The 68,694-nt window shown below is 45.7% G+C and overlaps 10 protein-coding genes across 12 annotated transcripts; 6 read left to right on the top strand and 4 right to left on the bottom strand.

Moving 5' to 3' along the window:
* Positions 1 to 440: 440 nt before the first annotated feature.
* On the bottom strand, positions 441 to 2,001 carry LOC127753390 (uncharacterized). Of its 2 annotated transcripts, XM_052278877.1 has the most exons (4): positions 1,897 to 2,001; positions 1,485 to 1,767; positions 1,268 to 1,386; positions 441 to 638 (listed from the first exon to the last, which is right to left on the bottom strand). In XM_052278877.1, exons 1-4 carry the CDS (start codon positions 1,957 to 1,959, stop codon positions 624 to 626), a joined length of 480 nt encoding a protein of 159 aa, XP_052134837.1. In that variant the 5' UTR covers positions 1,960 to 2,001; the 3' UTR covers positions 441 to 623. The 2 variants fall into 2 exon arrangements, with proteins under 2 accessions (XP_052134837.1, XP_052134836.1); XM_052278876.1 differs by lacking the exon at positions 441 to 638 and having other exon boundaries at positions 1,162 to 1,386.
* A 15,599-nt stretch (positions 2,002 to 17,600) lies between these two features.
* Positions 17,601 to 22,364, top strand: LOC127785586 (BEL1-like homeodomain protein 4). The gene is made up of 4 exons (XM_052312984.1): positions 17,601 to 18,585; positions 19,273 to 19,652; positions 20,807 to 20,867; positions 21,316 to 22,364. Exons 1-4 carry the CDS (start codon positions 17,917 to 17,919, stop codon positions 21,970 to 21,972), a joined length of 1,767 nt encoding a protein of 588 aa, XP_052168944.1. The 5' UTR covers positions 17,601 to 17,916; the 3' UTR covers positions 21,973 to 22,364.
* Positions 22,365 to 25,096: 2,732 nt separating this feature from the next.
* Positions 25,097 to 27,785, top strand: LOC127752415 (uncharacterized). The gene is made up of 3 exons (XM_052277754.1): positions 25,097 to 26,989; positions 27,209 to 27,326; positions 27,425 to 27,785. The coding sequence occupies exons 1-2, from the start codon at positions 25,520 to 25,522 to the stop codon at positions 27,320 to 27,322; spliced, it is 1,584 nt and encodes a 527-aa protein (XP_052133714.1). The 5' UTR covers positions 25,097 to 25,519; the 3' UTR covers positions 27,323 to 27,326; positions 27,425 to 27,785.
* A 700-nt stretch (positions 27,786 to 28,485) lies between these two features.
* Positions 28,486 to 31,509, top strand: LOC127752413 (receptor-like protein kinase HERK 1). The gene has a single exon (XM_052277753.1). It carries the CDS (start codon positions 28,764 to 28,766, stop codon positions 31,296 to 31,298), a length of 2,535 nt encoding a protein of 844 aa, XP_052133713.1. The 5' UTR covers positions 28,486 to 28,763; the 3' UTR covers positions 31,299 to 31,509.
* A 285-nt stretch (positions 31,510 to 31,794) lies between these two features.
* Positions 31,795 to 33,953, top strand: LOC127752416 (uncharacterized). The gene is made up of 4 exons (XM_052277755.1): positions 31,795 to 32,053; positions 32,138 to 32,211; positions 32,317 to 32,443; positions 32,525 to 33,953. Exons 1-4 carry the CDS (start codon positions 32,051 to 32,053, stop codon positions 32,822 to 32,824), a joined length of 504 nt encoding a protein of 167 aa, XP_052133715.1. The 5' UTR covers positions 31,795 to 32,050; the 3' UTR covers positions 32,825 to 33,953.
* Positions 33,954 to 36,134: 2,181 nt separating this feature from the next.
* Positions 36,135 to 37,623, top strand: LOC127752962 (uncharacterized). Its single transcript, XM_052278414.1, has 2 exons — positions 36,135 to 37,184; positions 37,289 to 37,623. The coding sequence occupies exons 1-2, from the start codon at positions 36,402 to 36,404 to the stop codon at positions 37,301 to 37,303; spliced, it is 798 nt and encodes a 265-aa protein (XP_052134374.1). The 5' UTR covers positions 36,135 to 36,401; the 3' UTR covers positions 37,304 to 37,623.
* A 2,883-nt stretch (positions 37,624 to 40,506) lies between these two features.
* Positions 40,507 to 44,566, top strand: LOC127753389 (uncharacterized GPI-anchored protein At1g61900). 2 transcript variants are annotated; one of them, XM_052278874.1, is made up of 8 exons: positions 40,507 to 40,802; positions 41,532 to 41,673; positions 42,343 to 43,182; positions 43,323 to 43,568; positions 43,669 to 43,683; positions 43,761 to 43,901; positions 43,989 to 44,036; positions 44,183 to 44,566. In XM_052278874.1, the coding sequence occupies exons 2-8, from the start codon at positions 41,613 to 41,615 to the stop codon at positions 44,248 to 44,250; spliced, it is 1,419 nt and encodes a 472-aa protein (XP_052134834.1). In that variant the 5' UTR covers positions 40,507 to 40,802; positions 41,532 to 41,612; the 3' UTR covers positions 44,251 to 44,566. The 2 variants fall into 2 exon arrangements, with proteins under 2 accessions (XP_052134834.1, XP_052134833.1); XM_052278873.1 differs by having other exon boundaries at positions 40,510 to 40,802; positions 44,180 to 44,566.
* Positions 44,567 to 46,940: 2,374 nt separating this feature from the next.
* LOC127753352 (uncharacterized) lies at positions 46,941 to 50,337 on the bottom strand. The gene is made up of 4 exons (XM_052278831.1): positions 50,028 to 50,337; positions 49,619 to 49,880; positions 48,921 to 48,988; positions 46,941 to 47,394 (listed from the first exon to the last, which is right to left on the bottom strand). The coding sequence occupies exons 1-4, from the start codon at positions 50,160 to 50,162 to the stop codon at positions 47,119 to 47,121; spliced, it is 741 nt and encodes a 246-aa protein (XP_052134791.1). The 5' UTR covers positions 50,163 to 50,337; the 3' UTR covers positions 46,941 to 47,118.
* A 2,797-nt stretch (positions 50,338 to 53,134) lies between these two features.
* On the bottom strand, positions 53,135 to 55,225 carry LOC127753511 (L-type lectin-domain containing receptor kinase SIT2-like). Its single transcript, XM_052278998.1, has one exon. It carries the CDS (start codon positions 55,223 to 55,225, stop codon positions 53,201 to 53,203), a length of 2,025 nt encoding a protein of 674 aa, XP_052134958.1. The 3' UTR covers positions 53,135 to 53,200.
* Positions 55,226 to 59,408: 4,183 nt separating this feature from the next.
* On the bottom strand, positions 59,409 to 63,168 carry LOC127752871 (mitogen-activated protein kinase 6). Its single transcript, XM_052278310.1, has 7 exons — positions 62,846 to 63,168; positions 62,447 to 62,576; positions 61,283 to 61,420; positions 60,769 to 61,101; positions 60,369 to 60,552; positions 60,115 to 60,295; positions 59,409 to 59,680 (listed from the first exon to the last, which is right to left on the bottom strand). Exons 1-6 carry the CDS (start codon positions 63,016 to 63,018, stop codon positions 60,123 to 60,125), a joined length of 1,131 nt encoding a protein of 376 aa, XP_052134270.1. The 5' UTR covers positions 63,019 to 63,168; the 3' UTR covers positions 59,409 to 59,680; positions 60,115 to 60,122.
* Positions 63,169 to 68,694: the final 5,526 nt, after the last annotated feature.

Genomic DNA, 68,694 nt, shown 5'->3' with positions numbered 1-68,694 from the left:
GCAAGCCTCTCAGGACCCTGGTGATTTTAATCTCGTGGGAAATCTGGTGCGAAAGAAACGCAAGAATCTTCCGCAACAATGCATCTACGCCATCCTCAATTCTAGCAAAGATCAAGGAGGAAGGGAGAGCATGGGTCAAAGCAGGGGCTTCAATCCTGCAAGAGTTCGGAATTTTGGAAGATATCACTTAATCCCTGCTTTTTGCCTCTCCTCTTGCGGGTTATTTGTTTCGTTTTTTTTCATCTAACCCTGTATATATCTCGCTATATTTTTTCCTGCTCTATTAATATATTCAAGGCAAAGCTTTTGCCTTCCTTCAAAAAACAAGCAGCAGAACAGGTAAGAGCTGCAGCAGTCACATATATTTCAGATTACTACTACGACTCTAGGAGTATCATCAATAGAAACCATGCCAACTAGTACTCCAATTGGGGGTTAGTTTCTAAGAGTAATTTCTGCATATAACAATCCATTTGGGTTGTTGCAAAATACATAGCATATCAGAACAGCCAAGGTATCACAAATGATGCGGCTGCCATCATGAAGCAAGTATTGTACTACCGAAACCTGATCGGAAGAAGGATTAAACACTAGGGAAGCCGGTTGACATCGCCCCGTGTTCGTCACGGACGCCAGCACTGGAACAAATGAACAACAAGATAAGCACATCAGTTAAGCAAGGGTTGGTTTATATCACATAAACTGGTGGTAAACCGAGATCAACAAAATGCACAATGATGGTAAAGGGCATGGAGCTAGAAATGAAACAATTAATTAAGCCATATGAACTTGACATAGCAGTGACCAACGACCATATAGCTAACTAAGTAACTATAACAAGATGAATGCACTGTAACTGCAGTTGGTATTGATCTAGGAATCGAATCATTAAGCTGTAGGCTATAAGCCTATATATAACGGCACAAACATGCATGATTAATTAGTCGAGTTGCGCACAATTTTAGTTGGCAAACTAAGTCTCTTTACGGCAGAACAATCGAAGTGGAAGCAACAACTGTTCAAATGACATGAAACTGCTTGGCTAATCATACAACCACAACAGAACTGAACATTAGAGCTTCTAAAATTGAAAGCGATCTCACTACTCATCGCCAACCAATGAAGCTGTAAAAGCAGCAGATGAAGTCAGCAGAAAAAAAAAGTTAAATGCAATAGAATAACACGAATTCAATGTAGCAATAGAATTATCATACTACCATTGTCAGGTTTCAAAAGTTTGGGGTGGAACAAGAAAATAATGGCTAACCTGCAACGGTAACGAGAAAATTACAGCGTCCATAAAAGTTCTGACGGCTGTGCAGATGAAGGCACCGAGTACGGTTAGCATGAAGACGAGAGGGAACACCATGAGAAACTGGTGTTGTGCTATAGCAAACGTATAGTGAAAAAAATATATGAATAAATCGGATAAAAAATGTCACCAGTACTCTTTAAGCAAAAATGAAAATCTAAATTAATTTTACCAGATGAGCAATTAAGTTTAACGAATTCGATGTAGCCTATGAAGCTGGCATTGATCTTGAATACGACGTATGCCAAAACCATGATGGTGTCCAAGATGTAGACAAGGTGGTCATGCCGAATCCTCCAAAGAAACAGACGAACCCGAGCCCGAAGAACCCGCAGATGCCACACCCACATGAACCGCCTGAAATGCACGCGCAGCCACCATCTCACGACCAGCTGCCTGAGAAGCATACGCATCCACAACATCATGATCACCCGATTCCTCAGCCTCCTCAAAGCCTGCAAGAACCCAGCCACATTGACATTGCCTGGCTGCTGCGCCATCGCCATGGCTAACCCCTGCTCCCCCCGGATCCCCCTCCTCCACCACAAGCCCCCTCGCAGCCACGCCTCATCCAGAATACGCACCTCGAGAATGGGGAAGTAGCCGTCGTCGTGGCCCTCTCCGCGCGCCGCCGCCTCCGCCGCCATGCTCGCCGGAGTGGGTAGCTGAGTTGAGAGCCTGGGAGGAGGCTGAGGCCGGAGTTAATTTGTGAGAGAGTGAAGGAAGCTTGTCTCGGACGCTTCACGGCGATTCTCGAGTGCTGCTGCTGATCGCGTGTCTGGTCCGTCCGATGGGCTCCAGGTGGATTTTGACCGTCGGATCAAAACTGCAACGGTGCCGGCTGTGTTTGGAATTATGGGTTCCGACTCCTCTCTATCGTATTCCACGCGCATATATTTTTTCAACTGCTAAGCGGTGTGTTTTTTTTTAAAAAAAATTCTATACAAAAGTTGCTTAAAAATCATATTGATCCAATTTTTAAAAAAGAATAACTAATACTTAATTAATCTCACACTAATAGACCGCTATGTTTTCCGTGTGTACCGTGCATATGTTGGGAACAGCTCATTCCAAACACGTACACACCCACCAATCCTGCACCCGTTTCACTGCACGTGGGCCATGGATGGAGCCTATAGTCCACTGACTTTATGCTGACGTGCATGTATAGAACAGCCACAGCCACAGGCTTCTCCAACAAACCTTTTACTACATTTCTACGGTACATTTTAATACTATAAATCTAAACTTTTTAAGACTTTATTCGTTTTGAAGGACTCCTAAAGAAAATCTCAATTCCTCTAGAATAAGCACTGTTCATGCATTCGGTTTGTAGGATTCAAAGGAAAATTTTCCATAGAAACACTATGCCAATCCTCCAAAATGTACTAATTCCATAGGAATAAAAATATCCACTCCAACCTTTTTTGTTTAGCTCAGTGTAGAAAAAATTCATACGTTCCAATCCATTGTTTTGTACGTGCATTCCTATATTATTATTACGTTTTTTCTATTCCTATGATTTAAAAATCCTATGAACCGAATAGGCTCTTAAATTATTACATTTTGAAACGAAGAGCGTAGTAGTTGGTTTCATATCCAAATGGACCTGCATACGTCTAGTGATGTTGTCTGAACTCTCACTCTGCCTGCCCGTCCTGATGTGTATATTAACAGAGCATGGGCCAATATAGCCAATTCGGGCCCATAATGAATGGTCAAAGTTTACGAAGGCCCGTCGGAATTTGTAAATAAATGCATGTACTTTCTTAGAAACTAAAACTTAGAACGATTGATTGTGTTACATGTCAAAATTTTATAGTTAGATAAAATATAGTGTTAGTATATTGTATACATCTACTTCACTGTTATGCATGTCTATCCCAACTGTACAATATTTTCGACACAAAATATGAATTCTCAAACACATAATAATCTTTTTGAAAAAAATGATAGATATGCATTTTAATTTCATTTTTAAATCGGTGTTGAGATACGTCTTTAATTCAATCCTCAAGTTTATGTTGGAGATCGACCCGTTAAATTAAGATGACCGGCCCAAGCCTATAGTAGTATATGTCAAGCCTACTGATTGGACCTTGCGTGTCCAGTACTATTTAGGCCCACTAAGTTTCAATTCGTTTATTTCCTTTAGTTAGGAGTTGATGTCAATTTAAACTTCTGATGTACCGACATTTGAGAACAAGCATTATCTATACAGAACTTTTTCAAAAAAATAAATGCACACTACCAATATTTCATAAGTTAGTTTTACCTACTCCCTACGTTATATTTTGTGAAACAGTTTATATATTTATCTTTAGGTCACACATAGGCGTTCGTTAGAGGGTTGGGAGCCCTCGCTCCTTGCATGCAAAATAGAACATATGATTAACAAATGATTAGTTAAGTATTAGCTAAAAAATTTAAAAAATAGATTATATGATTTTAAAGTAACTTTTATATAGGATTTTTGTTAAAAATATATTATTTAATAGTTTAAAAAGTGCGCGCACGAAAAACAAGAGGTAAAAGTTGCGGAGTCTCCTAGCAAACACAACCTTATTGTGTGTCAGAAATGCTACTGATTTTTTTATATATAAATCTAGCCAAACCAAACTCAAAATGTCTTATACTATAGCTTCGGTCCCAGAGCTATAATCTGGTTGATTTTCTCTTAGATGGAGTACGACTACTAGAGCTTTATTATAGCTTAGCACAAATAGTCCTTTTAGATCAATTATGTTTTCAAATTTGTTTTCCTTTTCTCGATATAAAGGAATTATATATTTTGCCGCATTTTAAGGATTTTCGTGATATACGCACGGCTAGATATGCTGTTCTGATTTTTGTCAATAAACAATAACAACTGATATATACACACTAGTTGATCCCCTGTCCCGTGCGAGATGTATATAAACAACCGTCGGCGGCTAGTCTTATCCATAAACTATGTCAGTCTAAAAGGAGGAAAATGCTACAAACCTGGCGGTCCAAAGCTCACCAAACCAGCTAGGATTATGTACAAAAGGCCAGTGGCAGTTTGGCACCAAATTAAAGGGAAAGAAGACTCGAGGTTGCCATTTCATCCAAACAAGAAAAAGAAACGAGATGACATGATGCATGTACTCCACGATCGAAAAACGAACAGTGTTTTGACTGAGCTGAAATGGACAGCATCAGCCTGTCGGCAAGCAATCTGCACTGTTAGCAAGTGGCACCCCAGATCGAGCTCGCTGCAGGGGATCTTTGCACTGCTGCACATCTGCACGCATGCATGCAACCAAAGTCAAGTACTGTTGCCACTGGAAGTTGACAAGAGATGTATGCATGCCGTTTCATTCGCGAGATCAACTGCAGGGATGCATCTCCGTTGATCACCTGAAAATGGATGTCTATTTTTAAGCGGTGGGAATTGTCTGTAATATTGCTGATGCAGTAGTAGACATTGACGTGTGAGTCCGGACCCATATCTTAGCCACTGCTACTGCATCGACAGTATTGCACCTATTTTTAATTTAGTTTACTATCGATGCACCAGTGCTCCTGACGGTGACGGCTTATCAGTGTGCATGCTTAGAGAGCTGAAGATTTTTTTTTTCTCTTAAAAAGAAAACTGCAGCTGACATAATTAATCCTCTCCATAAATACAGGCCTAAAATAGTCGACCTATGCCGATGTGCGTGCCTAACCGATGGCAGCAATTAACCGACCGTACGGACGTATAGTACGGTGCAACCAAGTACTACAAACCTCGGCGTCCGTCTCGCCCGCCCCATGCTTTCTCCACGAGTGCCAGTCGTGTCAATCCACTGATCCATACACAAAAAGGAGCAACACGCACACACCAGGTCACCAGCTAGTAGTATAGCTTCATCTACCACCACTCACATCAGCATCAGCTGTACCCATATCGATCCCAAGTCGATCCCCAATTTTGCCATGAGAATCATGCGACCGATGTTGGGGTGTGTGGTGATGGGTCCATACGCACACACACAGACTTGTACATGACCACGCCAGATAGGAACAGGAGAACGGCCGCTTGCTAGCTCGCTCTCTCGCAGGCAAAGATTCTCTCCGACATGGAGCGCGCGGTCGTTGCACGTACGGTGCCAAGCTTAGGATCGCTTGGGCGCCACACGCGCGCACAGGCAACTTGCGAGCTCTCTCCCGATCGGCAACGCGCGCGAGGCGCGACGAGGCAACCGAAGGTGGCAGCGCCGGCCGGTACGTCGTCGACCGTTGGTACATCCGCCTCTCTCCCTTCAATCGACAAGCACGTCCCAACTGACCGTCACTTCGGCAGCACGCGCGCGCTCTCTCTCTCTCACACACACACTCGCTGTCGGTAGAGCTATGGCTGATAAGTCATAGAAAAATAATAAAAAAATGTAAAATGTATTGCGTGAAACTTTAATATCTGAATTATTGGATTTTTTTAGGGGCTGCTATATAACGGAATCCCGTTTTCGAACGGGATGATCCCGAGTAGGTATCAGGTATGATACCTATTAGGTATCAGACGATTATACACAACAGGATGATCCCAAGTAGGTATCAGGTGTGATAACTATCAGGTATCAGACCGTTCTACACACGTTTTAGATGATACTTGAAAGTATCATGTGATACTTATCAGGTACCATGCAATTTCTACTACTATCGTGTGATACTCGCGAGGTATCATGTGAAACCTGTCAGGTATCTGTCACACCCCAATCTGGCACCGCTGTACAACGGCACCTGATAGGAGCGTGTCGTAGGAAAAACGGCGCGAATCACTTCCTACGAAACCGCGATCACAGTACCAGTCCCAGGACATAGCGCTGGTACCCACGGTGACAAATATGAATCATTGCAATCCTTAAATTAAATAGAGGACTTATTTACCTTAACTTAGGTTGTAGCTCAGGACAGCCCGAGAATACAACCGACGACGTGGACGAGGAAACACCAACAGCAACAGCAGCAGCGGAACCAACGAACTAACACCAATCACCACAGGCGACGGCTGGGAACCAGGACGAAACCCTAATCTTCGCTTCACTTCATCTTCTCTTCAAGGCGGAGGAACTATATATATATATATATATATATATATATATATATATATATATATATATATATATATATATATATATATATATATATATATATAGAGAGAGAGAGAGAGAGAGAGAGAGCAAGGGTGAGTACTTTCGTACTTGGCAAGCCATGGGAATTAAGTGTTTAATGCAGGCTTCAAGGGAAGACTGTTGTTTTTGCAATTGATTTTATTTAAACTCCTTTTGAAACAACTAAGTGAGTGCTTCTCAAACGACACGGATGAGACAGTGCGTCTCATCCAGTCGGAGTATGTGCAATGTATCAGTCTTTGAATTGATTCAAGGTTGGCACTCGGCCAACAGCTTTCAAACGGCCACCCGAGCCTAGCTGATCCCATCAGCCACAGATTTTCCAAACATCGATCCCATTCCACAACAGCAATTTCACAAAACAGTAGTCAAACAAAACTACGCTAGGAATCACCTCACATCCGCCCATGACCGTGGGCACGGCTGTTCGAACAGTTTGTTAACCTCTGCAAAGGGGGTACACTTTACCCACATGACATTACTAACCCGGATCACCCAGCCAGTGCAGAACGGCCACGTCTGGAGACCTTGAGGCTTTCATGACAAGGCATTTCGAAAGCCGACACAGGTTCACCATATGCCAACAAGAGAGGTCCCAGACCGACATCAGATTAGGTCCTAAACCATACTGTGCCAGGAAGCCCGGGGGTTCTCCCCGGCACCACCCCGTTGAATCCACATATCTCTTGGCATCATGGCTCCCCCGATTAGCTAATTACTCAGCCAGGGGTGTCCCATTCCACCCATGTGGTCGCACTTGCCTTATGTTCGGATAAAATTCCAAGGAAACAGTCCTTAAGTGCAAGAGCGGGGAAACCGTACTCCCAGTATGTCCCCCGGTCTGCGGTTTTGGAAATTCATTTAGTTCGCAAACACCGACCCAGGTGTCGGGTTTTTCCAAGTCTTTTATAAAACCCCAAGTTTTACCCATCGTTGGATATTTTAAATTTGAGGGAAGGTGTTCCGATGCGCGTGCCTAAGGGCCCATGCATCGAAGCACAACAGCTGACAAAGAAGGTTTAAGTGTTCAATAATTCAAGGAGGGTAATTGCAGCAATTAGGATTTGGGGGCCAGCAGGCTATCTCGCAAGCCGCGGCCGAATTACTTGTGTAAATCCTATTCATGCAATATTTGCGGAAATGAAATACTTAGTTTTAAATTATAGGTGCAAGATGATCAAAGGTGACTTGCCTTGCTCAAGGTCTTTACTGAGCTTCACGAATCTTCGAGAAATCCACGATCGACGAAAATCCGGTAACCACGACTATACGCAAACAATCGAAAACCTAACCAAAAGACCAAAAGAAAGACCCTATTTAGACTAATTAATAGTGCCATAGATCTTAATTTTACGGAATTACTGGAAGTTGAACGGGGGCGATCGGACGAACGGATCGAGATATATGAATTTTGGAAGTTTAAGTGGAATTTCTGGGCGAAGGAAGATATTTGTGGAACAAGGGGAAATTGATTTATGAAATTTATAGAAATAATATTCTCAAGAATATTATTGACTGTCACTTACGTGCAGGATCAAGGGAAATGATTTATGGAATTTTGGAATAAGGAATTGATTTATGGAATAGGGGAAAAATGATTTATTAAATCCCTTGGAAAAGAAAAGGAAAGAGGGATCCCATTTAGACTTCCTTCGGGCGGCTAGGGCGCGGCCCGAAGGCTATTGCGGCTCGGCCGAACCAAATGGGCCGGCGCGGGCGTGAGGAGGCAGCCCATTAGGGGCGCGCGGGAGAGAGGGAGCGGTCCGGTGGACCAAGTTCACCTCGCGGGGTCCCAGGTGGGGCCCGCATGGCGGCGGCCTGGTTCACGGTGAGGGAGGCGCACGCGGGGGCGGCGCTGGGGTTCGGGAGGGGGAGCGGTGCACGGCGCGGTGCACGGAGGACTAGGAGGCGACGGACCCACGCGCAGCCTCACGGCTCGCGGTGGACCGCGCACGCGAGCGGGGTACGGAGGGAGCGGCTGACCGGGGTCAGCTTGACCCGGTCCGGCCGAGCTGGCGCCGACGTGGCGCCTTCGTGGCAGCCACGCGGGCCGGCGGGAGGAGGAAGAAGGGGGAGGCCGAGATGGACGACATTCGCCGGGGCAGCACACGGGGATTCAAGGGAGGGGGGAGGACACCGGAGTGATGGGAGAGACAAGAGGGAGGGAATCACCGGCCCGGATTGACCGGAGGGAGGCCGGCGGCGACGAATCACGGCGGCGCATGCCGGCGGCGAGCAAAGAGGGGAAACGGCGGCGGTAGACGAGAGGTCGATTCAAGGCGGTGGGAGCATCCAAGGGAGTTGGGGAACCCGTTTCTGGCGCCGGATGGGGTGGAGCGGCACCGTGGAGGGCTGGCGACGACGGCAGCCTCCGGGAGCGGGCGGCAATGGCGGCGAGGCCATGCCAGGCTGCGGCGGGGCTTGGGGCGGCTTCTACGAACTACCGGAAGGCTAGCGGAGCTACCACGTGAGCTAGGGAGGGAGAGGGCGAGTGAGGAAGGGGAACGGGAGGGAGGCACTACCGAGCCGGAACGGGCGCGGTGTCGAGCGGCCGACGGCGCGGGAGCGAGCTCTCCGTTCTCGGGCCGGGGAGAGGAAGGAGGAGGGTGCCCGGAGTCCCGCGTTACGCGTCCTCGCACGCACCGGCCTCCCCGGTGCTTGGCAGCGGACGGCGACGGCGAGAGCAGAGGAAAGGCGAGAATGGCGCGGTTGTGGCAACGGGAGAAACGAGAGAGATTGGGATGGGGAGGGGGACTCGGCTTGGGCTTTATAGCACGGGGAAGGCGGTTTGGGGGAGGAACCGACCTTGGACGAGGCGGTCAAGGGGCGAGCTGGCGGGTGGTCACGGGCGCAGAGGAAGTGACGGTGGCGATGGAAGGGAAAAAGCAAAAAGGGGGAGGGAAAGGAGCTCGGTCCCTTGCCGGTTTGGGCGAGCAGAGGGAGGTGGGAGGGAATGTGAGAGTGGGGAGCCGAGGCCCTGCCTCCACGTCTTGGACGCACGCGCACAGCGGCGCAGAGATGGGGCGACGACAGAGTGGGCACGGGCGGCTGCAAGGCGCAGGCGGGCCAGGGCGGACGGCGACCGAGGGCGGTCGGCCACCACGACGGGAGCGCGCACGGGAACGAGCGAAGGCGGTGGCGGTTTGAATCGGCGGAGCACTGGCGGGGAGCGGCGAGAGAGAGAGAGACGAGAAGGGAGCGAGGAAGAAGAGAGGCGCTGCCTCTCTCTCGCTCGGCTGAGCAGGCACGTGCGGCGCACGTGAGAGGGGGGGAGAGGAAGGCTGGGAGGGGAGATGGGCCGAGGGAGGAAGAATCGGCCCAACGACCAAGAGGGAGGAAAAATAGACTTTTACCGAGGAGTTCGATTCCAAAGGGATTGAGATTTGAAATTTGAATTTCGAACTTGATATTTGGACTCATAGGAATATGGTGGAGTCAAGGAAGGGAGATCAAAGTGAAAACTCAATATTTTCGAATTGGTTTTGTATGTGGAGACTCGAAGAATTATTTGGGGAGGTTTCCAAAGAAAGAGGAAAAAGGAGGAATCTTGGAGGTTGAAGCTCAAGGCTGGGATATGTTTAGATTTACATCCTTGGAGTTGGGACAGGAATTCAAAGGTTGTTAGATAGACGGACGAACCGATGGATAAACTTGTAGATAGATAGATGGATGGATAGATAGGTAGATAGATAGATGAACAGGTAGATAGATTGATAGACATGGAGGGATTCAAGGTTGGGATTTGATATTCTCGGAATCGAGAGAAATATTGGCAAGGAATTTCAAGGACGGGATTGAATTTCGATGTTTGACTTTGGAAGATGAATCGGGATTGACATTTTAGAGGTGGAGGATTTTGATGGCGACGGGAGGGAACAACAATGGAGATTTGAATTGAGATCTTGGCACAACTTAGACTCTCATACAAATAACGAAATTTTCGCATATAGGATTTTGGCGAATTAGTTTTTAACGTCTCACGAAAAGCGGAGCCTTACAGTATCAGATGATTTCAACCACGTATCGCGTGATACTCACGAGGTATCATGCAATACTTGTCATGTATCAGCGATTTCTACCACGTATCGCGTGATATCGCGAGGTATCATGTGATACTTATCAGGTATCAGACGATTTCTACCATTTATCGCGTGATACTTGTGAGGTATCGGATGATACCTACTAGGTATCAGGTGATTCCTATTAGATATAACCGGGCATCCTGTTTGGGAGGAGCATCCCGACACGCGCGGTCGCCCCCTGCAGCCGTCCCCTGTAGACGAGGACGGCGACGGCGGCGGCAGGGGACAGGTGCGGGACGGCGGCGGTGGGGGATGGGCGCGGCAGTGGCGACGGGGAACAGGCGCGGCGGCGGCGGGGGACGGCGACGGCGGCGAGTGAGTAGGCCTGATGCGTGTATGTATAAGAATTGCATTGTGGTGGAGGAGTATCCCGTTGGGGGACAGTATCCCGTCCCCCTAGCATTCTCGTTCTTTTAAGCGGCGGTTTTGAATCTAAATATTTTTTGTGGTGCGTATTATCTATACAAACACTGTATTTTGTTGGTTGTGTATATCCGCTACGTGGATGTAGTGTTCAGTGGATGTAGTGTTCAGGTTTTAATTTATTCTATATAGAAAAGAGTAATAGCTAAGTGTACAAAAATTGACAACGATAGAAATTAAAACCCAAAGATCAACCTAAAATAATAAAAAAAGGTTTTAAATTTTGAACTTTGGTTACTCGATAAACCAACGAGAAAACGATGAGATGACTTGTCGTATGTACGTAGGGCGGACTACAGCAGTAACTCTCGCAAAAGCGACTGACAAGAACGGCATCGCACGGTCGAAAAGCACAGCTCCGGCTGCTAGCTTCCTTCTTCCTCTTCCTCCTCCAAGAGACACGGAGAGAGGAGCAGTAGCAGCGACCTAGCAGCTACAGGTCAAGTACTCGAGTGAGAGTCTACGTACGTCTCCACCTAGCTAGCAATAATGAATCGAAATTATATGTGCGTTACTGTCATTTCTTGGGACGATAATGATGCGTTTAGTAAGTGTCTCATGTCTGAATGTATTTAGCTGTGGATCGAGGATTATATATATTCTTCTTCTAGCAAATCTAGCTAGATAAAACCGGTATAGCTGATCGACGACTAGTGCTAGCTATAGCTGCTGCATGACTCCATCTGCATCCATCTCCATCAACCTGGCTGTTCCATTCGTAGGCCCCATGGCGATGGGGCTAAAAATCTCGGAAAGGCAGTAATGGCGGAATAGTCTTTGGTGCCGACGGCTGCAGAGCTTAGCTAGCTAGCGATCGAGCTGTGGAATCGTCTTCGATTCGATCGTCTCTTTGCTCGATCTGCGGTGGTAAATCGATCGACGTAGACACACTACTCCGTGGTTAATTCCTCTCCATTTCTTTCTCTGCTTCTGACGGAAGCAAACAGATTAATTACCAGCAAGGAGCAAGCAATAATTCATCGATCAATCAAAGCAGAGACGACGACGACGATGATCCGTACGTGCAGTACTGTAGTCGTCTAGCTACATCATATCTGCATGCATGCAACGGTCATATATATGTGAGATTAAGGCGCATCGATCATCATTTGTTGGATGGGGATGATGTTTAATTATATGAACAGCACGGCAACTTGGAACGCACACTAACTTCATATACAGATACTGCAGAACAGATAGCCAATACTCTGGAGCTTCTTTTTCTGGAACTGATCAGAGAATCAGAAATGAAAAGAAAAGAAAAAGAGATTATCCTTAACTAATTAAACGAGATGGGGAACATCAACTGATTGATTGGCATGCTTCGCCTAATATGGCACTGTGTGATCGATCCATCATCGTCTCTGATCGATCTACAAATGTTTGTTTATTTTCTCTGACTTCCAAGTCGTGTTTACTACCTACACATAATAGTATCCGTCGTGATCCGATTCCAACCACACCCTTTCTAGACATGGACGAATTTTCAATTTGTGAAGATGACTAGTACTGTGACTTGGCTAGCTTGAAAGACCAGACTGACTTGCAATCACAAGTCGATGCACACATATGCATCTGCATGTACAAAACTTCCAAGATGCTCTTTTGGATCATCAAAGGCTCACAAAGAATTCTTCTCTCTCTCTCTCTCTCTCTCTCTCTCTCTCTCTCTCTCTCTCTCTCTTGAGGTGGGAGATCCAGGCAAGATGTAAATATCCCCTGGTACTACATATATGTACCTATCTCTAACAACTTCTGTTTGGATGACAGAAATGTACTCTGCTACTTCTCCATCCCTGTCCCTGCCTGCAGTCTATTCTAGCAACAAGCGAGACAGTTTTATTTTAAGCGCAAGATGACATACTACTCATTCCGTCCTAAAATATAAAAAAAATTATTCGGATGAGACACATTCTAGTACTACTAATCTGGACAGAAGTATGTCCAGATTCATAATACTACAATATGTCATATCCGATCAAAATCCTTTATATTTTAGTACGGATGGAGTATTTATTATTCTCTTCTCTTTTTAAATATATAACGCATTTGACTTTTTAAGAGATATTTGATCATTCATCTTATTAAAAAATATTTATATAATTAATTATTATTTGTTTTGTGGTGACTTGATTTATTATTAAAAGTTATTTGAGAATGATGACTCATTTTTTATGTGTGCATAAAACTTTGAATAAGATTAAACGTATGTTAAAAGTTAATGATGTCGCACATTAAAAGACGGAGGTAGTATGTTGTTTTAAGTAAACCCATTGCTTTATGTGGGGTTGATCATGGACCAAATAGAAAATATAACCACTCTAGGGATAGGTAAATGCGCAGAGAACATAAATTCGATGTGAAACTTGAATATCATAATTGTGCCTTTTGTAATACACAAACATGTATATAATCAAAATTGTACATGTGCGTTGTAAAATGTACGTGTGTTCATACAAATAAATGTGTGCGCGTTGTAAACATTTGCATTTACACTGTGTTTCTCAAGTCAATAGCGATTTTCCTCATCATTCCAAACTTATGTTATTATTAATATCTTCGGTTTTCGATCGTGAGCTTTGGTTTTCTGTGAGGTCAAACAGATCAGTGACTTACCTTAACTAGCAACATGAAGTGTGTGAACAAGCAAACGATTGTGGGCCCCACTGAGATGACTAATATATACCAGGACCCACATTTCATAGACATTGGAAATGTACTACATGCAGTTTCCCAGCTTACGTCAGCGCAGCTCATGCATGGGTATGCAAATGCAACTAGTTAATTAACCATGTAATTGCCCTTAAACTAATTAACAGATAGTACTACGAAGTTCCAAAATAGCAACCTACTAAAATTTGTCTTATCTGGATCACCACGTCAATTAGGATATTTTATTTCGGGGGTTAAACCAATTTTTTCATGCAAAATTCAAGTCCACTGTTAATTAGTAGTACTAATTCTGTTCCTCTGGCTAGTGGCAAGTGTGCGCAATGCGTGCATTGATACTTGGAATCTGGTAGGAAGAATCGGTGATGCTTAGCTATCTCAAGTTCAATGACAAATATTGTATTTGATGCCATGTAAAAATATAATTATATGCATGATAGGATTGAGAAAGGGGTTAGGGGGAATGATCAGATTTGGTGATTAAAAAATGAAACGGGAAACTTTGGAGAAAGGGACATGTACAACCCGGAGTATATAACTGCATTAACCTAAATATGGAGTGAGCCCCACTGAGACACTTTTTAAAATTTTAGAACGATCCGTTTTGTTTACATTGAATTTTCTGCAGAGTTTTAAAGTGAAGGAAATTGAGACTTCAAAGACAAGTTTATATGTGTTGACGAGGACTGATAGGGTCATTTCCTGGCGCGCGCGTGTAGACATATTGAAAAATATATATTCGACATCATTGTCGACCCATATATATTAAAAAAATTATGCTGTATTTGGTTGGTTTTCTCAAATGGTTAATTATTTGCATCCGTCGCAGTTGTTAAAGATGCATGCAAGCACATCAAGTGCTTCTTTGTCCCACTAATCCTTTCTAGTTAAGTAGTTTTTATCGTGTTTGGAGAGCTCATAGTAGTTGCAACTTCTTCTAAGTATCTTTTTAACTCTTCAAATAATCCATGCATATTCTCATTCAATCTTAAGAAACTATAATTATATAAACCAGAAAGAAAAATAAAACACATAAGCTAGGAAACATAACTTTTCTAGATTTTTATCAGCTGACTACATAGTACACACCAGCTGTTTCTTATAATCTTAAGTATCTAAAAGAGGTGATATAGTCCTGACAAATTCTAACGGTCAACTAAGGAAATAGGCATATAGGAGGTCAGAGGGAAAACTGTACATAGGGGATGAGCAAAATTCAAGAACACCTAAGGCATTGAAAAACTGTCAGGAGCATGATTGGAATTTTTTATTAATTAAGCTTGTAATGAACCATGATGAAACAGTGATATTGCACACCTTTTCTTTTGATATATCTTTTTAAACACTGTAATTGTCTCCCTAGGTTTAATACCTATGAACTGCAGATAAATATCATTTTCCACTTCTGATTCTAGGGAAAAAAATATTGGATAGGATACAAGATACTCCTAAGTGATATGTTATATATCTGCCACTATACATACCCTGTTCTGGATTCAAAGAAAAATATAGGTAAGAATATGCGGAATGCCATGATCCAACCGTAACCGATCCGGTTTCTTCCCTATTTAGGTTTACACCTTCTCCCCTATCCTATATATTGATACAAAAGTGAGTGTTTTCTCTTTATAATTCTGATCATTTTAAATGGTTATAACTTGTAAATTACTTTAGCTCATATATCATCCCCTACTATATTAGGCCATGCATGTTCCTCAGCGTTGATGGGGAAAGTTAGTTAAGAGGAATAGACGGGTAATCAAGTACAGTATCAAGAAGTATGAACTGTACTTTACGCGAGGAATTGTTTGAGCAGGCTATGACGCAAACAGCCAAGCCTTTTTTTTTTTTTTGCCTCTCATTTGATTGCAACGCATCATCATTTCGCATGATTTTCGTCCAAAATATCCTGCAATCCAAACGATCGACGGCCCTCGATATGAAAACACGTGCGTAGAACGTGACCGATGAATTCCATCACTAGACTACTAGTCCACTCCACACCAATCTTTTACTCTGGTTGGTTCGCACGAGTGGCAGAAAAATACTCCTGAAGATATATGCAATATATACATTTCATCATCGGACTACTGGTAATTAAAAATGAGAAGAAGGAGAAAATAAAATTAAAAAAAAAAGAAAGATGCACGATTGTGACGTAGGTGGTCCCACACGCCCTCCTGTGGGGCCCACGTGTGGTCCCCACCGTTCACCCCGTTTTCCAATAGGCCGCTCTACAAATTGTCATTGGTTGGTAGCCTTGGACCACTACCTCGCTCACTCTCTCCTCTGCTTTTTTTTGCGTTCAAGCACACAACAAGCATGTCATGTACACTGCACACAGGCACACGGCCGTACTATTCACTGCCATAAATTCTTTTTTTTAATTATAGATCAAATATTGTCATATTTTATAAACTTATATCATCGCAATTAATATTATTATTTTTCTAAAAAAGTTCATAACTATTTAAGTAGCTTGTAAATTAATGACGCATACCATTATTTAGGTGTAGAAAATTATTGTCTCACACTTCACACTGTGTATGAGCTCGTGAGAGCTCAGCTCCTTTAGACCAAGGTCCCTATCGTTTCGCTTATCTAGAAAATAAACCAAACGATATATTTGTAAATGAAAAATAATTTGTGAATAAAAATTATATATATATATATATATATATATATATATATATATATATATATATATATATATATATGTTCTTAACGGTTTAAAAAGCAAAGACAGAAATATAAATTTTGATGAAAAAACTTCAAAATCAACTTCAAATTTAAGGTTAAAAGTTTATTTTTTTTCTAATAAACATAAATATAAGCGAAAAGATGAGCCTGCAAAATACACATGACACATCCATGCATGCATCCACTTTCTCGAGCGAGAGATTGAAGCTACATCTGGCTCTCGTGATTATCCCATAAGAAGAAAAAGAAGACATCAGCAATAAATAAATAAATAAAAATAAATCCACAGGTACACTGTACGTACATGTGTGGTGTGCACAACAGCACAGGACAGTGCATGCAATGCAACGTATAGCTACAGTGCAACGGTGCAAGAGTAGCGGCAGGCCGGGTGAAGCCGCTATCCTGCAGCTATAGCGCGCGATCGATCGGAAGCTTACGCCGCAACCACCGCCCCCAACCGATCGATCGATCGACTGGTTGCGAGTTGCTCATTAATTTTGTTGTTCTTCTCTCTCTCTCGATATGTGCTTCGTTTTGTATGTGCCTGAGCGTGTACGGGGAAACTCTTTTAATCCCTGGAGATATAATAACCACTTGTTTTGGCATCCTATCGAATGATAAAAAAAAATACACTTACTGTAATACCGTATGTATTTTTTTTCTCATATATCTAGCACACATCATGTATGCGGGTGAGGCCCCGAAATGTTCCCGGAGGAAATTTTGCGTTTAGCCATCAATTGATCTATTCATGGAAAAAATGTGCAAATTTTGAAATTGGTTTTGTGTTAAATTAAGTTTGGCTCAGAACATCCTAAATTTTGGATTTTGGTCCCTTCATTTCTCTTCATTGCAAAATGTAAATCAAAACCCTACCTATGTCAGATTGAGATCCTCCATCTTCGAAATCACTATACCCTTATCACTTATATATGAGTCTAGACTCATCGGGCCCATATATCAATAATGACAAAATCATGTGACTTTAAAAGTTGAGGATCATGATCCTACCCGTGTTATGTCTCCCCGTGTGTAAACGAGAACTAACTAAACTTTATCTTGTCTCACACACCAGCAACCAGCAGAATATATGAGCGGTACATACAAGCTACTTCCTCTATCATAGAATATGATGCATTCCAAACCAATTCAGATTCTTGATGATATTAGGTTTGTATATTTTGGAACAGGGATCAGAGTAGCTCGGTCACATATTCCCATATCTCCCAACTCTCTCTCCTCCCAAAAAAGATATGGTCCTGCTACACCTAGCTCCCCCTCTCCTTTGCGCAAAGTTGCACTGCCGTTGCGTGCGTCTCCCTTCCCCGGGCTATCCATCCATCTATCTACCTAAGCTTTGCTTCTCCCCTTTATTTTCTCTCCCTTTCCTCTCGGTGCGCTTCCCTTCCTAGGCTTAGCTATAGCTCATCTCTCCTCTCCTCCACCTCGACCTTCTCTTGCTTTCCTCCACTTTTGTTGCTCTCAGCTTTTCGCCTTTTCACCAATCCCCGCACCGCCACAGATCGAGGGAGAGTGAGCTCTCGCGTGCCACGGCTCGAGGTGGTCGTGCGTGATTTGATCGATATCCATGGCGCACGATCCGAGCCTAGGGTACGCGGATTACTTCGCGGCGGAGGTGGATGGCGCCGGCGCCACGGAGTTGTATGGGTTGCAGCAGCATCAGCAGGGGGTTGGGGTGGCGGAGATGTTCGGGGTGAGGGGGCTCATGCCGGCAGCGCACGCGCACGAGCAGAGCAAGGGTGTGGGCGCGCTCGTCGTCGGCGGCGGCGGCGTCGATGATGGAGGCGCGACGACGCTGCCGACGGTCCACTTCGGCGGGCTCGGCGAGCTGCACCACCACCAACACCGGCAGAGCCAGGCGCCGCTGTCCCTCTCGCTCCACAGGCCGGAGGCGGCCGCGACGTCGCTGCTGATGCAGCAGCAGCAGCAGCACCTCCACCACCAGCCGTCGCCGCCGGCGGGCGCGGCGTCGACGTGGCAGCTGCAGCAGGGTGCGTGGCATCTCCGCGGCTCAAGGTTCCTCCTCCCGACGCAGCAGCTCCTGCAGGAGTTCTGCAGCCTCCCCGTGAAGAGCACCACCAGCCCATCATCGGCAAGCAAGGCAACCAAACAGCCGCAAGAAGAGGCCGCCGGCGGCGGAGGCTCGTCGTCGTGGACCGCGCCGACGCAGATCCAGTCCATGGACGCGGCCGAGCTGCAGCGGCTCAAGGGCAAGCTCTACACCATGCTCGAAGAGGTGAGAGCTTCTCAAGCTTAGCTAATTAACCACACACACCACCATGGCAAGGAGGCCTAATTTAAGCAAAGCTAGCATGAGAGAGTGTCTCTCCTTGGAAATCTAAAAAGCTGCAGGCAAGTGGCAGTTCAATTATGGCTTGCCCAAGGAGGGTTCCTGGGACAAGAACAGGGAGGGGATTCCATTCTTGGTCCTCACCATTCGCTTTTGGAAACCTCCATTCCTTTGCCTTAGCTACACCTGTAGCTAGGTATCTCTATAGGGAATTCTCTCTCTCCTCTCCTTTTCTCTCCAAGCATGGCCATGGCACTGTAGGTGTAGTAGTAGGGTTGCAGCTTAGCTAGCTAGCTCTCGATCTATGCAGCCTACTGCTAGGCCTCCTAGCTCTCGATCCCTTTGGACTTGGCATGCATGCCCATCCCCTGCTCCTGCCTCCACCAGGATCTCTCAATTAATTCCTCAGACATTTACTCACTGCTTATTGCTTGCCATTCTTGTGATTACACTGCTCATCAGTACAGTGGAGTTCACAGGTAGGTGCAGCTTGGTCGTTGCAGAATTCCGGGCAGTAGTACAAGCAAGTAGAGCTACACCTACTAAGCTACACAGTGTCATCAAATATTTCCATTGTAATCATCTCGATTAATTAGTTGCTGAAATTACTCTTGCTTAATTATTATTATGCAGGTGGATAGGAGGTACAGGAGGTACTGCGAGCAGATGAGGGCGCTGGCGGCGTCGTTCGAGGCGGTGGCCGGGGAGAGGGCGGCGGCGGCGTACACGCGGCTGGCGTCGAGGACGATCTCGAGGCACTTCCGGAGCCTGAGGGACGGGGTGGTGGCGCAGCTACAGGCGGTGCGGAAGCAGCTCGGGGAGAAGGACACGGCGGTGCCCGGGATGACCAAGGGCGAGACGCCCCGCCTCCGGGTGCTCGACCAGTGCCTCCGCCAGCACAAGGCCTACCAGGCCGGCATGCTCGAGAGCCACCCATGGCGCCCCCAGCGCGGCCTCCCCGAGCGCGCCGTCTCCATCCTCCGTGCCTGGCTATTCGAGCACTTCCTTCACCCGTACGTAAAAATCAAATTAACCCCTTCCAACTCCATCATCATACATATATAAATCCATCCCAATCTCAGTATATTTTGATTAACATGCATGCATTCGAGTATGATTTTTTTTAGAGAAGGGTATTTTTTTACCCGGCTTCTGCATCGAACCGAATATATACAACCATTGAAATAGGGAACTTAGTCCTACAAACAACCCAATCTGAAATTCGCTCCTATACATTAAAGCATGATAGTATGATATGTTTGAATTGTTAGAAAGGATGAGATGAAAGTGAGGAAGATTAACGACTTGATTCCCTTTTTTTCGAAAAAGAAGAATAAAAAGGAAAAGGGTAGTAGCTAGTGTAGCTTGCAAGTGCAGCATATTCTAACGAACTAAGGCTAAGAATCAACCACGTACGTACGTCATCTGCTACTTGCAGAAGAATGTTTGCCGGTTTCGTGACGATGCTCAAGCTCTCACCGCGGTATAATTGGGATTCTCATATTCTTAACTTCTATATATATAAGGTAGCTTGAGTTGCATTTAATTTATTCTGTAGCATTGTTCGTTTTCGGTAAGTATCAGACATATAATCAGATGCTCAATTAGCAACTTATTTCCTTTTTTTTGTAGAAACTTAATATATGGCTTTAATTTGGGTTAGCAATTTTGTTCCCATTGACATGTTACGAAATCACCATGAAGCTTTTCTTTTGTTAACGCGCGTACACTTCAAAAACACGTATAATGTTCGTTCAAAAATAAAACACGTATAATAATCGTACAACAATGAGGACGTGCGGCATATGGAATTCATTTTAGTTATTAGCTAGTCTCATCGATCTGGTGTTCATCAGGAAAACTAATTGCTTGCACATATATTAGGACAATAATAAAAATGTAGAAATAAATAATGGACTATATATCTTAATTGTTCTATATACTGTTACAACGTCTACATCAAATACTCCACCACACATACTAGTCTTCTCGATCGGAATATTCCATGTATTATCCATGAATCAATTTTAAACAGTATCTTTAGATATCACAAGATCCATATAATAACGGCTTTTGGTCTATTTTCTCACAGTATATATATGTAACTAACCTATGATTTAGATGGAAGACATATTATAACGCCCTAATTGGCATCTTTTTCATCCAGGTACCCAAGCGACGTGGATAAGCACATCCTCGCGAGGCAGACCGGGCTATCACGTAGTCAAGTACGTACACACTTACACATAGCTAGCTCTCACTCTCTCATCTTCACTGTTCATTCGATCAAATGATCAGGTCCAATAATACAAAAATGTTAACTGGTTCCTATCAACACGGTGATGATCATCGCATCGTAATCATTGCATTGTGTTTGCATCATTATTAAGATAACATTACATGATTGCGGCCAAGATTTGCCCCCACTAATTAACCAACATAAATTGATTCCACACGCAATGCTGCACTGCAATATCTCTTATTAGCTGCAATTTGGCAATGTGGTGATCGAGAGATGGCACATCAACGTACACACACCACACTCTTATTAGCTAGCTCTCAGTAGTCGGGTACCACGTCGGAGTCGCCGTGCGTGTCCTCTTGTGCGAGCAGATGTTCCATGAAAGAATCTAATCAACCTCTCTCTATCTCTGTCGCTCGCGTGCGAATTTGCAGGTGGCGAATTGGTTCATCAACGCGAGGGTGAGGCTGTGGAAGCCAATGGTGGAGGAGATGTACGCGGAGGAGATGAAGGACGAGGAGGGCAGTGGACAGTCCACGCAGGCGAGCAACCCGCAGAACCCTCACCCTAGCAGCTACACGTCGGAGGTGCGCGGCGGCGGCGGCGGCGAGGACCGCGGCGAGCAGAAGCCATCGCGGGCGCAGCTGCTGCACGACGCCGGCTCGCTGGCCTCCGTCGTGAGCATCGGGCACGGCGGCGCGGGACGGACGATGGTCGATCACCACCATCACCAGAGCCTTAACTTTGGCATGATGGACCAGCTCGACTTCGACTCGTACGAGGCGGCCGGCGGCGGGCAGGGGTTCGGCGCCGGCGGCGGGGTGTCTCTGACGCTGGGGCTGCAGCAGCAGCACGCGGACCCGCACGACGGCGTGAACGTCGCGTTCGCCGCCGCCGCGGCCCCGCCCAATTCGTCCGGTGTCGCCGCGGAGTACCTATTCATGGGCGGCGGCGGCGGCGGCGAGCATCAGCAGCAGCTGCCTCAAGCCGCCCAGTTCGGCGCCGTCATGGAAGGCGACGCCGCGTCGCACTACCGTGGCCTCAGCGCCACCGCCGCCGGGTTCCACCTCCTCCACGACCTCGCCGGGTGACCCGTCGCACATCAAACAGGTGGTAGACCGATCGACACGCGCGCCGTACGACGGAACCAATTGCCGGCGACCCCTCCTGTGTACGCGCGTGCGTGCGTGCACAGGCCGATCAATGTCCAATTTCGCGCATGCTTGGGGGGTGGGGATTAATTGGGGGGGAGTTAGCTAGCTAGCTCTAGCTAGGTTGATGTGATTGACGGGGACGCGCCACCGGCAAAGCTCTCGCTCTCGCGCGCGGGCGCGCGGGCGACACCGGCATTGGCGCGGCGAGAGAGGGGGGGTGCGCGTTGTGTCCCTCTCCTGTACAAGTACGTATACGCTGCTTTGGATTTATTTTTGTAGTAGCGATTAGACATCTCGTCGCTCGATGGAATTAATTAATTTTCTTGGCAGCGCGTCTCTGTCTACGCACGTATATGTATTTTCTTTCCGTCTCGACCGTCGCTATTGCCGCGGGCGTACGTCGGCTTCGGCGAACTAATTGCTGCGTGCACCAAGGGTTGTTTTTTTTTTAAAAAAAAGTTACACAGTACAACGCACTCACAAACGCAGTAAACTCACTCCTTTAAACACACACGCAAACCCTACCCATATGAGCATATTTGAAGACTGAACCAACAAATCCTAGAGTTTGACAAAGTCACCGCAAACGTTGATCTCACACTCAGACAAGTACGTCGCCCGTGCACAAGGGTTGTTGGTTGCACACTCTGCACTTGCACCGGGCTGATGCTAGCGTAGTGCATGCGTGTACAGTATAACAGCAAGCGGCGCTTTCGTACAGTCTGGACACAGCTGCTGCCAAACGTTAAGTGAAGTGTACGAACTGATGAAAGAGATTCGTGTTGGGCCGTACGTGCAGGATCGATGGCGATGCATGGCTGAATGACTTGTGAACGGCTTCGAACGAACGATTATCTCTGCCGACCTGTGTACAGTGGATTTAATCCTCGTGGTCGGTCGGTCGCTCGATTCAAATTAACACAGTACGTGTGTTAGGGATCAAGTTCTGGTAATAACATGAAATAATCACGCGTGTGTACTGTACCTTTTTTTTAAAACAACAAAACGTGTGTTAAAATACTAACAAAGTAACAAGAAACTTACTCCCTCCGTTTCAGGTTATAAGATATTTTGACTTTGATCAAAATCAAACTGCTTTAAGTTTAACCAAGTTTATAGAAAAAACAGTAATATTTTCGACCCAATATAAATTTATTATAGAAGTATATTTAATTATTATTTTAATAAAACTAATTTTGTAATTTAAATATTCCTATATTTGTTTATAAATTTAGTCAAATTTGAAGTAGTTTAACTTTGATAAAAGTCAACACATCTTATGACCTGAAAGAGAGGGAGTAGTATCCATTATTGATAAGGAAAAAAATGGTGAAATAACTCAGGCCAGTGTGTTACTCCATAACAGTTAGCTGCCAACCGAGCTAAAAATCTTTCTCCATATATTGTAGAGTTGTGTGCAGTATACTTACTATTAATTTCCTCTATGTCAGTATGAGTGCAAAGATTGGATGTGACATTTCATAGTATAACGAATCTGGACAGTTGCCTAACCACATTTGTTGTACTATAAACTATCATATCCAATCCTAAATGCATTTATATTAAGACGAAGGGAGTAGATCATATTCTAGTAGAATACAAAGTTACAATCTAGTTTTCACTCACTCAAAATACCTATAAATTCTATTACTCCTTCTGTAAAATATAAGGGATTTTGCCCAGATGTGATACATCCTAGTACAACGAATCTGGTCAGAAGTCTGTCCAGATTCGTTGTACTGGATTTGTCACATCCAACTAAAACCCCTTATATTTAGGGATAGAGGGAGTACTAGTTTACTTTCGAACAGGTTAGATCATGCTAAGATCGTACAACAACAGTATCGCTCCCACCTTATCTATTTCTCCTTTCTTCCCATGTTCCCCTCGATCGTGACGCTCACTCGAGCCATCGCCTCCTTGCCCCCATTCCCTCCCACTCCCCTTCCCTCTCTCTCCTCCTCCCAAGCTAGGCGGTGGTGAGGTGTCCCTGTCCCGCACCAGCTACCCCACCATCGAGGACATCACTATCGCCCCACATCGAAAGTTCCTATCCATCATGGATCTAATCCCTCTACCGCCGATCCCGCATATCGCCCTTCCTCAACCTCAAGGATTCGGCAACGTTGCTGTAGCCTCGTCGACCACCAATGTCCACCACCCATCGTTCGTCCCTGCGATCCACGGCCATCCCTTTATACCCAAGGAAACCTTATCTTTCCCTCCCTAAACCCCCCAATCGCATGTCGTGATACCCTAAAATCAATGTCCTTTGTCGAAGATCTGACGCCATTGCCACTACTGAGAAGTTGTCGTTGTCATCATCGTCACTAGTGAGTTATATCCCCCTCCTCCCTTCTACCCATCTCTTGAAAAATTTGGTCACCTCCCAATTGTATATGATGTACTCGAAACACCAAGTCCTTACACAATTGTTATAGTCTTGCGGCTGCCGAGCCTACATACATATACTCCAATGTGATTGTTAGGACATACCAAAAGGTGCCACACATCCTTAATATCTTCTTAAAAGTGGTAAAATCACTATTAAATCTATTGAATTTCATGACATGCTTATGCATTTCCTTCTTCAAACCTTAGTAGGCTTTTAATGGTCCAAAAATATCTAGTCTACCATAAAAACTATTCTCTTTATTTTTTTAATAAATAGCGTCGTTGACTTTTGAACACATTTTTATCATTTAAATAATTCAAAAAATTGTACAAATACATAAGTTATAAATTATGCTTAAAATACTTTTAGTGATAAAGTGACTCACAATAAAATAAATAATTATCATGTACTAGATTTTTTATATATAGAACAAATGATTAACCATGTATTTAAAATTTAACAGCATTATCTATTAATTAAAAAAAGAGGCAGTAGTATTATTATTGGATTTGTAATCAATGGACTAGTCAAAGCTAGAGAGGAGTGGTCCAGGTGGAGCGGGAGGAGAGTAGGTCACACAATCAGATGATGTGCATGCGGATGCGGCGGCTTTTAGCAGTTTCGGTAGGTTGTGTGGCGTGGTCACCTTTGCTCGATCGTCTCCTGTGGGCAATGCTTTACCCGAGGCAATGTCCACTATCTGTTGGGCTCGCCATGGATGGGCCCTCTCAATGCCTAGCCCATCCACGGTTGTGGGCCGTGATTGAGGCCTATATATACGTGGCCTGACAAAAACAAGTCTATACGGCAAACGACATTCAGCCCGCAAGAGAAGGCCCGGCCCAACTTGCACTGCCGGCCCACTAAGCAAGCCGAGGGAGAAGCTGATCGATCCTACAAAGGCGATGCCCGCGCATGGTGATGCATTGACCAGGCCATGGAGGCATGCAGAGAGAGAAGCTCTCTCTCACTCACTCGCTCGCCACACACCATCACCCATGCGCGCTAATTAACCTCTTTTAGCAACTGGATCTCGATCGCCGATCAAGCCTGGCCATTGCGCGCGGCTACGACGACGAGGAGGTCGCCATGGTGGGAGGAGGAGGAGGAGCCGGAGAGAAGCCGCCGGCGTCCAACGGCGTGCACGGTTCCGGCAAGGCCAGGTTCACCCTTCTCTACGGCCTCCTCCTCTACGTCGTCATGCCGGTGCTCTTCCTGTACATGCTCGTCGCCGCCGCCTCCCCGTTCTACAACCCCCGCTGCTCGCCGGAGTCCAACGCCGCCATGGCACGCTTCGTCGTGGCCATGCCCAACGCCTCGTCGGTGAACGGCTCTTCACCGTCGTCTTCGTCCCCTCCTCCGACGCCGGTGAGGCCGATGCGGTCCGCGGACGAGGCGCCGACGGGGCTGCGGCACATCGCGTTCGGCATCGGCGCGTCGTCGGCGCTGTGGAAGAGCCGGAAGGAGTACATCAAGCTGTGGTGGCGGCCGGGGCGGATGCGCGGGTTCGTGTGGATGGACAGGCCGGTGGAGGAGTTCTACTCCAAGAGCTCCCGCACGGGGCTCCCGCCGATCATGGTCAGCTCCGACACGTCCAAGTTCCCCTACACCCACGGTGCCGGGAGCCGGTCGGCGCTGCGGATCTCCCGCATCGTCTCCGAGACGTTCCGGCTCGGCCTCCCCGGCGTCCGGTGGTTCGTCATGGGCGACGACGACACGGTGTTCCTCCCGGAGAACCTGGTGCACGTGCTCTCGCAGTACGACCACCGGCAGCCGTACTACATCGGGTCGCCGTCGGAGAGCCACATCCAGAACCTCATCTTCTCCTACGGCATGGCGTTCGGCGGCGGGGGCTTCGCCATCAGCCGCGCGCTCGCCGAGGAGCTCGCCAAGATGCAGGACGGGTGCCTCCACCGCTACCCGGCGCTGTACGGCAGCGACGACCGCATCCACGCGTGCATGTCGGAGCTCGGCGTGCCGCTCACGCGCCACCCGGGGTTCCACCAGTGCGACCTGTGGGGCGACGTGCTCGGCCTCCTCGGCGCCCACCCGGTGGCGCCGCTGGTGACGCTCCACCACCTCGACTTCCTCGAGCCGGTGTTCCCGACGACCCCGTCGCGCGCCGGCGCGCTGCGCAAGCTGTTCGACGGGCCGGTGCGGCTGGACTCGGCGGCGGTGGCGCAGCAGTCGGTGTGCTACGACCGGGAGCACCACTGGACGGTGTCGGTGTCGTGGGGGTTCGCCGTGATGGTGGTGCGCGGCGTGCTGTCGCCGCGGGAGATGGAGACGCCGATGCGCTCCTTCCTCAACTGGTACAAGCGCGCCGACTACACGGCCTACTCGTTCAACACGCGGCCCGTGGCGAGGCAGCCGTGCCAGAAGCCTCGCGTCTACTACATGCGCGACTCCCGGATGGACCGCCGCCGCAACGTCACCGTCACGGAGTACGACCGCCACCGCGGCAAGCAGCCCGACTGCCGGTGGCGCATCCCCGACCCCGCCGCCCTCGTCGACCACATCGTCGTCCTCAAGAAACCCGACCCCGACCTCTGGAAAAGGGTAATTCTCTACACGTCTCTCTTTTTCATCACGCAGTGACACAAAGTAAAACTTTTGGTTTGGTCTCGTTATGTTTTCTTCTTGAAATGAAACACATTCTTTTATATATAAAACGTCGGTAACGGTCTCACCGTTCGGAGAAAAAATGACATAAAGTTTCTTTTTTTTCACTTTGTAAGCAATGTAAATAGTGACGTGTTGCGGGTGAAATTTGTGTAGTCGCCGAGGAGGAATTGCTGCCAGGTGGTGTCGTCGCCGACGAAGGCAGGGAAAAACCGGACGATGACCATCGAGGTCGGCGTGTGCAGGGAAGGCGAGTTCGCCAAGCTTTAATTAGGTCTGTGTGCTCAGCTTAGCCTAACTGATCTCTTCTTAATTTCCAGTCATGCATGCACGATGTCACCGTAACTATTGGATATTAATCTTGTGCTGCAGTAGCGGGATTAATTAGGAGAGGAGAAGAGGGATTAGCGGCGGCAGAAGAGGTCCCGGGCAAAAGAGAGGATGGAGATTAACGACCAGAAGTTAATCCACTGGGACCGAGCAATAGCTCATTAGCATTAGATCGCCACACGGCGATGTGTTGTTTAATTAGCGCGGCGGGTGTAAGCATGCACGCCGGGACTATTTTGATCTCTTCACTAGTTCACTTACATATTGAACCAACCCACCCACGAACCGGGGCTTTTTTTTGCCTTTTCCTCTGCTGAGCAGAGCAGGAGAGGAAACAGCCGGAGTTTCACAAATCTTGTGTGGTGTCAGAACGATTCAACAATGGCAATACAAAACACTCATAGTTCTTTTATTGATGCCCTTTTGCGAATTTTTATTATTTTAAAACATTTTAATTTTTAATTTAAAATAAACATTCTCATACTTATTTTCGAATCTAAATCTTTTAACCACGCCACCCTTGATATGGTGAAACAATACTTGACTTATTAGGGGACTTATTAGTTTTGTTGTTTTACCATATTAACCTAGATGGCGTGACAAAAACCTTGTCTCGCTAGTCTCGTTGGCGTGGTATCATTGTTTCACCATACCGGTAAGACTAGATATTCAAATTCGATAATAAGTTGTAGGTGTCTGTCTTTAAAACTAAAAACAAAATGCTCAAAAAATAATTTTTTTTAAAAATCCTTATTTGCATGGCTGATTAGCCAAATAAAATGGTGTTTGGATGAGAGAGACTTATTTTAGTCCCATCCTAAACAGCCCCTAACAGTCCCATCCAGTACTACCGCTAGCATCGATTTGATAGGCTCATGAGCTGAACAAATATGGGCCGGAAAAGACGGCCTTGACAGATTGTGCTGAACCCTGTACCATCTGCGTCTATGTATGTGGCACATGTTTTTTTGACAGATCCCTTTTTGACCGATAAGAACGCTTTAAGTCAAGCAGATTTGGATTATTTGCAGATATTCGTGCCCGCTCCAGATGACTGCCCGCTAGCTACCAACACAAGGACACAACACATCGCTCTCGCGCCCTTTGTCCGCATCCACCGGCGTTCCCACCACGACGTAGCCGCCGGGCCGGGGAATGATGAGCTGACCGCCTCGCGCGGCCGTGTGATCTGATCACTCATCTCCCAATCGCTGTCACCTCTCGAGGTGGGGAAAGTGGAATGGCCACCATGCCGACCTCTTATCGCTTCCATTCTCCATGGACGAGTAGGTAGCTCTCGCGAGCTTAATTTACAGCGCGATCGCCGTCCAGGTGGCCGCCATACCTCGCGACGGCACCACCGTTGATCGGAGTCGTGCAGATGGCCGCTATCGTTTTGCTGCTCTTCCTTGTCGTGGGTTTGATGCCGGTTTCCAATGGGCAGACGACGCCCTTCTCCCCGCTATTCTCCGTCTACCTCGCCTGCGGCGCCGGCGGGAACGTCGTCGTGACGTCCGACTCGCCGCAGCGGACTTTCGTCCCGGACGACGGCGAGCTGTCCGGGAAGTCCGCGAGGTTCAGCAACCCCGACGCGAGCCCGCCGTCCCCTCTCTACGCCGCGGCGCGCGCGGGGACGAGCGGCTTCTCGTACCGGCTCAGCTACGCTGCCGCCGCGGCGCCCGACGGCAACACGACGCTCGTCCTCCGCCTCCACTTCTTCCCCTTCGCGTCGCAGTCCGGCGACCTCCTCTCGGCGCGGTTCAGCGTCTCCGCCATGGGGAGGTACGTCCTCCTGCCTTCTTCCTTCTCGCCGCCGCGCGCCGGCGTGGTGAGGGAGTTCCTCCTCCCGTCCGATGGCTCCGGCGAATTCAACGTCACCTTCACGCCCGAAGCAGGGGGGCTCGCCTTCGTCAACGCCATCGAGCTGTTCCCCGCGCCGCAGGAGCTTCTGTGGAAGTTCCCCCTGACGGCGGTCAACACCGACGTCTCGCCGTCGCATCAGGCGCTGGAGACACTGTACCGGCTCAACGTCGGCGGCCCAACGGTGACGCCGACGGACGACACCATGTGGCGAACATGGCTCCCCGACGACTCCTACCTCTCCCCGGCGACGGTCTCGGCGGTGGCCAGCATCCAGGGCCTGATCAACTTCGACCCGACGCAAGGCTACACGCGGATGGTCGCGCCGGATGCCGTGTACAAGTCGCAGCGCACGACGAACTCGTCCACGTCGAACGTGACATGGACGTTCGCCGCCGACGGCAACAGCAGCTACGTCGTCCGCCTCCACTTCTGCGCCTTCGAGGAGCTCAGCTCCGTCATCGGAGAAGGCGTCGACTTCAATGTTTATCTGATGCAAGCCATGGGTACCCGGGAATTGAAGGCCAAGGACTACGCGACACTGAGCATGCCGATCCAGGCTTTTTATGTGGACTATGTCACCGTGGTGCCGACCGGCGGCGAGAACCTCACGGTGAGCATCGGCAGGGCGGCGAGCAGTGACAGCAAGAAGGCGATACTGAACGGGCTGGAGATCATGAAGCTCAGAGCCGTTGATATGACTCCGGCGAGCTCGTCCGGCAAGACGAGCAAGGTCGTCGTCGTAGCCGTGATCGCGGCGGTGCTCGGCGCGGCGGTTCTAGCAGGTGTGGCATTGTGCGTACTGCTTGTGCGGCGGAGACAGCGGCGGGCGACGCTGCCTGTGCCGGAGGAGGAGGAGAAGGAGAGCGTGGGGACGCCGTGGTCGCCGTTCACGCCGGACGGCGAGGGCTCGTTCGGCAGCGCCGTGGTCACGCCGCGGAGGATGAACATGAAGCTCCACATCCCGCTCGCCGAGATCATGGTGGCGACGGGGGACTTCGACGACGCAAACATCCTCGGCGTCGGCGGGTTCGGGAACGTGTACCGCGGCGTGCTCCGCGACGGCACCCGCGTCGCCGTGAAGCGCGCCAAGCGCGCGTCCAGGCAGGGGTTCCCGGAGTTCCAGACTGAGATCCTGGTGCTCTCCAGCATCCGCCACCGCCACCTCGTCTCGCTCATCGGCTACTGCAACGAGCGGTCGGAGATGATCCTCGTGTACGAGCTCATGGCGCACGGCACCCTGAGGAGCCACCTGTACGGCTCCGACGCCGCGGCGCCGCCGCCGCCGCCGCTGTCGTGGAAGCAGCGGCTGGAGATCTGCATCGGCGCGGCGAAGGGGCTCCACTACCTGCACACCGGCCACTCCGATAACATCATCCACCGCGACGTCAAGTCGACGAACATCCTCCTCGGCGACGGCTTCGTGGCGAAGGTGGCCGACTTCGGGCTGTCCCGCGTCGGGCCATCGACGGGGCAGACGCACGTGAGCACGGCGGTGAAGGGCAGCTTCGGCTACCTCGACCCGGAGTACTTCAAGACGCGGCAGCTCACCGACCGCTCCGACGTCTACTCCTTCGGCGTCGTCCTCTTCGAGGTGCTGTGCGCGCGGCCGGCGATCGACCAGAGCCTCCCGCCCGACGAGATCAACCTCGCGGAGTGGGCGATGCAGTGGAGCCGGAGGGGCCGGTTCGACAAGATCGTCGACCCGGCCGTCGCCGGCGACGCCAGCACGAACTCGCTCCGGAAGTTCGCGGAGACCGCCGGGAGGTGCCTCGCGGACTACGGCGAGCAGCGGCCGTCCATGGGCGACGTGGTGTGGAACCTCGAGTACTGCCTCCAGCTGCAGGAGAGCCAGCCGAGCACCGAGACGGCGCTGGACTTGGACGACAGCGGCGCGCACCTGCCACGGGACATCGTCGTGGCGAGGCGGGTGGCGCCGCTCGCGCCCGATGCTTCGGCGGACGCCGCCGGAGACGACATGAGCTGGTCGGAGACGGCGAGCTTCACGGCGACGGGCAACGTGTTCTCGCAGATTATGTCCCGCGATGGTAGATGAGCAGAGTAGTCGCCTTTATAATGAGGAATCTGGTGGCGCACGATTACAAAAGGAGGTCAAAAGCCACGACACAATGGCAGGAAATTTTTAAAATGTTCCAAGATTTTGGTTACCTTTTCAATACGAATTTAAATCGGATTTGATGCCAATTCGAGAGGATTTTATCTGTTCAGTGTGAGTTGGAGTTCGAATTTGAATAGAATTTCCTCTCCTTTGCCGAGAGCACCGCTGCCAGGAGCTTTGTAGTAGGCGCCTGCCCTTCGGGCCCAGATAACTTTTTTTATTTTAAGATATTGATTACCTTTCAATATGAATTGAAATCGAATTTGATGCTAATTCACGAATCACAAGGAATTTCTCTGTTCAGAGTGAGTTCGAGTTTGAAGATGAATAGAAGCACCGTTGCCTGGATCTTTGTAGGCCGTGGACCGTTCGGCCGAGATTAGTTTTGGCCCATAAAAACTTGAGGCCCATCCGAGGGACACTCATAACTGATCTCCGCGTCACCAATCTCAAAGCACAGACACCCTCTTCTCCAGTTCTCCGCGACTCCTCGCCGCCGCCGCCGCCTGATCTCCCCGGAATTTATCGTCGGAGAGACGAGATCCCGGCGCCCTCTCTCTGCTCCCACGCCGTCGGAGTAATTTCTCCGCGGGGGACCCGATCTCCAGCTTCAGATACCGCCTCCAACGTCTCGCTCTTCCTGCTTAGATAGATCTCGGGCTCCCCGTACCTCGTACCTCCTAGGGCTAATGGTAAGCGGGTCTGGAATTCTGTATTACAAGGGAGGTGATTGCAAAGCATGATTTGATTCTGGGTTTATGACCAACAAATTGCAGGATCAGAAGGGTTTCGACGGCGATAGGTCGGAGAGTAGGCTCTATGTGGGGAATTTGGATTTTAGGGTATCAGAGTGAGTTATTTCTTACTATCTCTTGTGTGTTTAGTAGCATGTATTTTTTTTCGAGGTTTGCCTTCGCATTGTGCAACTCTTAACATTATCATCTGGTTTTTGCAGGTCTGACATTATCAAGATGTTTTCTCCATTTGGGAAGATTATAGCTGAGGATTTCTTGTGGCACACACGCGGCCCGAAGCGAGGCGAGCCCCGTGGCTATGCCTTCGTTCAGTACACCACCAAAGAGGTAACAGCGGCATTCATTTCTTGTGGCGAGCTGTAATGGGTTCTTGTATTCTCACCTTTGCCACCTGAAGTGAGCATGCAGGAAGCACAGTTGGCGAAGGAAAAGATGAACGGCAGGTTGGTCTGTGGACGCCCTGTGGTGGTTCACCTGGCTAGTGAGAAGTGTTTCGTGGACTCCGGAAATTCCCACAGAGCAATGAAGGACAAGAAACTGGCAGGTGGTTCAGGAAGCAAATCGGTACAGACTGACCGTGCCGCGAAGATAGCTGCCATAAAGCACAAGTTGAAATCCTTAGAGGATGAGGGATGCAGTACAAAAAGACCAAGATTTAAGTCAGATGACTTGCCGGGCAGCGGCAAGCAATCTGATAAGAAGTGCTGAGATGAGATTGTTCAGGATCTTCAGATACTCTTCTTGTTCTGGTGATTTTGCTGAAGGTGCTCCTGACTGTAAAATTTTAGTTCTGTTATGTTAGACAAGTCACAGGTGTAACACTTTATAGTTTATCACATTTGTACACCAGGCTGTATCATCTACCTGCGATTAACACGAACGATTTGTTGGTGGAACCATTGTGGCATTCTAGCTTTTTAGCATTAAGTTCCAGCCTACTATTTATTTGTTCAACTGAATTGCATCATGTAGTACTCATAATTAGTTTATTCAGTTTTGTTTAAACTGTTGAAATTGCTTAAGCTCCTGATCGTATAATTCAGAAGATCATTTATATTGTCCCTTCTCCTGGAATTAAACAACAGGATGCCAACATTCTATAAAGGAAACACCTATGCAGCAACATACTTCTGTTTGTTTTTTTCCTTTTCCGATGATGGTCTACTGGTAAGAAGTGGGGACGATTTCACTGCTTATAAATCAGAATATTCTTGGTAAGATTATTTTTCCCACAAGTTAGTTTGGTGATGCAGATTCTATGTTAAGTTTTGGATGACATGGGCATGCATCAGCATCACAGATTCACAGATGCTTATATTTTTATACCACTAGTTGATGGTAGAACAACATGGAGAGCAAAGATTGAATCGCCATTTCCATTTACTTTCAAGATTTCCTGCTACTGCAGCATTCCTCAATTATCTTAGATGCTGTGAATCACTACATAAGACCTGTTCCTGTTCACTGATACACATGTCAATATTGTTAAGCCTCAGTGATTCACTCTTTTTATCCCATCTCTGTGGTTTTCCACTAGAGAATAATAATATGTTAAGTTGGTTAGTACGATTCCAGTTTATGTGTGGAGTAGCATTGTGTGAAATAACATATATATTCAGCTTCTATGCCAATATGATTTTCCTATACTAGAATCTCAGACATCCATTTTTTGGAAGCCTTTAGATGCTGTTCTTTCTGTATGGACATAATCATGCCAGTTCTGACATCTGTGTATTTTTGGACATGATTTTCCAGGGTCATGTTCTGAATGATGAATCGAAGTGCTTTGGTTAAAGGGTCTGCAAACTTGTACACCTGAAAAGCCAGGAGTGGTGACCTGGTGGGGGCAAAATGTTCTTTACTGTTCGACAAAGTATAATCAGAATCTATCATATTACAAAGGTATGGTCGACACTAATTGGTATATAGTTGATATGTCCGATTTGTTGTTGAATTTTGGAACAATGATCTCTATACCAATGACAAATCAACAGAAGTAGTCATTCATGTCTCAGACGTTGCAAAGCTGTCATTTCTGCTTCTCCTAACATGAAATCATTATACAACTACTGTATGTTGTGACTCCACGTTTTGTGCTTTATAATATCATGCACATCCTTATTATGCTAGAGCACAAAATGGCATCACCATTGAAACTATTTACCCTGCTGCTCTTTGTTATCTCTCTAGAAAACAGCTAGGCCTGCGTGGGTACAGAAATGAAAGGTCAAGCATTCAGAGTATCACCCCTTTGCCCTATTTGTGATCAGTAGTATGTTTGATGTAACTTATATTCTATTCCGTGCTAGAAGGTTTGAAGTTGTAGGCAATCTTTCATTTCTAGTTTTCTACTGGTCCTTGCTCAGATTTGTCAACAAACTGGGTTCCTTCATGCTTGTAGCAAGCATTAAGGATCCCAGGGTTGCCTAACAGACTAGCTAACTGGGATGCTTATAGTAAACAACAAAAGTCTCATTCATTGTCTTGGAGAGTATAATCTGGGAGTTTAATGGCGGATTGGCAGAGTAAGAAACTTTTCAAAAATGGCTTTTATTCATAAAAGTTTCGCAAAGAACGCAATTTATCTGATTGAACACAAGTTCACACCTTTCCAAACATGAGAGCAAAGACAATTCTTTTTTTTTTTTAAACATAGTCTTGGAATAAATCAATAATCTTTTTGAGATGAGAAATCTGTATTTTCTTAATCACAAAAACAATCAACTTGTTTTTATTTATTTTATTTATGTTATGGTATGCATCACTTTCTTTCTTCGTTAAACCATTGGTGTGCATTGTACACTAGTTGGTGACTTGGTGCTTCATTTATGGGAAAGCAATTGATTTCATTTAGGGACTATAGTAGACTGCTATTCTGTTAGTAAGCTTAAGTCAGAACCACGCTATTGTTTGCTTGTAATGTACTTGTCTTGTGATGATTGTTTCAACGGAATGAATTCCCTAGATTTAGACCACAGCATGTCACCACTTCAGGAGTTAAAACAAGTGCTTAATATATACTTTCACAACGTGCAACCCTATTAACAAATGGTCTAGATCAGAGTATTGCTATTGATCACTGCCTCTCGACGTCTGTTACTGTTGTTCCTTTGGATGCTTACACAGACCATTGCCCTCTGTTTAAGGGTCTGGATTTCTTGATATTTGTTTTGCTGGGACCAGGTACATGGAACCCCATTTAATTTTCCTTCAGAATCTGGGCTTTGTTTCCCCAGTCAGCTTACACAACTCCTGCTCCACGGTTTGAATATTGCAGGTCTGATAGGCGAACAGATGCTTTGCGGCAGCTTGTTGAGATTTCCCATGTGAGGGCCACATATCTTGGGTTGATTTCAGCATATTTGCTTAGGACCATAGGTTTTATATCCCCCAAATTGATAGTGCTTTAACATGCTAGCTTCTTTTTCTCTGAACATTTAGCATTGTTCCGTTCTGAAACTCGCATATGAGACATGGCATGAGATGCTCCCTGCAGAAATGCTGTCCCTGTTTTTTGTCCAGATTATCTCAACCACCCGACTAATCCCGTATTATTGCTGGCAACATTAATTGGCTTGTCTTTGACAAGTTTGGGACTTTGATCTCTGCTTGCATATTGTTTATCAGTAGAATTTCTTTTTCCGTCGTTTGTCTGGTCCACCATGAAACAACCAACAATTGTTGAAGCAAACAACCAAGCTCCTATACTTGTCTCAAGTATATCAGTATTCATTCAGTAGTCTCTCCTAAAGTCACTAAATTCCACATCCAACTATTGTACTGACCCAATTTCTTGCGTACCACCATGAGCAATCACCTTGTCCTTGTGGGTATTTTTCGTTGAAAAACCTTATGAATAGTGGGCACATTTAACATGTATATATCAAAATGTATTTTACGTCGAAAATCCGTATGAACCGGAGGCACATTTCACATGTAGATATCATCATCAAATATGTAAAGCGAAAAGAGCAGAATCTGTTTGTTTTGGGACCGTGAAAAGCACGCAAATTTGGAAGAGAGAACCCTTGAGCAACTGGCATGGAACCAAAACACAAGAGGGGGAAAAAATGAGTGGGCGACAACGTTGACACGGCACCAAACGCCTCTCGCTCCGCGACGTTAACTCGTTTGTCGCGCGCCCCAGCTCGCCGGCTCGCCTCCCCTATATCATCTTTGCCTCGCGCCACGCTCACTTCACTTGCAGCGTTCGCCAACAACGTGCACTGACCAAGCCACCATCGCCACCACCACCAAGGCACTCGCCGCGCTCGCCACGCTCGCCATGGAGGCCTCGCCGTCACGCAGCGACAGCTTCTCACACGGTTGGCTCAGGCGGAAGGCGCGGCCGGCGGCGTCCTTCGAGCGCCTCGTCGGCGGCGAGGGCGATGCCGTGGATGTCGACGGCGATCTCGGGCATTCGTTCAACGGCTCTGTCGTGTCGTTCATCGACATGGACCCCGCGGAGCTCTTCTCGATGCGGTGGACGTCGTTGACAGCGGCGGCGGAGGAGGAGGAGGACCACGACGACGACGACTTCGACTTCGGCATGCCGTACGTCGCCGGCGCGCAGTGCTCCTCCCCGCTGCTGGTCGGCGCCGGGCGCGCCCTCTCCGACGGCCACCACCACCACCTCCTCCTCCCGTGCGAGCCGGGCGTCGTTGTGGCCCGTGACCGCACGGCGTCGTACGCCGACGCGCCGTCGCCGAGCCCGTCGTCGCCGCTGTTCCACTCGGCGCTGAGCACGCCGGCGTCCGTGATCACCACCGCCAGCTCGCGCCGCGCCGGCGCCGGCAGCGGCAAGGCGAGGGCGCCGCTGCTGGCGACGAGGAGAATCCTTCTCAGGTACCTGCGGTTCCTCGTGCCGCTGTGCCGGAAGGTGAGGTCGCTCCCGCTGCGCGTGCTCTCGCCGCGGTCGGCCAAGGGTAGCCTCGCCGCCGCGTCGTCGTCGGCGTCCCCGGCGCGGCGGTCCACGTCGAGCAGCTACGCCAGCGCGGCGGAGTACTGGTGCCACGGCAATGCCGACACCGCCGTGCGCGACGCCATCCTCTACTGCAAGAAATCCATCGTAAGTTCACGACTTCACGTATGCAATTTCAATCCAGTCAAGCATACGACATTCATGTTTCACCAGCAAGTTTGGACTGATCGTTTCGTTCTTGCACATTTCAGGGACAGGATATGTAACTGCTAATCACGATCTCTCGCAAGAACAGTTCATGTGAATGTTGGATGATTAATCAGAGAGAAAGATGAATACTTTGTCACCTCGATTCCTGATCTTTTGGGGGATTTTGACATGTGGTGTGTATGCATACAGTAATATTACGGTGTATAAGTTGATGAATTGTGCTCCAAGGGGTTTAACCTTGTGAAGCTGTTTAATTAGCTAATCAATATGTTGTTTTAGCATAAATTAATTAACTACTGTGTTAGAAGAAGATGGTGTGTTCTTCTGTCCTCTTCTATCATTATGGTTAAAATGATTATTATATGCATGCATGTATCAGGGAAGACAGGCTCCAATCATTAGGTTAACAAACGCCAACTTGTGGTATTTCCATTACTAATTGATGTGCATCACCTGATTAATTAACTCATATGTGTGTTTTGTGTTTTTCCTGGTGCACTATTGAAGTCATTCCAACCAAAGATGCTGACGGCTCACGATAAACAGAGCCGGCATTTCCTTTTTCATCTGCAGTTCTTCACCACATCGTTGCAATAATATAAGCTAGGCACAACCCATCGTTGTTCTCTGTCTGCTGTGTTCAGACTTCAGAGGGGCCTCTGAAGTGGATGCAGTTCTCACACCTCGGCACTGTTCAAATGTTTAGCCTAAATTATCAGCTCTCGGATGATTATTTGAGAAACTTGAACAATGCATCCAGGATTGTTTCAGAGGTCAAACCGAATGCAAAAAAAAAAAAGAAGTTAAATACGATATTACGTTTGTTGCTCCAACTAGCAAGGCACTGCATTCTGCCGATATCTATCTCACCTAAAGAGTGCAGAGACTGCAGAAACTAGAACCCAGAGCTGCACATTAGTATTCTCACCAACATATTTATCAGAGCAATTAGAATCAAGCATTTTTTTAAAAAAAAAAAATCAATCCATGTGTGCATGCAGCTTTGCTAGTACAAAAACGATAGCTACATGAGCATACAATAGGACTGCATCCTGACGATGCCACCAACACTGCAGGAAAATTCAGACCAGTGTACAGTGTGTTGCTAACACCATAAACACGTCGTTCGCATATGTGAAGCAGATGCTGCAGGTTATTGGGTTTTACAAACGCAGCCATGGAATCAATCATTGGGTTTACTTTAACCTCTGAAATCATGCAAAAAAAATGTTTTCGTGATCATCTGCAGTGAAAAAAATTGTGCTGCTAGCTCCGGCAATTTGGCCTGAGAGGAAATCGCAACCGACCGTTCGCTGTAGCGTGTACCCCGTGTGGGCGCCACCGGGAGATCGACGGCGACCACCGTGCCGCCGGCCATTGCCGGAGCTAACCAATAATTCGACGGCGACATTCTCGACGGGAACCGGGTTGTCGTATCGCCCGTGTCTCCGACCGGCGACAGTTCTCCGAGGACACGAACATTCTCTTGCTTATCCATCGATGCCACTGTGCACACACACAAAAAGTTGGGGTGATAAACTGATAATCAATTGAGCGGTTTCACTTGCAAAGCGTGGATAATAACATCAGCAGCAACCAATATAGGATTGAGAGGTTGTCCACGCGTCGTGTCGAACTTTCAACAGCATCGTAATCATTTGCTCTGAGCCTCTGAACTATATAGTAGCCGGCATTATCGATCTCTTTTTTTTGCTGTGTGCTGGTTGGAACGTACGTTCAGGGAGTTGGATGCAATGGTGTGTGTCGTCGCAAGAGGCCAAGACCGGCCGGGAGCCCGGGACCCTTGGTGTATGGGTGTTGGGGTTGCGTCTGCTCGGGCGCACGGGACCATGCGGCCCACATGTGGCGCCCCCTCGCGCGGGCGCGCGTACGTACGTGACACCACGGGCCGAGCGCGACGCACGGGCACGGCGCGAGCTCTCTCGCGAGAGCTCTGGAGTCTGGATGGGCGCGCGCGCGGTGGAGCGACGCGATCGCGGAGCTTGCACGTACTCCAGGCGGTGGCGTACGTGATCGGCGGAGATGTGGTGGGTTGGGTGTTTGTGTTGCCCCGTGCGCGTGGGGTGGAGTACGTATGTAATGTACGTACTCGGGTAGTCGTGCGTGGGGTGAAGAGGCGAGGCGGGGAATGTTGGTCGGGGAACGGTGGCGCCCATCGCTCGCTGCTGTGCTGTGTGTGTCGTTGTTTGTTGTTGTGTGCCGGGGTGCGCTGCCGGCCGGAACGGATGGAGGTGCAGGCGATGGTGGGCCGTTTTGGTTTGATACTAAGATATTGCCATACCAATGTTTTGGTAGTTTAAATAGTAAATGTGATGATTTGGTTTAAAGCCAAATATTTGGTAATGCCTATACTCAATTTGTCATAATTGTAGAATGTTCTTTACCGTAATTTAAAATTTGGCTCTTAATTGGTATCAATCTAAAGACACTCACTTATAATTCTACTCTACCAAAATATTGGTAGTGGCAAAACTTACCGCGTACTAAACCAAACAAGCCCGGTGTCTTCTTGAACGGTCCGCGTCACCGGCGGCGCTGCGTGGCCAACATACCGACACACGTGTTACGTGTAGTCGCTGTAATAGGCCGTGTCATGTGTACCGAGGTCCACGGCCAACGCAAGGCACCGATCCTTTTTTTAGTATAGTTATACAAATAGTTTTCTTAATAAAAAAATTCAAATAAAATATAGTATAACTACAAAATGCATGGCAGTTAGTACAAAGGTCAGAGATTTGGAAGATTTTGGTGGAAAAAACTGTCAGGATGTTTTCTAGCAGGGAAAATATTAGTAGTGTGGTGGTGAAATTCACAAGGATAATCTTACGAATATTACGCATATGCAGGCAGGCTTTTAATAGATTTTTAGTGAGATCAGAGATGTGCCGCTGATTTTCGTCTCTTGGAGCGTATGTTAGAGGGCGCATATGCGGAGTGTGAGCGGGGTGTTACGTGTGTGGTGGCGTGTACCGTGTAAACGAAAAAAAATGTTTTCTAGAAATTTCGTTTTTACCTTTCTAAAAAGAAAATCAAATAGCTCAAGGGGTTTAGGCCTTTCGAGTGTTTCAGCCCAATTAATCGGATGCTTGGGAATGGGCCTCTGGGTGCTAAACCAGAAGGAAGTCCATTCTGAGTCCTGATATGCGGCCCATACGCATGTCGGCCTCTCCGGGTTCTCTCCTCCACACCAGCACAGCAGCGAGTACAGCCAGGCGCACGCAGACACGGGAGACAGACAGTGGCGCACACAGTCGCTCGCTCGCTCGCTCGCCTGCCTCCCCACCTCACCAGCTCACCCCACGCCTCCCCTCCCCTCCCCAACCCTAATCCCCTCCCCGCCGGCGCGCTCCCCTCGCCGCTCGCCGCCCCCCACGGCAGCCGCAGGGCAAGGGAGGGGGGAGACACTGCCCCTGCAGGTGCACGCGCCGTGGCGGCGCGCGCGCTCTCTCGCTCGCGGGGAGGAGGCGGACGCGCGCGGCCCCCACCCGCCGGGATCGGCGCGCTCCAGATCCAGCGGTGACGGCGGGAGCCGAGGTGAGGCGGGCTGCTTGAGTGGTTACAGCGAGTTGTTTTTGGTGCTGGGTTCACCAGCAAAGCGAATCTAGTCGCATTCTTTCTTTTTTTTTTTTGGGGGGGGGGGGGGGGGGGGGCATTTTGCTGGAACAAGGGAGTGGAAGTAGGGGAAGTAGTACATTTCGTTGCTTGAAATGCTTACTATCGATTAAATGTTGGGAAACTGGAGGTGGTAGCATGGTGAAAAAGGCAGAGAGTTTAGCTGACGCTGTAGGTGGTTTCACAATGCTCTTGGTCTTGGATGTAACACATGCTGCTCACTTCGTGCAGCAGCCAGGATCCTGAGCTCCCACTTACTATCTTAGTGCTATGTGAGTGAGGAGAAACGTATACTTGCCTGGGATTCCAACATCTGACCAGTTGCTAAGGCTAACGGCCCATTTTTAGCTCAGTTAATGTGAACCATACCTGAATGCTTAACGAAAATAGTATATATTTCTGTGTTTCGATTTATAGAGTAGCTTGCAAACTCATTATCTCATTCACGTGGAAAATGTACGCCGTTAAGGAATCGTTGCTGGCGAGTTGATTGGGAGTACGAGTCTCTGGGATATGCATGATTATGTACTTGACTTTGTGCATGAAGTGTTACTCTTGCACTTTTCTTTCTAATGGTTCTATTTTTCTTGGTGCATTACCATTCATTTTACGTGTATACACAGGCTTTTTACGCCTATTTGTTTCATGCAGTGCTACCGTCCCCAATGATCCTACGAGTAGAGCTACTGGACTTTTACTGGGACTGAGGACCCTGTACAAACTGCCTCATGCATGTGCTTTCTTATTGGGGCTAAAAGAATGGAGAGTTCCAGCTCTGGTTCTTGTCCTCAGGGTGAGTATGTCAATCTGCATATTATTATAGCCAGTAAATTTTATCCAAGCTTAAGGGGAAGATACTGAGATATGAATATAGAAGTCTGCTTGGAACTTTTAGTTCTTAACGCTGAACCATTCATATGGGTGTGTGAACTAGGTTGCAAATGTGTCAGCACTCAGCAGTAGCATTAACATTGGGGATGACATGGTAGAGCATAGATGGGACAAGCATGTCACATTATTTTCTTCACAAAATTGGCATGTTAACATAGTTTTACAGATGAAGCGATATGGACACTATGTCTACAATATATACTGTCTTGCACCTATTTTGAAAATTTCAGCTTTTCTGATAATTCCCAGCACAACCATTCTCTTGTAATAATAAGCTACTTATATTATTTGCTGATTAAGAACCTGTTGTAGTGCATACTGAATATTCCTGATAACTTGATGAATATAATAATGATTACAGTTCCATGATATACTAGATTTGCTAGGTAGCAAACTCCTTTCCTTTCATGGAGAAATCAGTTTAAAATTTACTGTGGATTTTTTATGGGTATGCATATTATGTGCAGGCCATATGCTTACTAGGCAAAAGTCCATATTTAGTTGAATCACACTATACAATATCTGTAATTTCCCTTCAATGTGCTATTCTAAAATGATTGTTGCATTGCAGGTACAGTGTATCATTGGTTTGTCTTGTTTGCGGTTTGGCTTTGTGGCAGCCAGCATGTTCTTTCGCAGAAAACACCACTTGAACCAAAAGATAAATTCCTTCTATCTGATCCGCCAATTGGTCTCTTTGATCCAATAGAGATTTCACCATCTGTTCTTCCACACAATGCTAACCCAGTTGAGCCACTGTCACCGATGTATCCAAACTACACATCATATGATCCGGTCTTGACTGGAAAATGCCATGTAAATTTCTCAGCGCTTTCTTATATGATGGATAAAACAGCATCTGATTGTTCCATTCCTTTAGCACCACTAGTTGCTGATGTGATATGCTGCCCCCAAGTTAATAGCTTGATGAATATTTTCCAAGCTACATATGGTGCTGGAAACAATACACTAGTTCTGAACCAGGCTTCAGCAAATGCTTGTTTCTCTGATGTTATGAGCATTCTGGCAAGCAAAGGAGCAAACACTAACATCCCTGAGTTATGTACTCTAAGGCCATCAAATCTTACGGATGCTTCTTGCCCTGTGAAGGATATTAGCACATTTGAGAAAATAGTTAATGTAAGCAAGCTTCTAGACGCATGCAGCGATATTGACCCACTGAAAGAGTGTTGTAGACCTGTTTGCCAGCCTGCAATAGTGGAAGCAGCAGTTCATATATCCTCTGGAGGAGCAAACATGTTTGGAAGTTCTAGCATATCTGGAAGTGATGCTGGGATCAACATCGTTAGTGACTGCAAAGGGGTAGTTCACTCCTGGTTATCTATGAAGCTTTCATCAGAAGAATCAAACACTGCTTTTAGAGTATTATCTGGCTGCAAGGTGAACAAAGGTATGTGATGTCATACACTGTTTGGTTTGGTTTCATCTGTTAATGGGATAATCTGTAGATATGTTGTGTACTGTGGCCAAGTTTTCGGTACTTTGTGCTATGTGCACAATGTGATCTATCTGACTCATTGAATCATGCAGTTTGTCCGTTGGAGTTTGATGATCCTTCTTCCGTTGTTAAGGCATGTGGCAAGGCATCTTCTTCAACGCCCTCATGCTGTGGGGCATTGCACTCTTACATTGCAACTCGCCAGAAGCAAATATTTGTAACAAATTTGCAAGCAATTAACTGTGCAACCATGTTCGGATCAATGCTACAGAAAGCTGGTGTATCAAATGATATTTATGAGCTTTGTGATATTGATTTAAAAGATTTCAGCCTGCAAGGTATGGACAGAAGACATGATAACTTGTAATCAATTGTACTTCACATTGGAATGATCTAACTTTGTTTACTATTCTTGGCATTATTCTCCCACTGGAACAGCATTTGGTCAGCAAGGTTAGTTCATTCTATTAACTTTATTTGGTTTCCATCGGTCTGAAGTCCTGTGCTAATGCCAACCTTCCTTTTTGTAGGCTGTCTACTTCGCAGCTTACCTACAGACATTGTATTTGACAATGCTACGGGCATTAGTTTTACATGTGATTTGAGTGACAACATTGCAGCGCCATGGCCATCATCATCATCTGTTCAATCCTTGTCACTTTGTGCTCCAGGTAAGGTGACATTTCAGGTTTAGCACTAGAAAAAACAGTGAGCTTCGTACAACACAAATTGACATGATACCCCTCCTTTGGTTTCAGAAATGTCATTGCCTGCATTGCCTGTCGCGCCAACATCTGGAAGCTCAGGTACTTAATTTACCTTTTTGTTGGCAATACAATATATATCTCATTTTATTCTTTCATGTTTCTATTAGAATCATTACTCTCTTTTTACATCACTATAACTCTATCCTTATGCCAACAAACTGAAAAGACGCTTGTTATGGCAGTAGGTATCTCCAGAACTGGAATTGGAATTTTGGCGCCTCTTCTATTCTTTGCGACGGCCATCACCTTCTGAGAAATGCTTCACCTAGTGAACCAGGAGCTTCTTACCCCTGTTGTATTTTTTCCCCTCTGTGCAGGCCCACGTGTAAATTGAATTGCATTTCATTCTTGTAAATGAGCCTTTCCCTTCTCTGTTCTTTTTTTGTTCGGTGGATAGCATTGCTGTTATGTGTTAGAGAGGACTGTTGTACCATCAGATATCTGAACAATGGAGGTAAATTTCTAGATGTTGCTGGGCAACAAAGGCTATGGACTTGGAATGCAACTCTAAATGCCGACCCATTATTGAGCTCTTGCAACAAAATTCTATGAAACCGGCCTTGAACTCTTGGACTGAATTTTCTCAAGTAACATATACTACTACTATATGCACCGAAATGGAAAAGTTTTTGCACGAAACATACTGTTTAGCAGTTTGAAAAGCGTGCCACGACTATATCCACTCTTTGCAGTGGAAACAAACGGGGCCTATGTTTATATCCCTTCTGATTTTCAAATATATGACCGTCTAACAAATGCACGTGCCTTCCACTGGTTGCAAGAAACAGCATGATTGCTAGTTGCTAGCCTGCAGACATACGCAGTGGCAGTACTGTACAGCCTATCGCAGCTGGAAATATGAGAGAAATGGAACCAGCATAACCAAACAGATCGGAAAGTTACGGGAACTTGTCAACCTAGATATGTAGCGTCTTTTAACATTCCTGTGTCCAAATCCTGGACCAGATTGAGCCGAACACATGCTATCCCGAGTTCTCCTACTAGCAAAATATTCATAAGGCAGGTAAAAAAAATAAATATTCATAAGACGCATGATTCTGCTACAAAATGTTCTAGATTTATTAGTAGGACGATTGATATGACATAAAAGTAGCTCTACATTGCCATAATCAAAATATAACCAAACATAGCTCCTCTAGCTATCTTTATTCTCTGGGCATCAGATTAGCATAGGGGTGGCACAGCTACTCTCAAGCTACTACACCGCCGGCTACTCGCGTCGATGAGCCGGAGCCACCGCCGCTGTCGCTCTAGCTCCTCGGTTTGGGGATGAACGATGAGGAGAGGAGAACAAACAGGTACAACATTATATTGGTTAGGAACTTAGGATAGTAATCCAACATTTTATTAATTATTTTTCTTTTTTCATTTCTAACTCAAGCCCTGTTTAGATTCCAACTTTTTTTCTTCAAACTTATAATTTTTCCGTCACATCGAACTTTTCTACACACACAAAGTTCCAACTTTTTCGTCACATTGTTCCAATTTCTTCAAACTTCCGATTTTGGCATGGAACTAAACACAGCCTCAATATTATTGGACCAATTAAACTATCATCTATAGTAGGGCATGGACGGACCTAGAGTGTAACAAGCAGGGGCATTGCCCCCAACTCAATTTTGCAGCGAGTGGGGGCAAATGCCCCCCTTACACTTTTTCTTCAAACTTCCAATTTTGGCGTGGAACTAAACACAGCCTCAATATTATTACACCAATTAAACTATCATCTATAGTAGGGCAGGGACGGATCTAGAGTGTAACAAGCATGGCCTTGCCCCCACTCAATTCAATTTCAATTCAATTTTTGCAACGAGTGGGGCAAATGCCCCCCTACACTTTTTTACTTTCTTAGTCTACCTAAGCGGTAGATACTTAGCCCACACTCTTCTGCCTCCGCCTTTTTTTTTTTACTTTCTTAGTCTACCTAAGCAGCGGTAGATCCTTAGGTAGTCATCCTTAGCCCCCACTCTTCTGCCTCCGCCCCTTTTCCACTCTTCTGCCTCCGCCCATCCCCACTCTTCTGCCTCCAATCCCCATCCTTAGTCTACCTAAGCAGTAGATCCCCACTCTTCTGCCTTCGATCCCCACGACTAAGCGGTAGATCCCCACTCTTCTGCCTCCGATCCCACTCTTCTGCCTCCGCCCTATCTTTTCCACTCTTCTGCCTCTCTTCTGCCTCCGCCCCTTTTTTTACTTTTTTAGTCTACCTCTTCTGCCTCCGATCCCACTCTTCTGCCTCCGCCCTATCTTTTCTGCCTCCGATCCCACTCTTTTGCCTCCGCCCTATCTTTTCCACTCTTCTGCCTCTCTTCTGCCTCCGCCCCTTTTTTTACTTTCTTAGTCTACCTCTTCTGCCTCCGATCCCACTCCGCCTCCGCCTTTGTAGTAGGGCTAAGCGGTAGATCCCTACTCTTCTGCCTCCGCCCCTGTAGTAGGGGCAAACGGCGTGAACAGGGATAAACTGTAGTAGAGGCAAACGGCGTGAACAGGGACAAACTTGCAAAGGCAAACGAACAAGGATAAACTTGCAAACCCTAAGGCCCCTGTAGTAGAGGCAAACAGCGTGAACAGGGATAAACTTGCAAACCCTAAAAAATAAGGATAAATTCACAATTAAGGTTAAAAGTTGGGGCATGAACATAATTATCCCTTTAGAAAATCCCATAATTGATGTAATTCCTAGTTGTAGTTTCCGTACATATTTGTAGAGGTAATTTCACCAACAAAAGGAAGAAGTACCTCAACTCAGTATTTATACAAGCAACGAAACAATTCAACAACTCGTTGTCCTTTGCATCCTATCTCCCAAGAATTCAGCTTGCTGTAAATCACCAATATTAGCGGGTCTAAAAACTCATCAATGTAAAGAACCACAAAAACTATCAGGCTATCAACCAAAACCGCCACATGAGTGACAGAAAAGAACCACAAAACTGTCAAGCTTTGGATGACGTGTTTTAACATTTCATGTTTCCCGTTGCAAGACAACGCAGAGATACAAGAGATTCATGCGTGAATAAACATGCCATGTATTTTTAACAAATGCTGGCTACTGTTACACTACAGATTCAATTCAACAGGTGATAACTGGTGGCAGCGGCTACAACCGTGTTGACTGCTCCGATGGTTTTTGATTCTGCAAAGAGGATTCATCACCACCAGTACCAGTGTCATGCGATGAAGTTGATTCGCTTGAGGAAGGCTTTGCGCCATTCGAAATGATGTTCTTGAACCAAGTCCCCTGGAAAGTTGGGCCATTTCTGCTTTGGTTACTTGGGGACTCTGGTTGTGGGTTTTGATTTTTCGATGCCAGGCCTGCCATAAATCTGTATGCTACTCTACTGGCATTGACTATTTCTGTTTTAGCCTGTCTGAACTGCAAAACAGAATTTCACAATAAAAAAACATGTTAGGAGAAATAATGAATGTGATATCACTACATATAAGCAACACGGTTATCAAGCTCAGAATCGCTCATTTATCCTACTTCATATTGTAGGAATGGTCTATAATCACATTAGCAAAAACAAAAAAAATGCATGCAACTGTTGTTGTCCAAACGTAAATGGCATTGAGTGTACAACTGTCTATATCTTGATGAAAATAGCATAAGATCTAAGGGTTTTTATAGGGTTCTTGAGACATATGCCTCATAATATTAGTCACAAGGTATATCCCTCATTTCAGTCATACTATCCTACCAATTAATACTACAGATACCTATACCCCCCAAGGATTGTAGAAAGCCTCAAGATCTAAAACATGAATATGGAAAGTAACCAACATGAGGAAAGTCGTGAAGAAAAAGAATATAGATGCAACAGTAGTGACAAGTAGACCATTTTGAGGTATTTATCTAGTAATGGACATCTTGTAACTATAAAAGGAAAAAAGAGCATTTATAGAAGATAACTGGAGTATCTTAGATGGGCATGACAATATGACATGACCATAACATCTAAAGGGATACTGTCAACAACTTCAAGAAAGGTGGCTGAAAAGTTTGTTGCCATTTATAGTCATGCAGATTCTCTTAAGTAGGTGTTTCACTTTCAATGCATTATCTCATTGATCGATGTGAGAAAGGGAAATGGTCAGTCAACTGATGAGCTAGTGACTATGATGGCTACACATACATTGTTTGAATGCATGGATTAAGTCCATAACATGGCAATTTTCAAGGATTCATGGCGTAGTGGTATCATATATTAACACCTAATGTATTCACAGAGAAGATGCTAACACAGAAGTATATCATGTGAATGAGTCAAAACAACAGAGCTAACGAAGTAGATCATGCTGTGCTCACCAAGCCAAGCTGCCATGTAAATGAAAATCTATGAACAATCAGATCAGCACTGGATTTGCTGGTGAAGGTCCTGAAGGATAGACTAAGCAAAGTTTCTGAGTGACATACATGGTCAAATCTAATTTTGTGGTAAAGCCAGGAATCTAGAGATGGGGTGCAGACTTTAAATTAAGTAGTTGAATAGAAAAGTCAAGTGCATCACATAATAAAATAACTCAACTACATACTGTATGTACTATAGTCACAATTACAAAATCAACAAAGAAAAAACTTCCCTATGAACATGAAGTTTATTAAAAAATTATAAAAGGATTTATTGGGATGCGCATGACACACTGATAGCCGCTATGGACATGAACTAGGTCGAATCTATAGGCTTTGTTGAAGCTTAATGCCATTATAAATGTTGTTCTAAAATGAGCATTACAATGAATTCACCACTCAATGAAAACTAAGCATTGTAATGAAATATTTGGTTCAACACACACAAAAACTTAAACATACCAACAGGCAAGAGTGCGTGTTACACAACCATGAACGTACAAGATAAAAACTTGCTGATGCATAAGTAAGAAAAGTTAAAATAAGCATACCTTAACTGCTGTGTTCTCAGCAACTACCACAGCGGTATCACCAGCATTGGCAAAACGATTAACCCAGCCTGCACAGTTTTTAACACAAGATCAGTTAAACAAAAAAAATATCTATTATCTGTCATTTTAAATCTGAGCAGGAATACAACCATACTTAGCATGGATAAGACAAACAATTAATTAAGTAAGTTGTGACTTGTGAGCAAATCTCATCTATTTCACATAAAGGCACATCGGGCCTAGCTTATTACTGTTCTTTATCAGTTCATCTAGTTCTGAAATCAAGTCCCTAATGTTATAACATACAGCCAAGAGAATTAGCACCTCCAAGAAATGCTATCCCTCCTGCTAAGCTGCAGCTCTACTCACTAGCCCTCTAACAAAATAAAACACCCTGAATTTGAGTTCAGCACAACTGCTACTCTCTAGTAAAACTTCTTGGCTACTGTCTAATCGAGTACCACCAAGTTGTACACCCATCCCTCCCCGACAATCTCCTCCATTTTCCCAACAGCATATTTTGCATGAACTAAATAAATTAGGATGCGCTGTTACTATACCTACCGATGTTAATGTTAGACAACGCCGCGCAGTTTCTCTGCATTACAGAGTTGAGAATTGGTATCCCTTGGGCACACATACACATTGCACGGGCAATTGCTACTCTCTAATCGGAAGAGCAGGAGCAATCCCCTTACCTGGGAGCTTGGGGACGGCGAGCCTCTCGCAGAGCACGTCGCAGAAGTGGTTGCAGTTCCTGGAGAGGAGGTCGTAGGAGTGTCCCGGCCACTCGCGGCTGAGCTCCCGCAGGATCCGGTTCACGGTGGCGATGGAGCACTCGGTCTCCCCGAGGACGATGCACTCGCGGTAGGTGTACATGGGGTTCTTCCCGATGGGGCAGCTGAAGACGCCGCTGCCGTTCTCGCAGAACCCGAACGACCACTCCTCCTCGCCATAGACCTGCGCACCTCCGGGATCCGAACAAAAAAGGGCGAGAGAGAACCAACCAAAATCAGCGAGATCTGGAGGGGGAAGGAAGGCGAAGGCGAAGCAAAAGCAAATGCGCCCCCCACTAGGGGGGATCTGGGAGGCCGCGCGGAGGCGAACCTGGACGGCGCTGTGGAAGATGCCGCCGAGGCCGATCCGGTCCTTGAAGATGCGGTTGATCTGGAGGATGGTGTTGTTCGTCTTCTCCGAGTCGCTGTTCGTCACGTCGTACACGTGGAGCACCACCTCCTTCATCTCATCAACGGCGCAGCGCGCCTCCTCCCCGCTGCCGGCTGCTCCCTCCCTCTCCTCCTTCTCCGGCGGCGGCGGCGAGGGGTGATTGGGTCGCCGGTGGCGGTCGGCGAGCGAGCGGGTGGTGGTTGGTTGGTTGCTTGCAGGTGGTGGTGGTGGTAACGAGTCTCGTGGGCTTGGGTCGGATGCACTTATCGGCGAAGGGATTGGGGGGAACTTTTGGAGGTAGGGTCACTGACAAGTGGGGCCCTGGTCGACAGCTTCGCCGTTTCAATTGGGTCTCTCTCCTCTCTTCCCGTAATCTCTCGAGCAACCGGCCACGGAGAACACGGTGCACGGTTTCTCTCTGCATTTCTCGGACTACGGAAGTTGAAGGTCTCTCTCGTAAAAATCTTACAAACAAGGCCTTATACTTTCTCCATCCAAAAAAAATATTATGCAGTTCTGGATTGGACAAAATAAAAATAGACCAATTCTCAGCTATAAATTTAAAATTGGTTCTTTTGGGACAATGAAAGTATAAGATTTGCATGTTATTTTGAAGGTACATAGTGCTAGCGATGTTACAATATACTTCTGATCTCTTTCTCTTATCGCCCATGTGTACTATCAGTGATCTAATTATAAGACGGCTTGGAATATGAACGAACCAGATTGGATGTTAGTTTCTTTTGTTTTATGTGTACACACTGCTTTACTATTCTTAATTTGATCACTCGTGCAAAACATCATCTGGTACAAATGATGGACTGATTATGTGACGGTGTCACATGGACCGACAAGCAAGAGTGATGACACAAAGTGCTTAAATAAATACAATTCGATCAAGCAAGAATATTGCTATCTAATAGTACAAAGTACCAACATTAATCATCGGTGGGAGTGGCCAGGGAGAAGTTTGTATAGTATCTGTTGACAACAATTTAGCATTATATCAAATTTAGGCTAAGTCTAAATAAGAACCAGAGCCATCACACAAAGATTGTTGGTCTGACTGCAGGTAATAGGGCGGTCGGATTGGATAATGAATTGCGATATGACTGGCAAACTCTAAGTCCGAGTCCAATTTGGCTCTTTTCGTGTTCCCTTGATTAGAGGCATGCGTTTCTCGAGTTCTAATGCATTTCTACGCCTAATATGACATGGATATACTCTTTGTTTTATAAGACCATCCCTCCTATATTTATATATATATAGAGGGTCAGGATTGATTGAAACAGTACCCAATTGACAAAATCAATGTATAGTTTTACCTTTTTTTATCGCTTTATATTTTACCCTTTCAATCTTTTGGTGTTCATCATCTTTTATCCTTACAGCGTTAGATGATACTATAGCGGACATGCTGAGCCTAAGGTAAATTGGCGTGCATGCGCTCAGTGCCTCTTCAAGGCATGCGTGTTAGCGCGAACAACCTTATTAGTATTGAATAAACTATCATATATTTATGTCAATTTTAATTTAGCACTAACCTGTGTGATAGAGTGAAAGACATTTCTTATGGATCTCAATTATAGTCCTTGATGAGTTCGAGAAAAAGTTGAAGCCAAGGGTTGAATTAGGGATGAAAACGGAGCGGATAGTTTCCGTCCGCTCCGGAGAAAAACGGATACGGATACCTTTCGGATCGGATATTTCTCAGATAATTCGGATACGGATACGAATACGGATATTTTCTCCCGGATACGGATACGGATATGGTATCGGGGTTTCCGTCGAATACGGATAGTAATTCGGATATCCGGTGAATAGTGCTATTCGGATATCCGCAGAAGCCATAAGACATACCCCATTTCTTTATAACTCTATAACCTTCAAGATACTTTTTTAGATTTTAATAGTAGTTTATCTCTTAACACTAGTCCACACTCTTAATATTATTTAAATTTTAAAAAAATATTTATAAATTATACTATATTTTATATAAAAGGAGCTAATTATATATGTTGATATTTGTTTCTATTAGAAGTTGAGTTGGTTTTCGTGTTCCGAGAAAAATTTGTTTCCGTATTTGTGTCCGATCATATTCGATTCTTATTCGTATTCGAGATAATCCGTATTTGTTTCCGTATTCGAGCTATCCGTATTCGTTTCCGTATCCGGTAAAAAATATGAAAACGAATATGGTATGAGCATTATCCGTCCGTATCCGATCCGTTTTCATCCCTAGGTTGAATGCATTTGAGGCCCTGATCGAATGTACTGAAATGGGTGGATAAAATTTTGGATTAAAGTGGTACGCTTTTCAAAATGCCAAACGGTACGTTTCGTGCGAAAACTTTTCTATATGAAAGTTGTTCTAAAATATCAGATTAATCCATTTGTCAAGTTGTTAATAATAAAACTTAATTAATCACACGTTATTACCACCTCGTTTTGCGTGAAACACTTAATTTTCATCTTCACCTTCAGGAGATTCAAACACCACATAAGTTTCAGTGTCAGATTCCAAATTTCCAATAGAACTTTTTACTCAAGTGCTACTATTCTCCATCATAATGTACCGGACAAGGATTCGGTGCAGTCATACTAGGGACTGCAAGTTTGGCAGTTGGGATCGTTTTTCATCATTGGATCAAGGCAATCAACTGTCCAAACAGACGTTACGGTGGTTTTAAACAGTAACGGCTACAGTAAGGCTACAAGAACAAGCTTCGTATTCAGGGAAGGAAATTGCTTTGCGTACGATGAAATTTGTGCGATTTTAGTACTCCTACGATCCTACCATGCATGTTTTCTTGATTGGGTGGAAACATGTTGGACCCCACGTTTGCAGCACACGCCAGTATAGATGGCCAAAGGGTCCGCCCGGCCCAGGCACGGCCCACCAGCTGTCGGGCCGTGCCGTGCCGGGCCTTTTGGCCTTGGGCCTTTTGGCCATCTATACACGCCAGTGACTATGAAGTATCGTAGTCTGATCGTATGAAATTTTATCAAACGTATATAGCAATGCTCATATCCCAATGTAGTAGGCATACAGATACAGTACATATCTCTTCAACTGGCCAGAGCAACTTGAGGCTGATGTTCAGCAGAGCTGTTCACCGGCCACCGTTCAGCGAGCCGACGGACATTGTCGCGCACGACGACCATGTCAGCGACGTCAACGACCCGAAGTCGATGGAATCGACGTCGGAGAAGACGAGCACGGCCTCCTCCGGTACGTCCTCCTCGCCGTCCAGGTACTGGCAGACCTGCCTCATGCTCGGCCGCGCCTCCGGCCTCGCCTGGCTGCACGCGAGGCCGAGCCAGAGCACCAACCTCGCCTCCTCCTTGTCGTAGCGCCCGTCGAGCCTCTCGTCGACGGCGTGCACCAGCTCGCCCCTGGCGCCGTGCTCCCGGACCCAGCGCAGCAGGTTGACGCCGGTGGCCGGGTCGATGGGGCGGCGCCCGCACGCCGCCTCGAGGAGCAGCGCGCCGTAGGCGAACACGTCGGTGGCCGTGGTGGCCTTGCCCGTCACGGTGAGCTCCGGCGCCATGTAGCCCAGCGTCCCGACCACGCGCGTCGTGGCCGGGTCGCCGCCGTGCTCGTAGAGCCGCGCGAGGCCGAAGTCGCCGAGCCGCGCGGCGCTCGCGTCGGCGCCGAGCAGCACGTTGCTGGCCTTCACGTCGCGGTGCACCACCACCTGCTCCCACTCCTCGTGCAGGTACACCAGCCCGGACGCCACGCCCCTGAGTATCCTCACCCGCTGCTCCCACGTCAGCGCCGTCGCCGTCGCCGTCGCCGGTGCGCCGCCGAACAGGAGCGCGTCGAGGCTGCCATTGGGCATGAACTCGTAGACCAGGAGGAGGTCATGCCCGCGCTTGCACCACCCGCGGAGCTCGACCAGGTTGCGGTGCCGCATGCGCCCGAGGCTGGCCACCTCGGCGACGAACTCGCGCATCCCCTGCCTCCCGTTGCTCGAGATCCTCTTCACGGCCACCACGTCGCCGGATCGCCGGAGCACGCCCCTGTACACCTCGCCGAATCCGCCGGCGCCGAGGAGCTCGCTGTTCTTGAACCCCTTCGTCGCCATGTAGAGCTCTCTGTACGGGAGCCTGTGCGGGTGGTCAAGCTCCCACTCCTCGAGCGTGTCGGCGAGCGCCGCCCGCCGCCGCAGCCAGAGCGCGACGCCGATCGCCGCCACGATCACTGTGACCGTGGCAGCGCAGGTCAGAGCAACGATCTTGACGACGACGGACGCGGAAGGCGGCGGCGCCGGCTTCTTTGGGACGCTCGGCAACCGAGAGAGATCGATCGGCCGCGCGGCGCCGCCGCCGGTCCGGAAGCTCCATGCGAGGACGTAGTGCGAGCTCGCGAGCTTCCCCGTCGACGAAGAGAAGCCGACGTACATTTCCTGCTTGAAGATCGGCAGGAGGTCGACGGCGTGCGATATGAGCGGCCGGCGAGGCCGTGTCGGCACCGTCGACGCCACCGGAGCGATGGTGACGTTGAGGATCTTGGCGCTGCCGTCGTAGTCTACCCATGCCTGAATCGGCTGCGCGCTCTCCAACGTCAAGTTCCTCTTGCCGCCGCCGCCGTCGGTGAAGTAGGCGGCCGGCTCCGACACGTTCGACACGAGGCTGTTTAGGTCGACGCCAACGTGGTTGCCGTTCGTCTCGTTCAGGAGCCCGTTCGCCTGCACAGTGTCGAACTCGACGGCGAACACGTGGTTGGAGGGGTCACCCATGTTGCTCTTCCCGAGGAGGCCAAGATACTGCTCGGCGGTTGCGCCGGGGAGCACCTTGGAGGCGGCGACAACGAAAGCCAAGCCATGGCCGCCGACGCTGCCGTTGGTGACGATGTCGAAGACGAAGGCCGTGCTGAAGGAGACGACGGCGGCGTCGCTCACCATCTGCACCGGGGAGTCGAAGAACGCGTGGCCCATGATATTGTTGCTGTCGTTGGTGAGCTGCAGCGCGCCGCCGCGCAGGACGGTGGCCGAGCCGTCTAGGCTCAGGTTGGCGGCGTTGCGGAAGCCGTTGTAGATGAAATCGACGTCGGCGGAAGAGAGGAGGAGGCAGTGAGCGAGGATGGAGAGCACGGCGGCGAGGTGGCGAAGCGCTGCAATGGACGCCGGAGACATGGAAGAAACTAAACTGTAGTGCGTAGGGTGTAGTTCGACAGCTGCTGTAATTGAGAACTGGGATCTGTTCATGCAGTGCAGTGCAGTGATAAATAGACGTCACTACGTCAGGCTGATGAATCTTGTGGATTTGGATCCTCTGTTTAGGTAGACCAAGTCACCGGTGAACAGTAGCAAATGTAAACACCACTAACAAAAAGTGATCGAAAGTGAAATTTACTTTGATATATCATCAGTGGCGAAGCCAGGATTTAAAGATTGGGGGTGCCATCTACGAGACGTGGTAACTCACTTAAGGTTCGGTGAACAGTGATATTGTAGCGTTGATGTATGATCGCTAACTCGACATCATACATGTTATAGCGATTAGCTACAAGAGAGAATGAGAACCCATTGATCATAATTTGCCAATTTAAAATTCAGTAATATTTTTAATATATAGATGATTAAACAGTTTGTTCCATGATTTTAATTGAAGTCTTGCAATCATTTTTAAAATGGTAAATCAGTTAACTAAGTCATTTCATAAGTCTTATATATATAGCTAGGCAGTTGTCCTATATAGTTAGTTTCATCCGCAACTAATAATGTAATTAATTGCTACATTATAAGGGCTAATTATCCTTGGGAGAAGAGAGGGGAGGGGAGGTCACAAAGGGGTTAGGGGGGGGGGGGGGTGTTGGCCCTCCCTGGCCCCTACGGTGGCTTCGCCACTGTATATCATGTCGATGTAACATATTTACCAATATCGCGACTATAAAGGCCTTGTTTAGTTGGGAAAATTTTTAGATTTGGTTGTCACATCGGATATACGGACACATATTTGAAGTATTAAACGTAGTCTAATAACAAAACAAATTACAGATTCTGCCAGTAAACTGCGAAACGAATTTATTAAGCTTAATTAATCCGTCATTAGCAAATATTTACTTAGCACCATATTGTCAAACCATGGCGCAATTAGGTTTAAAAGATTCGTCTTGCAATTTACACACAATCTGTGTACTTGATTTTTTTCCCTACATTTAATATTTCATACATGTGTCCAAACATTCGATATGACTGTGTGAAGATTTTTGTTTTGGAAAGTAAATAGGGCCTAAGTATAACAAAGATGTAAAGTCTTAAGGGCTAGCACCACAAGTTAGTAGGCTAATAGGCTTAATTCATTCATACGGAAGTCCCTCTTTTATCATTGATATAAAAAGTCCTTTTCTTATCTAGCTATTTTTTTTAGCGTAGCGTAATATATGTGTAACCAGTTTAGACCTGTCTAAACTAGTTAGAATGAACAATGTCTTGTTGTTTATGTGCACTGTAGCATGTGATATCTTCTATTATTTCTTCAATTGGGTGGCTAAGATTACCCCCAAAGTTATAAGTCATGAATCCATCTACAGTGATATGGAATAGCAATAGATCATCTTCACTATTTAGAAGATGACAAGGTGAACGACTTGAACGGTTGACCCTTAATTTGTGGTTGGGAAAACTTTGGATTATACTCGCGGAGTTCTGCTTGAAATACATGAATTCTTTTTATTATAAGTTTCCAATAAAGAAAAGAATTTCTTGCGGCAAATATCAGATCAATGTCTTGAAATGAAAAATTACTATATGGCCTGTCCGCTTCCCATTCTGCCCTGTTTTCTCTTCTTTCTTGACAATAACTTCAGGAAAGAGCGTATAGCTCTGCGCCTCTGCCTCCCCTTCCTTTGGCACCACCTTATCCTAGGATCCACCGTTCAACCACTGCCTAAAATGTAACCGATGCTGAAATAGTGTAGAAGAAAGAACATGCAATTGTCCACAATTTTTTGTTATGTTGTTTTCATGCAGTGGTGGAGCCAAGAATTGATCACGCCTAGGGCTGAGTAGGGCTGAATTGATGTGTTCTTAGCAAATCTCTTTATATCTTCAGTTTGCACAGTTTTTTGCATAGGATTTTAATGGGAATTTGGTCCTAAGCCTAGGGCTCAAGCCCTAATTGCCCCACCCTTGGCTCCGCAAATTTCATGGTAAACTGAGGGATCTTGTTCGGTCACTTCCAATTACGAATACAAGAACCAGAAGACAATTGTTTGGACTTACTTCCTCCGTCCCAAAAAAAAACCAACCTCATAATACAACGAATCTAGATATACTCTATGTACAGACTCGTTGTACTAGGATATGTCCCATCCTAATATTAAGTTTGCTTTTTTTAAGGACGAGAAAGTACTATATAAATAAATAGTAGTCTAAGTAAATAGAAGGACAGTCCGTGTTAGAACAGCTTGCCTCTCTGTCCGAAGACAAACAAGAGCAGGAAGAGACCACTTATTAAAATCTCAATCAATTTCAATTATCATGAAGAACCAATGGCGAACAAACTACTCCCTCCGTCGCATAAAAACCTAGTACCGGATTTAACACATCCTAAGACTACTTATAAGCATTTTTAGCATAGTGACAAGTCAAATATTTTCAACTTTAACTATTAATAGCAAAAAATAAAAAAAGATCAATCATGTAAAATTGATGTTACTAAAATTATCATTAAACAAACTATCATAATATGTAACTCTTTTTATTTAAAACATCTTATTTTTATAGATATTGTTGGTCAAACTAGTATCTTAGAGAGCATGTCTTAGCCTCCCTTAGCGGGAACCAAACTCAGCAACAGGGCTCCCTAAACCGGGGATTCATCGAAACAAACAAGCAGCAAACAGCTTTCAAAGGGAAGGGAGATAGATTGTGCCTTTCTTTCATTTATTATTTTTCTTTTCTGCGAGGTAGGGGGCCTTGAGAGTCCAAAAATACTTATATTTTGGAACGGAGGGAGTATTAGAATATGTCATGTCCAATGTTAGATTGGTTTTTTATGGGACAAAAAGAGTACTGGATGTGGTGGTTGTTGATTGATGATAGAACCCATGCTGCATCATATGCTAGCAAGGATCCCAACTGCCAAACTTGTAGTCCCTACTATGGGGGTGTTTAGATCTAGGGATATAAAGTTTTAGCTTGTCGCATCGGATATTATATAGAGGAGAAAAATTTGAAAATATACTTTATTTTTTCATATTTTGCGTTTAGATACCTGGCTGTGATTAATTTACAAAAATATACCCAATCCGCGAAACGGATGCGCGAGAGCGAGGACGAACCGCAGACTAGGGATGCGGGAGCGGAACGCGAGCCGGTCGCGCGGAACCAGGATGCGCGACCGAGCCGGTCCCGCATGACTGGACTGCGGGACCGAGTTGGTACCATGGCGCCGATGCGCGGGAGTGATGGAGCCCTTGGGATCGCGAGCAGGCACGGCGGTACCGCAGAACGGCGGCACGGGACCGGTGCTGTCCTGCGGTTCCAACACGCGGAACCGAGCAGGTCCCGTGGTCCTTCCCTTTCCGTGTGTTGTTTGAGCTGTGTTCTTCCCTCAATTTTTCCAACTCATCCACGAGCACGCTTTTTAAACTGCTAAATGATGTAATTTTTTGTAAAAAGTTTCTATACGAAAGTTATTTAAAAAAATCATATTAATCCACTTTTGAAAAAATAACTAATACTTAATTAATCATGTGCTAATGGCCTGCTCCGTTTTCCGTGCATAGGAGATTGGATCCAATTCGGGAACCTAGATGTGGGCGGCATGTGGGAGCGCCGGTCCCGCACATCCAGCATGCGGGAGCGTTGCGCTCACCCGTCCTGCGGGACCGGCGCGGTACCGCATCCTCGGCCTGCGGGACCGGCTCGGTCACGCTTCCTGGTTCCGCACGACCGGCTCAGGTTCCACTCCTTCATCCCCAGTCTGCGGTTCGTCCTCGCTCCCGCGCAACCGTTCCGCGGATTGGGTATATTTTTGCAAATTAATCACAACCAGCTATATAAACGCACAATATGAAAAAATAAAGTATATTTTCAAATTTCTTTCTTATAAAGAGTATCTACTATGGGGGTGTTTAGATCCAGAGGTGTAAATTTTAGCGTGTCCCTACTGGGGGTGTTTAGATTCAAAGGTGTAAAGTTTTGACGTGTCCCTACTGCACCGGATCCTTGTCCATGCCTACTACATTGGGACAGCCTAGTAGCACTGTACCAATGAGCAGAATCAGTGTTAACTTAAGATATTAATCCGAAATGGAAATAACATGGATGGGATAATATCAGAGAGAAGATGTCAACTCAGATATACACGGGCAGTTCAAGCCATTGTGAAGACAATTACAGGCTTAGATACATAAGAACAGTTATGCAATCAACCGGTATAATACAGGCCCAAGTTCAGGCTATCTGATAAGGAATACAAATGTTGTTTCTTTAGACAGGCCTTAAGAAAAATTGTCACTATAACAATAATCCATGCTCATTCGCCCAACAAGTGGGCATAAAATTAATAGATGCACAAAGCAAGGGGATTTGGCTTTTCTAGAGCTACCGATCTTCAGATGCCAGCATTGATAAATTGCTCTGCACTCAAGGCAAAAGAAATGCAAAAGGTTAGAGATTAAATGAGGAATTTCATTTTCGAAATGTGCAGGTATGGCAAATTAGCATTTGAATTCTTCAAAGCAGATCTTAACAGGGAGGTAACATTCAAAATGGTGAAGTGAGCATATTGACTGTTGAGAATTATCAGAAAACATGAAATTTGTGGCAAAAAGGTATAGAATAGTTTTGTCTCATAAACTTGAGTTATGAACAGAATTTTATGCAATGGTATATTACGAGTATAAAATCGCAGTGGAATAGGCATTTGTTTGGCTTTAAAAGAACATTCATTCTCCCAGGGTCTAAATTAGTCAATCTGGAAAACTATCCATATGAAGTCTTCAAAAAATCTCTGCAGGATGCTAGAATTAGCCATCTACAATATTTTAGATCATTGGTTCTCTAGAACGAACCTGAGCTCTTAGTAGGGAGGATCCGGATTAAATGCCAAGGATTCCCTCCAGATGAGTTCTTTTATATGTTCTTCAGTAAAGGATGGTTGCTCAAAATCAAAGCTGAAAGGTGCTGGGCAGGTGGGTTCTTCATTGATGTCATGAAGAGAAGCCAAGTATGGGTGATGAAGAGCCTCATCAACTGCATGGAAAAATAATGTTCAATTTACAGTAAAGGCAACAAAAGTGGAGTAGTTGGTGTAAAGTCAATGTACCAGTTATCCGTCTGCTTGGGTCAAACACCAGCATTTTCTCTAACAGATCGACTGCACCAGCAGACATGTTGCGGAAGCGCAAGCGGAAGTCCTGCCTTGGGTACTGTGGTAGCTGTTTCATGTATCTTCTTGCATTATCACTCCGAAGAAACCCTAGGCTTGAGTCATCTGGCGACCCTATCAGCTTTTGAAGAGAAAAGGGTCTGATTAATATTGATACCACTTGGGTTACAGGGATACATTTTAGAAAAGCAAAGAAAACAGAAAAAAAATGGACCCAAAAAAAAACACATTTACATATTCAGAGTTCAAGTAATGTATCTCTTATTCAAGTACAAATAAAAAATTACGTTTATGCAGACATTAAAAGTATGCAAGCAATGAACCGGACAAGCCTTACCTCAGTGATCAATTTTAGTTGCTGAATGTAATCCCTTCCAGGAAACAGGGGTTGACGAGTCACAATTTCACCAAGTATGCATCCAACTGACCAGACATCAATAGCAGCAGTATACTGCGAGCAGTTCAACAGCAGCTCTGGTGCTCGATACCAACGAGTGACCACATACTCTGTCATGAGGTCAGTCTCCGTAGTGGTTCTTGCAAGCCCAAAATCAGCAATCTTGAGATCACAATTTGCATTAAGGAACAAATTGCTTGGCTTCAGATCACGGTGCAAGACATTTGCCGAGTGCACATATTTTAGCCCTCGTAGCAACTGGTACAGGAAGTACTGCAATGCAAAACATGTCACTTGTGATTATTAAACCAGATAAACAAGAGAATGTTAAGCTGAAATATGGATAGGATGAAGAAAACATATAGCGACCAAAGGAACAAGGTGCATGGAAATCTCTGTCTAGATTTTCTGCAAGCAAAATGTTTCAGCAAAGCACAAGCTGGAAGCAACAAACCTGGCAGTGGTCATCAGTCAATGGTTGATTTGAGCGTATGATCTGATGGAGATCAGTATCCATCAACTCAGAAACAATGTAAACATCATTAAAGTTGTCTCTTCTTGGGGGGCGAATTATGTCCTTTATGGCAATAATCTGTGATCCAGTGTTAAAATCACCATCAGACTATATGATATAAATGTGTGAGTCAAAAATGTATCACACGCTCTTGATCGCCCAACAAAAAAAAAAAAGGAAATAACAGAAAGTGAAAACCACATTCCAGTTTGTATGTTTAAATAAAGCAAACAAAACTACCTATAGAGATAGGAACCTAATAAACATATGGTGTCAGCTGAGCCCAAGGTTACTCCTTATGTACAACATCCTGGCTTGGATCTGGCACTACTATGACTTAGTAATGAAACAACTAAAGATGAAGTATTCCACTTGTAGCATAGCAGTTCTTTGTAAGTATAAGAGTGTTGACATCCCCTACGGCCCACATGAGTGCAAGGTTGTTAAATCGTAAAGTCGAGTTGAGTCATCCCTCTGCTGACTTGCCCGACTAGTTGTGGCTAGTTAGGACTATTGTTCTGGTTGACTGGTCTATTAGACCATTACAACATATATATACCGATTGCCTCTACTATTAATCTGTTTGCCTCTCCTCTCTGTTTCACTCATTAACAATGGGCCCGATGCACCAGGCCTCCCAAGCGAGGCCCAATTTGCTCAATAGTGGCTCATTGATGCTGCCCTTACTCCATAGCATCTTCTGCTGCCAACAAGTCAAGTCATGCCCCTTGGATGACTTGTCGACTAGTCCAACTAGTCACACAACTTGATAGCAGAGTATGAGTGAAGCAATGAGTGGAATATAAGGGATAGGATGATCTTTCAGTGGAGTACAATTAATCTATCATAACCAATAATAGCAATTAGTAATGCACTCTTTACAAGTAAGTAAGTAACTACAGAAAGGTCTAAAGTGTTGCTGCCGCTTTTCTAACAAATTATGGAATATGGTGTTTGCACTCGAAAAATGTCCTTAGGAAAGGTGAGTTACCAATGTAAACTAAATGTAAATCACACCCAATAAATTACCTAATAGTGGTAAGGCCAAGTTCGATCAATAATCACTAGGAATGTCGAAAACCAATTTAAACAAACAGCTCTTACATTCTCGTGGTCCATGTGGCGAAGCAGCTTGATTTCTCTCAGTGTCCGCTTGGCATCGATATGGTTGTCGAATGCATTGCCAATCTTCTTGATGGCAACTTCCTCGCCGTTCTCCGAGTTAACAGCCGCGCTACAAATAGGAAAAACAAAATTACTACTACAATATAATCACATCTACTCAAGCAGTCAAACCATAACATTTTTGGGCCGCCGTGACCCATTTCCCCCACACATCCTTATGCCTAAAACACAACATCCGGCGCCAAATCTACGCGATGTGTCACGAACACATAAACGCCCTCGCGAATTTTCGAACAAAAATAGCAACTCGGATTCGCTATTAATTAGTAAACCCACACGCATAACTCGGGAGGGGAGGGGAGGGCGAGGCAAACGCACCAGACAATGCCGTAGGCGCCCCGGCCGATGGGGCGGATGGGAGGGGCGTACTTGGAGGAGACCTCGAAGAAGTTCCCGTACACGTTGTACAGCACGTAGCGGCCCCCGTGCGTCCCCATCCCCTTGATCTGCGCGCCGCCGCCGCCGCCCGCGCCGCCGGAGGAGGAATCCATGGCCGCCGCCGCTCGCGGGGAGGACGAGGTGGAGGGGGAGGGGAGGAGGCGTAGGGTTTGGCTCTTGGTCGCCGCGACTAGTCGTTGATGGGAGTAGGAGGAGGAGGAGGAGGAGGAGGACTATGGTGGGAGAAGCTTCCCCCTCTTTTTGACTCGGGCGGCGACCGCGGAATGGGGATCGGAGCGAGGCGGAGGCGGCGACGGACGGTGTTGCGGCCTTGCGGGAAAGGGATGCGGGTGCGGGTCAATCAAAGGGTGATCACACCCAAACACAACCAGGTTTGCAATTTCGGTTTTTTTATTTATGTTGGGGCGTCAAAATATCTTTGAAAATTTCGGATTTTTTTGGAACAATTTTTTCTTCTGAATTTTAAATATTTTTTTAAAAAGTTTTTTTAAATAAACTTCGGACAAAGTAGTGTCGGGCTGTGGGTGGGTGGGGGAATTGTAAACATGACATCGATCCGGTCGAGGTCCCAGGTCACCGGTATATTTTAAAAATAATTAGATTGAATATATTTGTATATACTTTCAAAATAAAAAAGACTTTAGTTAGAAAATGCGTAGACATCAACATGATGATAACGCGTAGACATCTAGAAATATGCGTTATCAAAATCAATCCATTCATCGACCTGGTGGAGATTTCGGGCCACCGACCCGATGTCGAATCCTCGAGCCGCCAGTTGAATGACACACTTTAAAAATATATTTAATGTATTTATATATATATATATATATATATATATATATATGTCTTAAGCAGACGTGTTTTAGCTATAAAACGTGTACACAAACCAAGAAATATGTAAATGTTAATTCAAAACCAATATCAAGTAATAAAAGTAGTTACAACTAATAGTTTAAGATAAATGGTACTACGAACTACAAAGTTAAAAATGTAATCAATATCAACATGGTGAAGGCATGAAGAATAAATTATTATTTCAAAAAGAAGGACAAAGGAAACGTATTTTAGGCTCAAACCGTTAGGAGAGCAACATATTGGTAACCATTATAACACATTTACATATTTTAGCCTCAAACTGTAGCATTTCTAAATCTCGCAGATATTTGATTGCTGCTTCACGAGCTTTTCGTCCCAAGCCGGGTTTTCCCATGTTTATCGATGGCCTAATACTACCAATCTATATAGCATTTAAGTTATGCTAACTTTTTAATTCACCCTCAGAATTGTTAAACTAGACTAGCTTTTTAGTTCAATTAATCTTATCTCATTAGCATTTTAATTGCACAACTTTTTTTCACCACCAAACCTCTACTTAATTACAACACAAAGAAAGTGCCAGTTAATGTTCGTTGTTTGGTCCATGTGTGTGTTGTGCAATGGAGTGGCTTACTAATAACAAGGCTCATAGAGAGGTGCCCAGAGGCATTATGCTCGATTACTCAAAGAAGGTAATTAACAGAGCCATCAACCTTGTGTAGTGCCTCAGCAGCTGAGCTTCTGCCATCCATGCTAAACTCCGAGAGCTCACTCCAATAGCAAATTGCTAAACCCAAGCAGCGAGTGGGCATTAATATGGGGAACTACTCCCGCCATTCTTTTTTACTAGTCGTTTAAGAAATTGACATGTTCCAGTAAACATGTTTGGTTATTACCTTTTCTAGTCATATATTTATAAAAAAAATGTAAAGTACATAACTAAATGGAAGTATTTTTTAAGACAAATCTATTGATTGATACCATGTTCACATATCAAATATTAGGGAAATGCTATAGGATAGTATCCTGTTTGAACGGGATGATACCTCAGAGGTATCGCCTGATACCTGGTATCAGCCAATATCTACCAGGTATCAGGCGATACCTTAAAGTTATCATACCGTTCGAACGGGATATTAGCTGATACCTATGGTTGTAGCTAGAACTCAAATGATCTATCTCCCAAGATGGCAAGGTGGCCAACGATGCTAGGTTATAGGTGATCAAGTGTTCCAGAGGAGAAACTGATATGGCGAAAATGATAATTAGTAGATTCGCCTTGAAAACACTTTCATTATGTACTTTACATTTTTTTATAAATATATGACTAGAACAACAAGTATTTTAGAGACCATGTTAATATACTCAACAACAAGAAAAAAGAACGGGGTGATAGTTCTCGATTCTAGGATTGTCTAGTTCCTTCTTGAGTTTGGCGCTTGCAATTGGAGCAAGAACTTAAGAGTTTAACATTCTCTTCTACTCCTACTAGCTAGCCTTGAGCATGTCAATGACTCATGTCGAGATGTTTTTAGCCTCCTAATGGATGACCATGCCACAGCATCTGTCTCGTCGATGTAGTACACCACGACACAAGCCAGAAACACCACACAAGATTGATAGCTCTGTTATGTGTTTGGATGGATCATGTGAGGAGAAAATAGTGAATTTTTATTATGAGTTGGTAATGTTTACTCGATTTGACTGACCGGTTTCCTTCTTGCTTTGACATAAGTCATAGGTTGAGCCCAAATAAATGTGGAACACATATTTAAGTAGTGGATTATATTGGAGTAAGTGTGGAACGAATCGATCGACACATAAATTTGCACTGTTTATCTCTGTAGAATGCTCTAAATGGTTAATTATATTAGTGAGTGACAATAAAATCTTCAATGAAATGGACATTTTAAAGAAACAGAAAAAGAAAAATGCCCACATATTGAACCCAAACGGCCAAACCTAACCAATAGTACGTCCTAGTCATGTGTGAGGTCCAGGCATAGCACATTGGCAAAAGTCAACCGGTCAGCTTCTGAGCATAATTCCCTCTCTGACGGGGCAATCTGCTGAACCTTTTGTTGGGTATAGCGTCAGGGCCTGACGATACGTACTACTGAGCCACTCATTTTCTTCAGAGGTCGCCTTCACATATGAATGTGTGATTCGTGTGCGAAAGCGGCAGTGTCTGAACCCGCAAGTAATCTGAAACCACGAGAGGTAGACTTTAGGATAGCCTTAGCAAATTATCAGTAAGGCAGCTCATTTATTATCTAAAAAGTTCACTGGGTCAGCAACGTATGATCGTGGTACGGACAAAGGAAAGAACATCACAGCTGTAGCATTACATTAAGCGGCAACGTCCGCGTTACCGAAGCTAGGCAGAGATATACATCTTTTAGGGTTGGAATTGTGTTTTTAAAAGCATTGCCTTTAAATTAGGTGATATATCACATTCACTCCACATCGTGTGGAATTAATTGTGTTGATTGTCAACTTTCCCAATCTATATAAAAGAAGTCTCGCTATCAATGTATATTTTTAAGGTAGTCCTGTCGATACCTACAGTTCAATGTTCAAGTTTTTCTAGAGGTAACTCAATGTACAAGTCAAACATTAACAATGCACAATGCTAAAGCCCTAGGCCGCCCCAGGCACCCAGCCCAGCCCAGCCCACAGTAAGCTCCATCTCATTTAAATTTTTTCAAGGAAGAGAAAGCTTTATCGATCATTCAATGCCCAGTGTACAATCATGGGCAAGCAATTCTCTAATACACAGGGGGAATTGCATAAGCCACACCGCACACGGTGTTTTGTACGCATTGTAAGTTGAGCTAGTTCATGAGCTACTTTATTACATTCTCTTCGGCTCCCATTGGATGGCCTAATAAGCCAAAGAAAAAGCCAAATTTTGAATTTTCAAGCTTAATTTTGAGATTGATTTTGAGATATTTTCAACGTAGTTTCTTTTTCAACATTGGCTTTTAAGTCACAAAGAACACATTTATAAAAGTTTTACCCACAAATTTATTTTTATTTCCTAATAAGCCGTTTTGGCTTATTAGGAAATAAGCCAAACGATGGGGACCTTCCAATTTCTCGATTCGGAACGATGGTAGTAACGCAGATGCCGATCTTGTTTGGCATAGCTCTAATTTATCCTCTCTTGGTGACACCAAAGAGGAGACAACGTTAGCACAGTTACTCTCTATTATACCATACTATTATTGCCGTGTTCATCTTATCTACCTTTAATTATACATTTTCTCCATGGTATCGCATATTATCCTCTTCTTCTTTCTTCTTCTTCTTCTTCTTTTTTCTTTTTTTTTTATTTACTTTTGAACCCTTACGTGTTGAAAAAAAGCCCGCCATTACCATGCTTTTGAACCCGGACTTCTCTCCCTCTATTTGTAAACACAAATAAAATCCTAAATCATTTCCATTGCTCGATCCGTGTATGTAATGCAACGACATGGCTTACCAATAACACAGTTGTAGGCGACGCTCAAGAGGCATCATGTTGGATTACTCAAGAGGGTAACATAGCTATCAACTTAAAACCTTGTTTAGTGTTTCAAATGGTTGTGGTGTACAACACCGACAAGACAGATCTAGTGGCATGGCCGTCTATTCATGAGGCCAAAAGCATTTGGATGAAAGTTATGGACACGCCCGAGGATAACCTGCAAAAAAAAGATGCTAATTAAGCTTTGATCTTACTCTAATGGTAAATCGATAAATTCAAGAAGCAAGTAGATAATCTTAAAACTGAGAACTACTAGCTCTGACATTCATTTTTTACTACACATGTTTGGTCATTACTTTTGTAAATCGTATATTTGAAAAAAAAATGTGTAGTACATAATTGAATGAAAGTGTTTTTTTGTAAGTCGTATATTTGAAAATAAAATGTGAAGTACAGTACACAACTGTTTTCATGACGAATCTACTATAGTATCATTTGCATATATTGTTGATTGATTTTTTTTAAAGATCTTATGATATCTAACTGAATGTGAAGTAAATGCATGCATCGAAGGATGGCATCTAGTATTTGTGAATAATAGAATGGGTGTAATCATCCTAGATGCCATCCAAAACTAGATGATCTAACAATGTCGAGTTCAAGGTGGCCCTTCAGTGGTCAAGAGGGATGTAAATGAGTAAGCCGTGAACCTACTTATCGGTCAAAATAAAAAGGTTTTCAGCTTATTTTAACATATAAGTGGGTTTCACGGGTTACGGGTTAACCACTTGTACCCGCTCCACGGCACCACAAAGTGCAAATAGTAGCACGGTTTTGATTTGAATGAACCTGTACTATTGATTATAAGCCCGTCTTTAGCGGAAGCTCTCCCTTGCAAAGTGGTTTCAGTCGCAAGCTAAGGTCTGACTGAAAATTATAAAATTTCAAAGCAAGGATATTTATGCGGTTTTCCATTATGAGGAGAAAAAAAAATGTCCATTTGCTTTAGGTCGCGTTACACCAATATATGTTATAATTGTTTGTGAAATTGTACGTGTTTTAAATAATAGTTAAAAGTGTACTAATGCTTGTCTTTATAGCAGGTGATACATCACATTCGTACCAAATGATGGTGTGGAATTGACGAATTGTATGGATTGTCAAACTTCTGTGATGTGTACTGTATAAAAGAAGTCTCACAGTTGACGTGTAATTTTAGGTAGTGCTTTCGATGAGTCTTCTTATGTAGGGTAACATACCACGATATTCAAATTTTGTAAGAGACAACTCAATGTGCACTTGGAGGTAATTATATACTCTTGCTACTACGAACGTACTCTCTTCGTTCAATAAAAAACAAACTCAACATAAAATCAACATAAAATATGACATATAATATATACTGAGTTTGTTTTTTATATGATGAAAGAAGCATAGTACAAGCATTCACACCATACGCACACATAGGAAGAGACTGTGG

This window comes from Oryza glaberrima, chromosome 10 (genome assembly GCF_000147395.1).
Source record: "Oryza glaberrima chromosome 10, OglaRS2, whole genome shotgun sequence".
Taxonomy (NCBI): Eukaryota; Viridiplantae; Streptophyta; class Magnoliopsida; order Poales; family Poaceae; genus Oryza; species Oryza glaberrima.
The sequence above is the reverse complement of the archived record's forward strand: the minus strand, read 5'-3'. Positions and strand labels throughout refer to the sequence as shown.

Coding starts and splice junctions, on each gene's coding strand:
- LOC127753390 (XM_052278876.1), bottom strand. CDS start 1,959: ATGGCGGCGGAGGCGGCGGCGCGCGGAGAGGGCCACGACGACGGCTAC. Junction 1,768..1,896: donor GCTACTTCCCCATTCTCGAG/GTGCGTATTCTG, acceptor GGGTTCTTGCAG/GCTTTGAGGAGGCTGAGGAA. Junction 1,387..1,484: donor TAAACTTAATTGCTCATCTG/GTAAAATTAATT, acceptor CGTTTGCTATAG/CACAACACCAGTTTCTCATG.
- LOC127785586 (XM_052312984.1), top strand. CDS start 17,917: ATGGCGCACGATCCGAGCCTAGGGTACGCGGATTACTTCGCGGCGGAG. Junction 19,653..20,806: donor TTCGAGCACTTCCTTCACCC/GTACGTAAAAAT, acceptor TTTTTCATCCAG/GTACCCAAGCGACGTGGATA. Junction 20,868..21,315: donor CCGGGCTATCACGTAGTCAA/GTACGTACACAC, acceptor GCGAATTTGCAG/GTGGCGAATTGGTTCATCAA.
- LOC127752415 (XM_052277754.1), top strand. CDS start 25,520: ATGGTGGGAGGAGGAGGAGGAGCCGGAGAGAAGCCGCCGGCGTCCAAC. Junction 26,990..27,208: donor ACCCCGACCTCTGGAAAAGG/GTAATTCTCTAC, acceptor AAATTTGTGTAG/TCGCCGAGGAGGAATTGCTG.
- LOC127752413 (XM_052277753.1), top strand. CDS start 28,764: ATGGCCGCTATCGTTTTGCTGCTCTTCCTTGTCGTGGGTTTGATGCCG.
- LOC127752416 (XM_052277755.1), top strand. Junction 32,212..32,316: donor TTGGATTTTAGGGTATCAGA/GTGAGTTATTTC, acceptor TGGTTTTTGCAG/GTCTGACATTATCAAGATGT. Junction 32,444..32,524: donor TTCAGTACACCACCAAAGAG/GTAACAGCGGCA, acceptor GTGAGCATGCAG/GAAGCACAGTTGGCGAAGGA.
- LOC127752962 (XM_052278414.1), top strand. CDS start 36,402: ATGGAGGCCTCGCCGTCACGCAGCGACAGCTTCTCACACGGTTGGCTC.
- LOC127753389 (XM_052278873.1), top strand. CDS start 41,613: ATGTGCTTTCTTATTGGGGCTAAAAGAATGGAGAGTTCCAGCTCTGGT. Junction 43,902..43,988: donor CTTGTCACTTTGTGCTCCAG/GTAAGGTGACAT, acceptor CTTTGGTTTCAG/AAATGTCATTGCCTGCATTG. Junction 44,037..44,179: donor GCCAACATCTGGAAGCTCAG/GTACTTAATTTA, acceptor TTGTTATGGCAG/TAGGTATCTCCAGAACTGGA.
- LOC127753352 (XM_052278831.1), bottom strand. CDS start 50,162: ATGAAGGAGGTGGTGCTCCACGTGTACGACGTGACGAACAGCGACTCG. Junction 48,989..49,618: donor CGCCGTCCCCAAGCTCCCAG/GTAAGGGGATTG, acceptor AAAACTGTGCAG/GCTGGGTTAATCGTTTTGCC. Junction 47,395..48,920: donor CTGAGAACACAGCAGTTAAG/GTATGCTTATTT, acceptor TCTGTTTTGCAG/TTCAGACAGGCTAAAACAGA.
- LOC127753511 (XM_052278998.1), bottom strand. CDS start 55,225: ATGTCTCCGGCGTCCATTGCAGCGCTTCGCCACCTCGCCGCCGTGCTC.
- LOC127752871 (XM_052278310.1), bottom strand. CDS start 63,018: ATGGATTCCTCCTCCGGCGGCGCGGGCGGCGGCGGCGGCGCGCAGATC. Junction 61,421..62,446: donor GCCACATGGACCACGAGAAT/GTAAGAGCTGTT, acceptor ACTGGATCACAG/ATTATTGCCATAAAGGACAT. Junction 60,296..60,368: donor CCCAAGCAGACGGATAACTG/GTACATTGACTT, acceptor TTTTCCATGCAG/TTGATGAGGCTCTTCATCAC.